The 72,089-nt window shown below is 36.9% G+C and overlaps 3 protein-coding genes, 1 long non-coding RNA gene and 1 pseudogene across 4 annotated transcripts; 2 read left to right on the top strand and 3 right to left on the bottom strand.

The window, feature by feature from the left end:
• Positions 1–14,318: 14,318 nt before the first annotated feature.
• Positions 14,319–25,761, bottom strand: LOC142618595 (uncharacterized). Its single transcript, XM_075791537.1, has 6 exons — positions 25,533–25,761; positions 23,806–23,999; positions 22,900–23,040; positions 22,721–22,801; positions 14,464–14,591; positions 14,319–14,358 (listed from the first exon to the last, which is right to left on the bottom strand). Exons 1-6 carry the CDS (start codon positions 25,759–25,761, stop codon positions 14,319–14,321), a joined length of 813 nt encoding a protein of 270 aa, XP_075647652.1.
• A 4,695-nt stretch (positions 25,762–30,456) lies between these two features.
• On the bottom strand, positions 30,457–32,939 carry LOC142621020 (vinorine hydroxylase-like; annotated as a pseudogene).
• A 20,525-nt stretch (positions 32,940–53,464) lies between these two features.
• LOC142618243 (uncharacterized) lies at positions 53,465–54,018 on the bottom strand. The gene is made up of 2 exons (XR_012841225.1): positions 53,884–54,018; positions 53,465–53,783 (listed from the first exon to the last, which is right to left on the bottom strand). It is a non-coding gene; the product is annotated as an uncharacterized LOC142618243 (long non-coding RNA).
• A 7,194-nt stretch (positions 54,019–61,212) lies between these two features.
• On the top strand, positions 61,213–65,920 carry LOC142620789 (uncharacterized). The gene is made up of 3 exons (XM_075794101.1): positions 61,213–61,218; positions 62,858–65,294; positions 65,379–65,920. The coding sequence occupies exons 1-3, from the start codon at positions 61,213–61,215 to the stop codon at positions 65,669–65,671; spliced, it is 2,736 nt and encodes a 911-aa protein (XP_075650216.1). The 3' UTR covers positions 65,672–65,920.
• Positions 65,921–67,012: 1,092 nt separating this feature from the next.
• Positions 67,013–68,973, top strand: LOC142620788 (uncharacterized). The gene is made up of 3 exons (XM_075794100.1): positions 67,013–67,528; positions 67,745–68,848; positions 68,938–68,973. The coding sequence occupies exons 1-3, from the start codon at positions 67,013–67,015 to the stop codon at positions 68,971–68,973; spliced, it is 1,656 nt and encodes a 551-aa protein (XP_075650215.1).
• Positions 68,974–72,089: the final 3,116 nt, after the last annotated feature.

Raw genomic sequence — 72,089 nt, 5'->3', positions numbered from 1 at the left:
GGAGAAATACTAACGAGCATCTCCTTACCTTGCCCATTCTCCACATGGGGGATTGAAATCGTTGGTCCACTCCCTCGAGGGAAGAAACAAGTTAAGTTCCTGCTTGACACTATTGATTACTTCACCAAATGGGTTGAAGCAGAACCATTGGTAGTAATCACTGAAGGCAAGATACAGAGCTTCGACTGGAAGAATATTGTTTGCAGGTTTGGAATCCTAAAGACGATTATCTCTGATAATGGTCGATAGTTTGATAGTCGAAGATTTAGGGAATTTTGTGCAAAGCTGGGAATAAAAAACCACTATTCATCACTTGGGCACCCATAGGCTAACGGGTAGATAGATGTTACAAATCATACTTTGCTCAAGCTCATTAAAGCATGACTTAAGGGGACAAAGGGTGCATGGCCAAAGGAGCTACCAGGGGTACTATGGACTTATCAAACAACTGTAAGAACACCAACAGGAGAAATGCCATTCAAGTTGGCTTTTGGTACATAAGCAGTTATTCTTATTGAAGTGGGGGTGTCAAGTCTTAGGCGAGCTCACTATGACGAAGGTTCAAATAATGATGAGCTGAGACTCAACTTGGATTTTTTACCTGAGAAGTTAGAGACGAGCCAGCCTTGAGAATAGCTCAGTATCAATAGAAGATGGAAAAATACCATAATCAAAGGGTAAAGTTAAGAAGGTCCAACCCCGATGATATGGTACCGTGCAAAGTCTCACAAGCCACCAGGGACCTAGCTTAGGGGGAAGTTAGGCCTTACTTGGGAAGGTCCATATAAGGTCATCCATTACTCAAGAAGAGGAAGCTACTACTTGAAGGACCTCAACATAAATTCACTACCATATCCCTAGAACATAGAACATGTCAAGAAATACTATCAGTAAGAAGTATTTGGATTAATTAGCTCCGGCTATAGGAGCACCTCGCTTGACGATGCAACATATAAGCGAGATTTCATTGTTTTTTTCCTTTAAGCATTTTTTCCTTTCAAATATTTTGGTCAAGTTATTTTTAGTAATTTCTTTGAAATCCCTTTATAAATGAGGGTGCATGAAATAATAAGGCCCCATAAGCCATCTCTTTTTCAATAAGTTTGACAAAGCCTCAAGGTTAAGTTTACAAACGAGATTGAGTTATGAAAAGGAGATATCCATGGCCAAATGGTAAAAACTCAAATGACGAGTTTAAATCATAAATATGGTAAAAACTCAAATTATGAGTTTAAATCATAGACGTGTTAAAAACTCAAATGATGAGTTTAAATAATAAACATGGTAAAAACTCAAATGATGAGTTTAAATCATAAACGTGGTAAAAACTCAAATGACGATTGTAAATCATAAACGTGGTAAAAACTCAAATGACGATTGTAAATCATAAATATGGTAAAAACTCAAACGTCGAGTTTAAATCATAAGCATGGTAAAAACTCCAATAACGAGTTTAAATCATAAATATGGTAAAAACTCTAACAATGAGTTTAAACCAAAAAAACTCAAGATAGTAAGAGCCATAGAAGTATGTCATCAATGACGACAACTTCAAGCTCAAATCATATATTCCCAAAGGAATATCCTACACGGTAAAAAAGAAAAACCTCAAACAATGAAGTTTGATTTTATAATGAGAACTTCAAGGTTTAAGCCATAGAAAAACTTCTTGAGCAAAGTAAATAAAGCTTAAACAAGAGCATTGCTTATGAAAACTAAAGCCTTAAAATAGGTGGCATCCAAAACATTCATTGTTTCTAAGTTAAAGCCTCAAAACAGGAGGCATATGTTGTCTTTGAGTTAAAGTCTCAAAACACGAGGCAACTAGAGTTTTCAAAAAAAAAAAAAACCGAAAAGGTTATTAAAAAGTCTATTTTCAAGGACAGTGACGACCTCCTCAAAATGGCCCTTGTCCATGTGAGCCTCATCCACAACTCTAACTGTGGCAGCACCATCTCCTTCAGCAGCATCAACGACAGTTTCACCTTACTTCTCCTTAGTCTCATCAACAAGGATCTCAATGTCAATGGCTTCAAAATCAAGGTTTGCAAAGTTCACTACCTAACAATGATGCTTCATCATCCACTTACGAAGAAGCTCAAAGCCTTTGAAGTATTGGACAAATTGAAGATTAGATTAGTGATCAAACTCAAGAAATTTAGAGATCACCACTCACGTTCTTTGTTTGTCTTCAAAAGGGCAGCTTGAACTTCCTCGCTTTTTTGAATGACAAGCTTCTTCTCTTGAGTTCCTTCACATTCTCCTTAGCTTTCGTCGCTTGGTCCATTTCCTTGATCAGATCCTTCCTTAACTTTGAGCTCTCGGTCTCAACTGAGTCAAGCTCGAAGCCTTTCAAGTTTTGAGCCATTGATGTGTTTAGATACCACCATTGTCTCTCTCTTCTTCCAAAAAAAAAATCAAGAAGAAAGGAAAAAAGAAAAAAGAAAAAAGAAAGATAAAAAAAGAAAGAAAGAGAAGACATACACAATCAATCAATAAATCGTTGGTGTCTTACACATCTTTCATGTATTTTAGAAAAGTTATATGGTTGAGTAAAGGTTGTTTTGATTCAAGTTGGTTGTTACTGCTATGAGTTGGGTTTGGCTTGAATTTTTTGCAATTGATTCATATACCTCATATTTCAAAGAGAGTAGTTTGCCTTTACCTAGCCATAAGATTATACTACCACTGAGCTTAAAGTCCTACTTGATCCTAAAGGTGCATGGTTGGTATGTGTTTGGGATAAAAACTAGGGATGAGAATGGTATTAACCTCATGTTTCTAGGAATTCAACATCCTTTCCAAGAGATCTTTTTCTTTTGTTTTAGCGACTCTTTTTGTATACACATGTGATATTCTTAAAACTTCTTCTTTCCTTTTTGTTCACATGTGATTTGAAGAGAGAAAAAAAGAAGAAGAAGCCATTACTTCTATGTGTGTTCTTTTAGAGTGTTGATGACTTAAGAGAGGTTTTGGAGTAGTGGCTCTAATCTAGATTGTTCTTGGTCTATGCATGTTTGGAAAAGCCGGTTTGATTGGATGGGCTATGCACACACACACTCCAAAAGTGAAGTTAGTGAAAAATCTTTAATATGATGAGTAGTATCCCAACTCAAAAATTGAAAGTTCATTTGTATGATATAATGATAAAGCAGACTAATACTTGCTGCAGGAATAAAGCAGACTAATAGAGTCACTGTAAACCCTTACGAGAGTAAACTTGTCCACTAGGGGTGACCTAGCAGTTCAAAGACTTGCTACACATGGGAAGTGCAGTCGTGTAGTCTACACAAGTGGCTTGTATTTTAGTTTTAATTTTTCACTTTTAATAGACATGGGTGCTTTGTGGATTGCTAGGGACTAGCAAGATTTAAGTTGGGGGGGGGGGGGGGAGATAACGCCTTAAAATGTATACTTGTTATGTATTTATATGGGCGTTATCTCCTTATTACTATGCTTAATTTGTATAATTAAACCATGATTTGCAATAGTCCCTATTATTTATCTTTACATAATTTCTTGAATAAGATGTCATTCATTGCGTGTAATTTTCTATTTTCAGGAAATCACGTGGAAAAGATGAGTTTACAAGAGTCTGTAAGAGAATGGAAGCCAACCTAGAATTAAAGAGGAGCTAAAGGACCATTCTTAAATGTCTAAGGAGGTGCAACTAGAGTGCTCGGGTTGTCTACCATGTTTGGAAGCTTCAAATAAGGAAATAAATCAAAGAGGCATAATCTGAAAAGGAAAAATCAGATTTGAGCACTGATCAGTATTTTGGGCATATATCTCTCTTAAAAATTCCAATTGACACAATGATAGATGGATTGGAACTATGACTTAAATATCTACAACTTTCCAGTTTTGAGTTTTTCAAAATTATAAATTGTTGAAGGCTGAAATTAACTCACAAGTTACTGTTGTAAACCTGGACGAAAATCGAAATAGTAAAAGTTTTATTCTCTTTGGACACTTTAACATTAGGGTTTTGAATGAAGGCTATGTAGAAAAAATTTGGCAGAGAAAACCTTGTATTCTCCTTTCTCTAATGATAGCCTAAACTCTTTTCTAGGGCTAGGGGTTATGTTTCTTCTATACGGTATGAATATTCAATGTGATTCTTTCTAGGATTTTATCAACAACATATTTGATTGTTCAATTAGATTTCTTTTGATGTATTAGTTCTTCCGTACTTTCAATAAGTTTAGTCATGCTTTTCTTATTGTTTAAATGAATTTCTAATAGTTTCAAATAGAAATCAGGTTTTAAAGTGAATGGGTTTTTCTGAAAAACTTTTCTAACTGCATTATTAATCTAGGTTATCATGCGTTCTTGAATTGTCTCAGTTCAACTGAATCATAAGTTTTTAATTGTATAAGAACAATCAATTATGAAATATATAATTTTTTGGATCACAAAGAATTTCATATCGATATAGGAAAACACCTTGATGCCCTAGTATTTACATTATTGACTTAAATCAGCTATCATTGTTATTTTTGTTTACAATTACCAGGGAAAAATTATTCTTCATCTTCACCAAAATTTTTTGTTTAATTATATTGTCTTTGAATTTACCCCGCTCCTTGTGGTTCGACCTCGGTACTTCGAAAATTATATTGCTACGACCTCCAGCACTTGGAAGTGAGCAAGCAAGTGTCTCTTCTCTAAAGAGCAAGATTCAAAGAGAGCATGGAAAGGGATTGAAGACGAAGAAGAGGAGGGTTTTGAAGATGACGAGGGTTTCGATACTACAATTTCAAAATCTTTGTCTATAGACTCACTAATTGAAGACAGACTAGTTTTGAGTTTGCTAGACCTAACATCGGTGTCCCTATACTCTATGGCAGTCATCTCTAAGTGATGAGCAATCAAAGAATGACAAATCAGGGAGTAAAAGGTGGTCAAAAGAGGTCTAAAAGCTCCACAGTCTCAAGGTAAAAACAAATCTACTTGAGGATGATGTCCATCAGCAAACTTTAGAAACACCCCTAATCTAGCGAAGAAGAATGAAATAGAAGGAGCTTTTTTGAAAAGTTTTAGACTTCAAATACGGCGTATGATGAAGAAGGAGAATATGAGGAATTTTTGCTAAAATAGGAAGCAAAATCAATGCGCGGGAAACAAAAGGAAAACACACACGTGTGACCAATACAAGAGGGAAACATGGCAATCACCTGACGAGAATATCACCTCATGATAAATACAATGAGATGAGAATCTCGGGGCACGAATAAACTGACTAGCCAAAAAAGACTTTCCATATTCCTTTGCTCGTTCAAACGGAGGACAACAAAGAAATAAAGGGGAAAACTGATGAGTAGCATATAAATGGTCGTCCTTACTTGCAAACCGTCCATAATAATGAGGAGTAAGAGTATGGACGAGCGTTAAGTGCATTAATTCTAGACAGCATTCAATGATTGAGTGATAAATGGGCACAAAACCGTTATTGCCGTCCAATAATGTGTATTTAAATGGTCGTTACGAACAGTAAAAGGCTTGGATTAAGTGGTCATCATTGAGCCATAACTCCTCTAGTTGTGGGATAACGTTACACCGAGCATTTATTCACACAAAGACTATATAAAGCCAAGAAAGACAGGTGGATGATTCATATAAACACAAACACAAATTGAACTATAGATTACTTATTTGTAAAGAGTTTAAGCTAATTGAGGCATCAGAGGGTCCTTGGTAGGCCCCAAACCAGTGCCATTATCCACTTAGTGTTTTCTCATACACAGGATCTCTAGGTTGTCTGTCGTACTGACGAGGAACATACTGACAAGGCAAAATTTGCTTCATCAGTACTCTTTCCCACCAACATAAGACATATTTACTAAATTTATACAAAGCAAGTCCAACTTTTCTCTCATAACAAACATTATTATGGTCAAATAAATCTTCTAAATCAAGTAACCAATCAAGAAAGTTTTCTTTTAAAAAATAAGCATTAAAACTTGCAATTCTCTTATAAGGTCTATATGAGATTTGCTTACCAATAGGTTGCCAATGAGTTATGTCTCCATGACAGTTATCCCTATTGTTTCCATGCTTCAATGATGAATCCTAGCAAAGATATTTATGAGTGCTAGTTGTATGTCATGTAATACTTGTTAAGTTTTTTGTCACTAGAATTGCTGTTGTCTCATACGTCAGCCACCAGACCAAGATAGGTCGAAGCTCTAGTACCAACTGATGCGGGATGCAGAAGTGTTAAGAAGCAGAACACATCTACTTCTAGAAAACAAGAAACAAAACACATTTGCTTTTGAAAATAACCTCGAATCCATGAGGGTTCTTTGCATCTGCAAGGGTCCGTGAATCCACAAGGAGAAAGGGTCTAGAATCCACTAGAAAATCGAAAGACAAAAGTTTGAATTTTATTGATTGAATAATTGTTAAAAAATGTGTAGAGACTTAGAGCCTATTCAAGGGCACCGTAAATTTTTTTTTTTTTTTTTTATAATTTTTTATGTGAAGGGCTTTGTAAAACTTGACAGACAAGAAATTATATTCTAAAGTAACTCCTAATTAATACCTAACCATAACAGGAACCAAATTTGACCAAAAAAACACTAAAAGAACCTAAAAACAAGGAAATAAATCACCTAAATCTAAAATAACCTTTTTTACATAAAAATATTAAAATTAAATAAACACAAAAATTAAATTGTAGATTTTATCCTACATCAGAAAGTCTATCAGCATCGAAATCAGGTATTTTGAAAGGCTTATCTTCAACAAAGGTTAGCTATAGTGGATATAATAAATCTTCAGAGATAAGAGTTCTGATTTTTGTATGTTATCAATTAGGTGATGATTTTGGCTATGTTTTTGTGTATGTTTGTGTTGGTTGTGTGATGTTTGAAATGGGATGGCGTATTCTCTCTTTATGTGGGTAGGTTGATATATGTGGATTTAGTCCATAATAAGGCATGACAATTGCTTGTCAAATGTTCTCTTAGAAAGAAATTGGTTGTTATCTATCATATGGCTTAAATTGTACGGGTCAGGCTTAGGTCCAATGTCTAGTAGTACTGGACTTGTTGAGATGATGATACATGTCCAAAAGTGGACACATGTCACCATCTGACTGGGTCTAGTGCACTAGATGCATTAGACCTAAATCAAGTCCAAACTATACTATTTGAAGAAGACCTAAATCAAGTCCAAATTGTACTTGACCTAAATCAAGTCAGAAATCATACTTAATGGGTTTGATGTATTGCAGTTGTATTTGATCCATATACTAAAGAGGAATAAGATAGACTTTAGGAATTTTTAGCAAAATATGTATGTGGCCAACTCCTTTTTTTATTTTTTTATTAACTCTGTTGCCAACGAGGTGAGGCTTTTTAAATGGATTATTGTCTTAACAAAGGTCATCTTTTATTTATTTATTTTATATAGTTTATGTTCTTATTTGGGGTGCTTTTTTTGTTCACAGGAGATTGTTATAAAATTGGGATACTCTATTGCCAACAAACTCATGCTTTGTAACTACTTGTCTTACCAAATGTCAGCTCTTTTTTACTGTTTATGTTTTTATTATTATTGGTCAATTATATGATAGGTTGTTGATATTCTATTTATTAGAGCTTTTAATGTTTTCATTTTAACGGTAGTCACAATTCTACTAGAACTTTCTATTTTCCTGTCAATAAACTTTCAAGTGATTAAAAAACATGGCAAGTACTTAGCTGTGATATTGCATAGTAATTGCTTATTTTCTTAACAAATGTCAGTTTTTTTTTTCTTTTTGTTTATGTAAGGTTGAAATTTATCAACCATTGTGTTGGCTTTATTCCGTGCCAATTTGCTTGTATTTCAGCACTTAGAAACCCGGTATTTAGGTGGGATTCATGTAAGGATAGTGTGAGAGAGTGTGAAGAAATGCTCAAGATTGTGCAGTGAAGTAGGGACTCGCGGCTGGATCTCACGGGTAGCTCACGGATTGCAAGCTGCCAGATGATGCACACGAGTGAAGCATGTGGAGAAAACGAATAGTCACGCCAGCTAGAGTACTATAGGACAAAAAGTCCAGTCTGGCCATTCTGTTTGCACGCGGCTTGAACTCGCGACTCAATCAAGTCACGAGGCCAAGCTGCCAGCCAGCCCTGTTTTGACAAACCTGACTCTTCACATTCCATTCTCACCCTAGTATAAATACCCCTTATACCCACGAAATGTAGAGGGCTTTCAGAGAGAATTTTTGAGAGAAAACCCTAGAGAAAAACAAGATTGATTCATCCACAATCTTCACATAGAGACTCTTCAAATTCCTTTACTCTCTTCCTCTCCATTGTTACATCCTTGAGAGGTACATTACCAAAACCTTTTCTCACCATACCCATATCTATGAAAAGGCTGTTTGGTGCTTTGGGATGCAGTAAAGAAGGGACCAATTTCATATTGGTTGATGCTATGGGCTATAGAGGAATCCGGTAAGCTAAAGAAGAAATAGGTTCGGCGCAACCTCGTTGGAGTAGGAGCTTGGAGGGTTTAGGTACACTGGGTAGTTAGGCTTGGAGGGTATTCTATTGTCCATGTATCCTAACTACATTCTTTAGCGGATTATTGACCGCTTGGAGGGCGGCGGAGAGGTTTTACGTCGAGGGCTTTGGTTTCCTCTTTGATAACACATCACTATGTTGTCTTTGTGTTTACATCTCTCTTTCCTTAATCTTTACCATTTAATTTCTGTTGTGGATGTGATTTTATTTGGTTAAGATTGCTTATCAATTCTGTGTTAAGCTTATGTTCATATTTCACACATTGTTTGATATTAAGCTTGAATTGGTAATTTGTAAATTCGGGTCTAAACATTCAAGGGTGTTTTATACACATATTGGACTTTCAGTTTATTTTGTGATTACAAAAATATGGTTAGTATTTAGCCCCGATAATGCATTAATAATTTCTTTTTCTCTTAACGAAGGTCAGCTATTGTTCTGTAGTTAATGTCCTTATTATTACTGGTAAATTAGTTGAATGATTGTTAATATGCTTTTCGTTAGAACTTTTAACCGAAATTGTTCTCTCTAATACATATGCTTGATGAAAACAATGCTTTGGTTAAGGTTTTCAGAATTGCCAAGGGTTGCTACACTTAATAAAATACCGCATAGATTGCGTCTCATTTATTGCCGTACCAATCATTCTTCACAGTATAATCTACCTACTGCCTCAGAAATTGCTGGTCTTATTGTGGGTGATTTTGACCCTAATAATGGGTATCGTGATATTATTGTTGAGGATCGCGATAGTGGGCTCCGACGTATAAGTGAAATCCATCCAGCTTTTATGGCTATGTAATATCCTCTGCTTTTCTCTTATGGTGAGATGACTTCTCTCTTGGTATACCAAAAAGATCAAGAGGCTCAACACATGAAAGTGAAAATTCAACTCTCACGATGAGAGAATATTATGCATTTCATATCCAACAACGACTTAGTGAAGGCAACACAATAATTTTTGGTGGTAGACTTTTTCAGCAATATATTGTTGACGCTTATTGTTGTATTGAAGGAATTCGTTTGTGGTGGATACACACACACAAAAAAAAAAAAAAAAAAAAAAAAGAGCTGAGATATACAGTGGCCTTAAAAGATGTAGTACAACGGGGAGACACAACTCGAGCATCTTTTGGTAAAAGAATAGTTTTACCATCTTCTTTCACTGGTGGCCCAAGATACATGATTCATAACTATAAAGATGCCATGGCAATATGTCGGTGGGCAGGCTATCCAAACCTCTTCCTTACTTTTACATGCAATATTAAATGGCCAGAAATAGTTTCTTTCTTAGAATTGATTCTTGGTCAAAAACTAGAAGACCGACCAGACATTGTTGCAAGAGCTTTTAAAATAAAATTGGATGCACTTTTGCAAGACATAAAGAAAGGACAAAATTTTGGCAAAGTACTTGTAGGTAATACGAACTGAAGATACATTTTTTCCCTGAATAATTATCATGATTTTCTGAAACATGCTTGCTCATTACTTATTTTAATTTCTCCCGTCATTTATATATATTGCAAGTACTTTGCCAAAATTTTGGGAGCTTTTAAACATGCTTGCTCATGATTTTTTGAAGATACATTTGGCAAAGCATTTTTTTGAGAGAGAGTTTTAACCTATGGTGTCCGCTCCTGATGATAACTCTTTATCAACTGACCATGACACCAATCAGTTTTTGGTGTAAGCAGGGATTAAACCTCAGATCTCTTATTCAACCATTAGAGACTTTACCAGTTGAGCTAGCTGGAACCCACCTCCTGTCATTTATATTCTATGCAGTTGTATACACAATTTAGAAAAAAAAAAAATATATATATATATATATATTAATGTCACTTTATATATTTTGAATAATAAAATGCAATATTCTCTTCTTCTTTTTTTCATTGTAGCATCACGTAAATAATAAAATGTAATATATACTTTTTTTTATTCATTGTTTTATTTAATTCTGTCCTCTATATGATAAAAAAGAAGAAGACCAATAGCATCTCTTAAATAATAAAATGCAATATTTTCTTTTTCATTGTTTTATATAATTCTATCCTCTATGTGATAAACCAAAAAAAAAAAAAAAATTTGACCAATAACATCACTACAATTAACCATTCCCGTATGTTAGCACGAGTTACATACTAGTTTACATTAATGTAAGTTTAATGTAAACATAGAGATTTTGTGAAAAATGTTGTTATATACATGTCAATTTCTTAAGTGTAAAAATAAAATAATAAAATATTAGACCAGGATCTAGCACAACTAAAAATAATGCTATTGTACTGTGAAAATGTTGTGACATTTGTTATATCCCAATATTTTTAGAACTATTAAGGTGTAAGTTCCTTATAGGTCAAAATAAAATAATAAATTATTAGATTGGGATCTATCATGGTTGAAAATAGAAGTATTGTGAAAATGTTGTGTTATTTTGTTGTGTTCCTAGACTTCTTTTTTGGTTTTGTCAAATTGAGTGAGCCAAAATTTATTGTTTCATGCACAGTTTTCTTGGGCTGGTTTTTCTATTTGTTTGTTTTTTTTTTTTTTTACACATTGTTTGAAATTTAAAGTAAAAAAATAAGAAGATAGTTTTACATAAAAAGCCCCTACTTAGCATGATAGTTGACTTAGAAAGCCCACTCTCTTATAAATTAATTGTGTTGGGCCAAAAATACCAAGCATCACTATTCGAAGTGGGTCTGGGACCATTTTTGAACCCTTATAGCTAGGAAGGATCTAAAGACAATTTTGTCCAAAAGATCCAGCAGTGAGTCTTTCACATATTCTTTGCACATTCTCCTTGATTTGGAGAGATTATTTTTTGGTGGGCCTAGAGAAAAACGAACCGAGTCTCAAGAATTTCTCCCCCTTCCCCTTCCCAACCAAACTCCCTCTCATCCATTTTCTCTCCTATTTTCCCTCCATTTTTTTCCACCCTCCCCATAGTCACCCTAACCAAACGTACTGTAAATGAGAAAGTAAGGTTGAAAAGGAGAAGGAAATGGAAGAACTAATAACTTGAGCTTATGGAACTCTACACAGGGTTGGCTGAAGCACTAGACAGAGTTAGGCAATTACCTAAGACCCCTTAGTAAAAAAGGGCACCAAATTTTAATCAATAGAAATATTTATTTTATCTATGAAAATATTAATTAGGTCCCAAATGTTAACTAATGAATAAAAGGTAATGTTCTTTTGAAGAAAAAAAAAATCAATGAATGTGTGACTAAAACTGTTCCTATTCTCTTTCTCAAAAAAAAAAAAAAACTGTTCCTATTCTCTATGAGAGTTCTAGAGTAAAAAACTCATTAAACCTCTCAAACATAGATGCTAAAAAGTAAATCTCTATCTCTCTTAATGAAACAAAACTGAATTCAAAAGGGGAAAAAAAAATCAATCTCGATCCTCATTCTTTTCTATACAAATGGCTAGAAAGTTTATTTTTTATTTTTTATTTTTTAACTTTGAACTTCCTAAGTTGCGCTTCAAACTCTCTTCTTCATTGAGTCTTGCCATTGATTATGCTCCTTCAAGTTTTCTCTCTAAAAACTCTGTTTCTTTTTGCGTTTTTACTTTTTACTTGCTTTACTGTAAAGCAAAGAAGTTAATATTGTACCGGAGGTTGTACCAGTTTGGCCAGCGGTACGATATACTTTGGGTACCGGTCTACCGGTGTACCGTTTCGGGTTTACCGCTATTTTATATACACACACACACACACAAAATCTCTAGAACCATGTTTATAAGCATATAATATTTCACTAATATTATAATAAATATAAAAGTTTATCATAAAACATTACCTCAATTCAGAACAAATTATTCATAGTTTTAGACTTTAGCATCAATTAAAAGAAAAAAAAAACACAATATAAAAAATAGAAAGCTTAATTGTTCATTGCATACTAAGAAAACAAATAATACTAATAAGTTAATGTAAATAAGTTACCATTATGCCCTTTCAAAAATTCAAAAATTACAAAACTAAAAAAAAAAAAAAAAAAAAAAAACTTTTTTCTGTACTGGCCGGTATTTAAACCAGTACGAAACGTTGTCGTTTCGATACCGATATACGTCTTGGTATGGTACATACCGGCCAGTACCAATATGGTATCGATTTCACTGCTGTAAAGTCTTTACATTTTGACATAGGCATTGATAAATGCCTCATTCTATAATTTTACTAACTTACAAATTGGGGTGGGGTAGGGACATGGGTTGGGGTAGCGTAGGTTTTATAAAATAAACCAAAAAAAAAAAAAAAAAAACACACACACACACATGCATAGACCACTACATTATTAGTTTATTGACGTACTTAAATTTTCACCTTCAATTTCTTTGTTTCTTTACACATATAGAGAGATGAAATTCTATATACTACCTAAGATCCTAGATGTCAACAAATTTAAATATATATATATATATATATATATATATATATATAATTTCATAAAATTTTTCAATCATAGTTGTTAGTGCTTGGTTGCTTAACTCAATAGATAGTTTCTCTACACTCAATTATTTTTATTTCTAGACTATTTTAATGTCATAGATAGAGTTTTTTTTTTTTTTTTAATTTTAGACATTTATTATTATTAATGTCTACAAGAAAATGTACATATAGATATGAAAAAAAAAATTGAAAAAAAAGTGAGAGGAATAGAAAAATTAATTGAGTATCAAAAAGGGTTTTGGGATAAATCAGTTATTAGTGATAAAAACAATAAAACATAAAATTTAAGTGAAAATCTTGCAAATGAATAAGAAATTCATCAAAAAGATTCACAACACTAGTGGATTCTAAAAGCTTTCCATTCTCCTTCTCCTCTAGATGCTCATTCAACTCTTTGCACTAATTCTTGTAGTGCCATTTCTTGTGATAATAAAAGTACTCTACATCTTTTTTGCACGTGATCTAGATTGAGATTTGTTCCTGCTGAAGTTCCTTCCTCTTGGCCTACTTCTACCGCAAATGCTTGATTCTAACTTTACAAAAAGTCCATCAACTTGAGAACAATCACGATCTTGCTTCATCTTCATCAGCTTGAGAACGATCACCACCTTGAGTTCTATCGTCTCCTTCTCATATGTCAAATTTTAGAAGATGATCAAAACGTGTAGAAAGGAATGCTAATAAAGTAACGCTTTATTTTTGTCCTCATAACTTACTCCAAAATTTGACAATTGGGTGTTCAACATGTTAAACGTTTTGAGATGCTCCAGCAGATCCGAATCGCCTTTCATATGTAAACCATAAAGTTGTTTCTTCACTTACAACTTCTTTTTCATATAGAGACTTTCTAATTTGTTCCAAACTTCTTTTGCTGTCTTTGCTTATAGGTTGTTGTGAATGACCTCATCACCTAGGTTGAGATAAATTGTGTTGATTGCCTTCTCATCCATATCTACTCATTCTTCTTCCTACATCTTTTCAAGGGATCATTGTACACATCGGGTTCTAAATGAAGCACTGAAGGAAAGGCTATAACTAGCCAACCCATTGAAATTATATTTACTCATTCATTCACATCTACTCATTCTTCTTCCTACATGGTTTTTGGTTATGTGAGTGCTAAAATAGTTTTTTTGTTAAAATAACTCCAATGTGAATGCTCCAAGAATCAAAACCTAATAAAAGGTAACCCAAATCTTTGTAAATTTTATAGCATAAGAAAGAAAGAAAAGGGAGAGACAATAAAGATCAAAATTTGAAAATTCACTTTGATTTCATTCGGTGCTTGAATTAGAAGCCAATTTAGGGAAACGAAATGTTACAATCTCCAAGACTGATTTCTAAACTGGCATCCTCATTATAAGTTGGCCTTGCATGAAACTGCAAATAGAAAGAGAGGAGGGACAAAGACAATGTGACGCAATTAGATATATGATGGAGGGCAACACAGTTTGTAACAAAAATTACATATGGAAGGGGACTTACCTCTTGATGTGATAGTAACAAAAGTCAGCCAAGATGAATGTTTGGACTATTTCTGCGAGGAGAGCAGCCGCAAACCAGAAGTAGCCACTACCAATCAAATAAAAATACTTTCCACCGGTCTCGTAAATCTGCTTGTGTTTATTTGTTCCCATCAATAAGGCACAAAAGAAAGGCTATTTTCTAAAAGTGAAGCCACCACCAAACATAATGATATAGGTGGCTGAATTTTGCAAAATTTTTGCTTTATCTCTCTGTATATGTGTTGTGATTCACAGCATATAGGACTTTGTACAGACTACGAATGAAGCAAAAAAGAGAGAATTCAATCAACACTATTGTCACTAATAAATTTTAAAAAGCATAGATAGTTCCATTCCTTGTTATTCTAAGTATTATACAGTCCTATAGACCTAATCTCATAGACTAGATTCAAGTGTTGTTAAATATTTTACTCCAAAGGCTTAATTCACAACTAATCAGATACTATGACTCTGTTATGAACGCTGTGGCCTGGATTTTGACATCATGCAAATTCTTGGAACCAATTAGCACAAGGATCAATTCATAAATGTTGAGAAATACATTTAGACAAAACCATGGCTAGCATCACATGAGTTGTGCTTGGAAATTAAGAATTTAACCCAACTGAGGTGGTATACAGCTTACAGATATATTAACAAGTCTCATATATATTTCCTCCGGTGGGAGGAACCCCTTGAGGGTAGTCCCAAAATGCTGGCTAGTAGTTTTGAATCCAGGACCTAATAGTTCTCCTAAGGCTTTCTTAACTACTAGAACAAACCCTTGGGGTTAAATTAACAATTCTAATATGGGGTTCTCATGATTAGCCCTAAAATAATAGAATAAGTTTATGAAACATTCCAAGTATAGTAAATGTTGAAACTTTACAAAAATCAAGAATGGAGTGGTATGTTAAAAACCAATGTCTGATAGTGTATACGTTGCGAAATAAGTAGAGAATCCAGTGCCTACGTTAATATTTCCCTCTGAAATAAAAGAAGCTCTATACTTGCAAATACTATATGACTATAAAATATTGTATCAGTGGAGTTGAACTCTGCAGCAAACGGTTTTATAAACTTTCCAATTGTGAGCCTAGGAAGTGTCCTTGTTTTATAAAACTTGGAAATTGGGGAGGATAAATATCCAGATTAGATACAAAATGCCATGAGGATATAGTTGTTTTTGATGATGATTTATTCTCTATATTTCTTTCATTTGAATAACATCTGTAATGATGTCATTGAGCTTGTTCAGGCAATAAATCATAGTGTTCTTCCCCCTAATTACTTTTTAAACTTGAATCAAGTAAGAATACTATTAGTAAAATTAAGGAATGTTTAGTTGCTCAAGCAAAACTGGTGCGGACACGAGATATAGGCCCCCAATTATACACACATATGGGAGGAAGAACAAAAAGAAGACGGCCCAACCTGTGGCCTTATGGATGGAGCCAATTAGTTATTGGGCTTGAGATTAAGTAAGCCCGAACATTTAATAATTAGGGTTTTGTGTTGTTAGGGTTTTGTGTTGTAGCTATTTAAACACTTTTTTGATTATTGTAACACAGCTTTGGAGAAATATAAAAAAACGTTTGCTTTCTTTTTACACTGGTGCCGACTCCAGTCCCTTAGGTGCTGACTCCTAGGGTTTGTCCTATCATTCTTTTTGCCCTATTATTATATTGTGGTTGTCCTACGTCAGTTTTGGTATCAGAGCAGACTCCCGATCCATTCAACACCACCGTAGCCAACCACATCAAAGCAAAGCCATCAAAAACAAAAGAGAATGACAGTACCTTTCAAGTTTTTGCCCCATGAGATTTTGAACAAGCCCAAGCCAGTCCCTGCAATCCGTGTATTCCCCCAAGCCCCACATGAGTTTCTCACCCCCAAGCCAACAGAGAAGCCAGCGGCACCTCCCAAGCCAGTGACCACAATCCGTGCCCGCCTCTAATCTCAAAACCCACAGCCCACAAAAAAAAAAAAAAAAAGAACCCACGAAAGACCCAGCCACCAACACCCACAAAAAAAAAAAAAAAAAAAAAAGAAGGAAGGGGAAGCAGAGACCCACGGACCCAGCACTACACCCATCACCGCGAAGCCCAACCACCATCAGCCGCCGCGAAGCCCAACAACCACCACAGCCACCAACTGCCGTGAAGCCCAACCGTCACCAGCCACCAGCCGCCAGCCGCCAGCCACCGCGAAGCCCAGCACTTCACCTACCGCCGCGAAGCCCAACCGTCACCGCTGCTGAGGGCTTCGACCACCGCCGATGCCCAGGCCGAGGCGAACAGCCTCCAGCTCCGGCGACCCCAGCCGCCGCCTCCGTCGGTGGCTCCAGTCGATGACTCCACTGTTTTTTTTTTTTTTTCTTCCTCTTTTAGTTTCTTTTGTTTCTAGTAGCTTCCTTAGAACGTTCAGCGTTATGTTTGGGAGTTGGGTTAGCAGTGACTTGATTTAAGCTACAGCTATTTTATTGTATTTCAAAAAAAAAAAAAAAAAAAAACTATTGCTGTGACAGCCCATTGGGCTGTAATTGTTCTCACAGGTTCCTCAGTCCAAGTCAATTCATTACTTGAAGAGCAGACCGTGGCTACCTAATGCATTACGTGGAGCCACTGACTAGGGTACAATTCTGACTCTATTTTTTTGGTGGATTCAATTTTATCTCATTAAAAAATATTATCTTTATGTTTTATATGTGCATATCCCACCATACTCCATTATCCTATCCAATTTGTGCTCAGGTTAATCGTTTTACTGTTTGTGTCCTCTTTTAGTATCCACTCTAAAAAAAAAAAAAAAAAAAAAAAAAACCAATTTCTTTGATAAATCTTATTCTTTTTGTGGAGCTTCTTGGAATTTGATGTTTATTTGGGCTATCTCGCAATACTGTGAACACTGTCACTATTTGTCTGCATTTTCTTCCTTTGATTCATCGATCTAGTCTCTACATGCACTTTGCTTGACCTTTAGATTTATATTGAGAATTGATTACTTGAATTTTTGGGAATCTCAACTGCATTCATAAATATTGCGTTGCATGCATCTACGTAGTGGTCGTGTCATGTCAAACCCTGAACATCAATCCACGTCCGAATCTAGGCCCTCTTTAGAACAAACCATAGGAGACCTAGCTAAGAGTGTCCGTAATTTGCTGGATAGGGTAGAGCGAATTGAAACATCTCAAAGAGAGACCACTAACCATGAAGGAGATAACATGCATGGGCAAAATAATAATGGTCACTTTAATAGGGCTCCACACTTTGAACATGATCACTATAATCACTATGGTCCTAGGGATTATGATGATAGGATGTCTAAGGAAAGGATAGAAGCACCCACCTTTGATGGCTGCCTAGATCCATGGGTTTTCACTGATTGGTTACGTCAAATGGAGAAATTCTTTGACTATTACCATTGGGCTGAGAATAGGAAGGTGAGGTATGCTAGGATGAAGTTAATTGGGAGAGCTGATCTTTTCTGGGAGGACCTTGAGGAAAACCTTAGGCGACGACGTGAGCCCCCCATTATTGATTGGATGGAGATGAAGGACGCCCTCTCGAGGAATTATCTTCCTCCAACTTATAGGAGCTCCCTCCTTGAGGAATGGGATCGCCTAAGACAAGGCACTGCTCCTGTGACCGAATACATAGAGAAATTCAAGGAATTCCAGAGGCGAATTCGAATCGTTGAGGAAGAGGTTGTCACACTCAATAGGTTCAAGAAAGGTTTAAATGCTAACCTACTAGGCGAGATTATCACCCGAGGAGTCACCACCTTAAGAGAAGCCTATGACCTTGCTAGGAATTGTGAGTTAGCATCCAAATCTATCTTTTGGCGATGTTCTGAGCTTCGAAGCATTCCTCCCAACCCTCAACTTTTTGGTAGCAAACCTAAACTTACCTTACCCCCTAAGGTCAACCCCAATAGCACCCCGATACAAAAAGAGGACAAGGGAAAAGGTGTGATCAATGAGCCCTCAAGATTAGGCTCTCGCCTCCAATGCTTCAGATGCAATGGGATTGGGCATGTTGCAGCTAGATGTCCCTCTAGAACCCTTGTCATTCAAGAGGAGGATGAAAAGGTAGAAGATGTTGAAGAGCTAGTGTATGACCCAAATGCTGAAGAAGGCCAAGATGTTGAGGCCGAATGGGAAGATGATCCTAGTTACCTCACGTGCATTAGAGCCATCTCTCCTCAGGTTGACGATTCCAAGGCTGTTTTTGGTGTCCCTAGAGTGAATGTGGTAAGGTGTGCTTTGACAGAACAAAGGGAAACTGATGATTGGCGAAGAAGTGCCATCTTCCAGACTTACACTAAGTGTGGAGATAAAACGTGCAAGGTTATTATAGATAGTGGGAGTTGCATTAATGCAGTGTCCTCTAACGTTGTTTCCCGCCTAGGCTTGAAATTGATCCCACACCCTAACCCATATAAAGTTTCTTGGGTGGATACTTCCTCCATAGCCATAAAAGAAAGATGTGTTGTCCCACTTCAATTCCTCACCTACAAGGCAGAAATATGGTGTGACGTAATTCCCATGGATGTAGGGCACATTATCTTAGGTAGACCTTGGCTTTATGATTTGGATGTCACCCTTCATGGGCGATCCAATTCTTGCTCATTTATGTTTGGAGGCAAGAAGATTGTGCTTAATCCTTTGAAACCCAAGCCAATCGACATGAGCAAGAAGCCAGAAGTATCGAAGGCGAAAGGTCTGAACATCATAAGCCCAAAGGCATTTGAGAGGGTAGCAGTTCAGGAATCCATTGTGTTTGTCTTGGTTGCTAGGGAACTTCATGGAGAGACTTGTGAGGAGCAACCTGGAGAAGTAAGGTCCGTGCTCCAAGAATTTAAGGATGTTTTCCCTGAGGAACTCCCCGATCAATTACCGCCCATGCGTGATATCCAACACGCCATAGATTTTGTGCCCGGAGCGACCCTGCCTAACTTGCCCCATTATAGGATGAGCCCTGCAGAACATGCCGAGTTGCAAAGACAAGTAGAAGAACTACTTAGGAAGGGTTTTGTTCGTGAGAGCATGAGCCCTTGTGCAGTCCCTGCACTCTTAACTCCAAAGAAAGATGGGACTTGGAGGATGTGTGTTGATAGTCGTGCCATCAACAAGATCACTGTGAAGTATCGTTTTCCTATCCCTCGGTTGGATGACATGTTGGATATGATGGCTGGAGCAACGATCTTCTCCAAGATAGACTTGAAAAGTGGCTATCATCAAATTAGGGTTCGTCCTGGCGATGAGTGGAAAACTGCCTTCAAGACAAAAGATGGTTTATATGAGTGGATGGTTATGCCTTTTGGATTGTCCAATGCTCCTAGTACCTTTATGAGAGTGATGACTCAAGTGCTCAAGCCTTTTATGGGAAAATTCCTGGTTGTGTACTTTGATGATATCCTCATTTATAGTAAGTCTAGGGAGCAACACTTAGACCACCTAACTCAAGTTTGCACAACCCTTAGGAAGGAGAGTTTATATGGTAACCTCAAGAAGTGCTCTTTCTTTACAGATAAAGTTGTCTTCCTAGGTTTCATAGTGTCATCTGAAGGAGTTTCTGCCGACCCCTAGAAAGTTCAAGCAATTATGGATTGGCTCGAGCCCAAAACTATACATGAGGTTCGAAGCTTTCATGGGCTCGCTTCCTTTTATCGCCGATCCATCAAAGGATTTAGTACCATTATGTCTCCCATCACTGACTGCTTAAAACATGGGGAGTTTACTTGGACAAAGGCTGCTACTAAGGCCTTCAAGGAGGTGAAACAGAAGATGACTGAGGCACCTGTCATGCGTCTCCCTGATTTCACCAAACCTTTTGAAGTGGAATGTGACGCCTCAGGTATTGGCATAGGGGGAGTACTTAGTCAAGAGCGTCACCCAATTGCCTATTTCAGTGAGAAGTTGAATGATGCTAAGCAGAAGTACTCCACGTATGACAAAGAATTTTATGCCATTGTTCGAGCTTTTTGGCATTGGCGTCATTACTTGTTGTCTCGAGAGTTTATTATCTACTCTGATCATGAAGCTTTGCGTTATCTCAATTCCCAAAAGAAGCTAAATTTTAGGCACGGTAGTTGGGTTGAATTTCTGCAACGCTACTACTTTGTGGTGAAACATAGAGCGGGAGTTGAGAATAAGGCTGCTGATGCACTGAGTCGAAGAGTGTCTTTGCTATCAGTCATGAGTGTCAAGGTCACTGGGTTTGAACGACTTAAGGATGACTATCAATCATGCCAAGATTTTGGGGAGCTCTACACTAGCCTAAGTAATGCTTCACATCCCGTCTTGGATGATTATACCCTTCAAGATGGTTACTTGTTCAAAGCCAACAAGTTGTGTATCCCTCGGTCGTCAGTGAGAGATTTTCTAGTTTGGGAGATACATGCAAGGGGTCTTGCAGGTCATTTTGGCCGAGATAAGACAATTGAGGAAGTGGAACGTCAATTCTATTGGCCTGGTCTTAAGAAGGGCGTTGCTAAGATAGTTGGTCAGTGTCGTACATGTCAACTAGCCAAACATCGCAAGCAAAACACTGGTCTGTACACGCCTTTACCTGTGCCAGATCGCCCGTGGCAGGACGTGAGTATGGACTTTGTGCTAGGTTTGCCCCGCACCTTTAGGAAGCATGATTCTATCCTAGTAGTTGTTGATCGCTTCTCTAAGATGGCTCATTTCCTACCATGTTCTAAGACTTCTGACGCTTCTAAAATTGCAAAGCTTTACTTTGATGAGATTGTCAAGCTTTATGGTCTCCCCAAAACCATAGTGTCAGATAGGGATGTTCGCTTCATGAGTTATTTTTGGAAGACCTTGTGGCATTTAGTAGGCACCAAATTGAAATTTTTCACGGCATTTCATCCTCAAACTGATGGTCAAACTGAGGTGGTTAATCGTAGCCTAGGGAACCTCCTTCGGTGTCTAGTGGGTGAAGCCAATCGGAATTGGGATTCAATTCTTCCTATAGCCCAACTTGCATATAATAGCTCTGTCAATAGGTCTATAGGCGTTAGTCCTTTTGAGGTTGTGCATGGGTATACACCTAGGAAGCCCTTAGATCTTTTGCCCATGTCCCCACATGTTAGGATTTCTGAATCTGCTGAGGCATTCGCACGACATGTTCATGATTTGCATACTGAGATTCACAAAAAAATTCAGGTAAGTAATTCTCAATATAAAATTCATGCTGATACTCATCGGCGTCATGCAGAGTTTCAGGTAGGAGATTATGTCATGATTCGGATCCGACCTGAACGGTTTCCCTCTGGGACCGTTAAGAAATTGCAGGCTCGTAGTGTCGGTCCGTTCAAGGTATTGAAACGAATGGGCCCAAATGCATATGTCATTGACCTCCCTCATGATTATGGTATTAGCTCCTCCTTTAATATTGAGGATCTAGTTGCTTATAAAAGCCCTACAGCTATTCCTGATACTCCTTTTGATGAGCCTTTACTTAATCCTATTGATGCCCCTATGCCTACCCCTTTACCCTTAAATTTGCCCTATGCACATAAAGAATCTATTGATGCTATTTTAGATGAGCAAATTGTTTCTACCAGGGATGGAGGGGTTCACCGTTTCCTAGTTCGGTGGCGCGGACGACCGGATTCTGATTGCACATGGATTACTAGAGATGAGCTACAGCGACTGGATCCTGACTTACTGGAGTACTATCAGAGCTCTTCAGCTTTCCACTCGACGGGGTCGAGTTCCTCTCACCCGGGGGGAGTTGGTGCGGACACGAGATATAGGCCCCCAATTATACACACATATGGGAGGAAGAACAAAAAGAAGACGGCCCAACCTGTGGCCTTATGGATGGAGCCAATTAGTTATTGGGCTTGAGATTAAGCAAGCCCGAACATTTAATAATTAGGGTTTTGTGTTGTTAGGGTTTTGTGTTGTAGCTATTTAAACACTTTTTTGATTATTGTAACACAGCTTTGGAGAAATATAAAAAAACGTTTGCTTTCTTTTTACACTGGTGCCGACTCCAGTCCCTTAGGTGCTGACTCCTAGGATTTGTCCTATCATTCTTTCTGCCCTATTATTATATTGTGGTTGTCCTACGTCAAAAACACACATTACTAAGTTGTTCCCTTCTACCAAGTTGTTTCCAGTTCCACACAGAGTCCACTAAATTTTCATGGATGCAATAGGAATAGTCATATTGAACTCAGATCGAGTTTATGCATTATGTGATCCTACAATGTCTCACCATAATTATCCAATGAGCGCATGCCAAAAATCTTGAAACTCCCAGTGCAAACACATAATGGGCTGTAAATGGTTCAATCATCTGAAACAATATAGCCAGAATGGACCAAAATTAGTATGAATTTCCTAGAAATTTATAAAATGCTGAGTTTAAAGTAAAGAGAGGAATGAAGCTAAAACCTTTGCATTCTGCATCAGACAGGGCTGAGGCAGCACTGAAATGGTTTCCAGATATGAACCAAATGCCCAGAGGATTCGACAAATGAGAAAATGATATGTATAAGGGTGGATAGGTATGGCAAGGATGGCACAAGGCACCACCTGTCATTGAATAACCAGCAGAACATCCTTAATTCATCTCTCTTTATACTCTGCTAAAACAACAGCTGTCTAAATATTTTTTTAATATCTAAGATTAAATGGCAGTCATTATGAAGTGTTCAATGCAATATATTAATAAAATATTTTGAAAGAATAGCTAATAACTTGACATCAATACTCATATTGTTCCATACGATGGTACAACAAAACATCCTTTTGATGTTTACAAAGATGCGATACAAAATAAAAGCTAATGAAAAATACATATTTTTTATTATTATTAAATATCACCTATACTAGTTCAATTCCTTGACAGAATTCCAAACACATACTAATTTCAACTGTCATGTAATGTTTTATAGTGGGTAATTATTTTTAGCTAAAAAGATGAGCATTCAACAAAAAGTGAAACGTGTAAGAATACAATAATAGTGCAACATTCAAAACAAACAGTCTAAAGCTCTTATAAATGCAGTCGTCTTGGCTTTTACTTTCATTGCAATAGACTGAGGAGAAACAAATGAATCAGGCATTATTGTTTACCACATAAGATAATTTCCTAGCAGTATGTTCAATAATCTTGATACTAAATCAACTTCTTCTTTAAACAAAAAGGCAATTCCGTGGTTTTAATTTTTTTTTTTTTACTATGAATAATAGTCATTATAGCAAGGATAAGGAATGTATATTATGATAAATTTAAATGAAAGGAATGATTATAGGCTAAATGTTTAAATCTGAACAGAGAAGCAGAAATGTTGTTACCACATAATATAAGGGAAAGTTGTCAAGCTCCTTGATGTAGGTTGACTTCAACTTGAACCGGATCATGTATATAACCCATAATGTTGCCACCAGGGTGATTACATCTAATATTATGTAAATTCCACCCGCCATAATGGTGACCAACCTTGCAGCTACGAATAGAGCTGTGAGTTCTTGAGTCTTTAACGAGAGGCCTGAACAAGGCAATAAAACATTATTATTGAAACTACCAATACTCCTCAAACTTAATTAATGGGTTGAACTCAACACATATCTTTGTGAAGGTAGATAGAAAATAAAAAGTTTCGTGCTTGTCACACACTCACACTTGAAACCTTAACACCACGTCAAGAAATGCTATAGAAAGAGAATCCCTATTTTCATGAAAATTTTTTTTTTTTTTTTTATTTTTCTTTTGGGTTGTTGTCATTGTTGTTAAGACTTAAGAGTCACAGGGCAAACAAAAGTAAAAAAAAGAAAATATGATATGAAACAATTTGCACTATCTTTTAAAAAATTTTCCTTCAAACTTTTTGTTTTCCTATCATTCACTTTTTGTCTTTTTCTATTCTCCAAAATTAGCAAAGCAGCATACGGTAGCATATTTTCAATATATAACACCAGAGCAAATTACAGAATTTATTATTATTCCATAAAAATGCTAAACTATTAAGTTCTAAGACAACCAAACAGACCCCAATATTTGCGGAACAGTCTATGGAAAAAAAAAAATGTTTGGATTGCATAGATTTTATATAACTGCTAATTTTGGTGTATAAAGCCAGAAAATAATAAAATTGAAACAGGGAGCTTCACACACATGTTATCTTGTCAAAAAGATTTTATATAATTGCTAATTTTGCTAATTTTTAGATTTTTCTGATAAGTTCAAAATTAATATCTTTTCAACGTTATCTTTTAATCTTTCCCCTTGAATTAAAATCCTACTTGTGTCTTCTCAAAAAAAAAAAAAAAAAAAAAATCCTAATTGTGCTACTTTTCCTTAATTATTAAAATCCTAGTTGTGCTACTAAAAAAAGACTGGTCATTCATATAAACTTAATTCCTCGGACATGAGGTTTAGACTCTAAGTCAATAAAGTAAAAGAAACTCAATTTTTTATTATTATATTTTTTTGGGAAGAAAAATAAAAGGGAAAATTATAATTGCCTTTTAACGATTTGCTCAAATCACAATTTAGCCTACAAACTTTCAAGTGATATATTTTACCTTCTAAAGCTCGGATTAAAAGTGAAATTGTTAGGATTCCATCAAAAGACGTCAATTGATATCATTTTTACTCCAAACTTTATGGATCAAAATGTAAGCATTGAGTTGAGCTCAAAATAAGAACAGAAAAGGTCGTGGAACTAAATTGTAATTGAGTCAGACTAAAAGGAATAATTTGTTTGTCCAAAAATTACAAAATATATTAATTTGAATATAATCTAGCTCTCTTTCTCTATTAATCTAAAATTTAAGAAGTCAAATATAAGAATTAAAAGTGTATGGACTAAATTATGAATTCACCAAACAACATATGGAATCTAAACAAATATGTTGACAATTTAAAAAGATAAATATTCCTCAAAAAAGAAAAAAAGAATAAAGAAGAAGATAATTTAACGCACCAGACAAAACAGATCAACAACAACAGCTTCTGGTTATCTTAAAAATTGATAATAGGAAGACATGCAGTGCAGGTATATAAATATAGATGCATGTACCAGAACAAGTCTTTTTGGTGGTGAGTTTGTAAATCAAGACAATGATCCCCAAAGCATGGATGAATTCTGAGCCAATGTAGAAGTGATTGAGATCATGAATGGTAAGCTTCAAAGCCGCCAAAGCTAAAAGTGCAACCATTGCACCAAGACAAATCTTCATCCTCATAGATTGCTTCTTCACCCATTCAGACAACACATTCATAGGTGAACTCCTCCTCCTCCTACCCATGATGATCACTCTCTTAGCTCTAGCTAGACACACGAAAATCAAACCAAACAAGAGAGAGCGTTTTTGTTTTGATGTTGTGTGGGGGAAAGTAATAAGAGTAAGAGAGGCTTTTTTTTTTTTTTTTTAAGATATGAAGAGGGCCTGTAGTTGGTGTAAAAATATGGAAAGTTCTTAGTTTATGTAGCATTTATTTTTGTTTAGCAAAAAAAATGTAGCATTTATTTTGTTTCTATGTTGGTGGGAGCTAATGAGGGGTTGACACGTTGGATAATATTTAAGGATATTGGATTCTATTTGAAGTGGGTATGTGCAATTTCCTTGTTTAGGACTACTGATTTCTGGAGATATAATAAAAGTAATGGTTTGATTAATACGTGACTTTAGTCCATTTGTTAGTGATTTTATTTTAAAAAAATTTTGATACTACTTTCATGAGAAATATAAAAATTGTAAAAAAATTATAAAAAAGTTTTAAAAATATTTTCTAATATATTAATATATTAAATTAATATATTCTTAAGCTTTAACTTTTTTGGGACTTTTAATTTACAATTGAAGTCCTGGTTGAAGAAGGTGAAGAATTGAATGGATTTTTTTTAGAAGTATATAATATAATAAATTATAATTATTATTATTGGGGCAGTGCCATACAAATCGAAAAACTACAAAATTTTCAATAAAGAAATTGTCATAACCTCCTATAAGGAGAGGGAGAGGGATGACCCCTTCCCCTTGGTAACAAAGTGTCTTTCTTAGCTCTTAACTCACATTCCTCCTTGTTTCTCAACCACAAAAACAAAAGAAATTTATTCCTCCTCTTTTAATCCCTTTTTATTTTGAAAAAATTATTATTTTAGAATTTTATTATTTTGCTTACCAATTAAGGGGATTGATCCAATTTGAGTAATTGGGCTGATATGGTTATAAATCCAATGGTTTCTTACCTTGTAAAACCATGAAGCTATATCCTATATATAAAAAATCGATATTTCTAACATTTCTTTCTATTTTATTTATTTATGGATATTCATTTTTTATTCTTATCTAAAATCTGTAGTTGTATGAATAAAGGAATTATCGTCCGATTTGAGTCATGTATTCCATCATGACTTAGGGTTTTGCATAAGGCTATCTTACTTTTTCCTTAAAAAAAAAAAAAATTGTAATTGTAATGTTTCATGCCAAAAGTTTATTTATTTATTTTTAAAAAAGAGAGTTTTGATTGTCCATTGGTATCATAGTATTCTTTTCGATGTTTCATGACTGTGGTTCAAATTCAACTTCTTTTTTTTCCTAACAAAAAAATTTGACTTCTTTTTATCCCACTTTTATTTATAGAAAAAAGGATCTAGTAGTGAAATTAAAAGTATTAATTAAAAAAGGGAAAAGTCATATAAGATGCAGCGTCCTAGATGGGGTGGCAGACGTAGTTCCCTCCCTAAGCTCCCTTGGGCGAGGCCTAGCTAGAATAAATTCTTTGGGTAGCATTCATTTCCTAGCAGCCTAGCAAGGTCCATCATCCTATCATGCTCAAGTATTATACAAATTAATTAAAATCATATATAAAATAAAGAAAATACTTTAATAACATTTTTGAAATTGATACAAAATAATAAAAGGATAAAATTCATTTTAAATCCTCTAAGATTGGTCAATTATCATTTTGGTGTTTAAATTAAGTTTGAATTTTGTCAATTTCACCATTCAAATTTGCATCCGGAGGTTAATGCAGTCATATTGTCTACTGCTGTTAGACAATTTTCCATAATGCCAACTAAAATGACATAATTTTAGGCGATTTTTAAAAAAATATATTATTTTAAATAAAATTTTGAATCATTGAAAAAAAAGTAGCCAAAATTAGTTAAAAATAGAAAATGCAACATGGCAATTTTGTTTGATCTTTTAATTAAAATAAAGGTATATACCCAAACCAATTAATGTAGCCTATTTCAAACCCAACCTCTTTGCTCTTCCTCGTCATTATTTGGACGTTGGCTAAGTAGCCAGATCTAATTTTTGGTTTTTGAGTCAAACTTGAGCAGATTTTGAGCATGTCCAATATGGCTACCTTGGCAGTTACAGCCAGCGACGCTCTTTAGAATGCACCGAGCAACGAAATTCATCATAGCAAGAAGCCCAATACGAATATATCTCTACATTAATCGATGAAAAATAGTCAGATTAATGTTGGTTTTTTACGCTGCTGTTGATGGCGTTGGTTATTATGGACCGAATACAAACTCTTCTTTGTTATTAAGCCAAGCAAGTGCAGTTCTCATATTATTACAGAAATAAATAAATAAATTACAATAAAAAAAAGAAGAAGAGGAGCCAGTCTAGTTAGCGTCGATGGGAAGTGGATTACTGCTATTACCATAAGCCATTGTAGTCGTGGTCCTCCAAAGTACACTTTATAATTTCTCTAATATAGGGTAGCAAACAAATGAGTTCAAGCACGTCATAAATGGGTTGGACTGCTAACAGGGGTTGATTTAGTTGGTAAGGCACAAACGCTTCACTTAAAAGGTTCGAGTCTCATTGCTAATAGTCTTTCTTAGTGGGCGATCTATAAGTTTAATGTAAGTTCTTTCTAAGGCAAATGATTGGACTCTTAAATACCAATTTTATTTCTTATTAAAAAAAAACATTAATTACCCATACACAATACAACCCAATTATTTGATTCTCAAAAAAAAAAAAAAAATACAACCCAATTATTTAAGATAAAACCCAACAGACATTTTTATCTAATCAATTATGTATGTATGACCAAAATTTACAAAATGACAAAAATACTTAAGAAACTTTTAAAATAGCCAAAAAACACCATTAAAAAAAATTGACATTGCCCTAAATACATCAAAACCTTCCAATACTCCTAAGACCTCAAAACAACCAAAATACCTCCATAAATATTGCCAATGATCAAAAGAAAAATGATATGTCCACAATATTTTCACAACATTTTCACAACAAATCCTAAATGGCAAGTTGTTACTGGTTGTTATTATTAGGGCAAAAAAGTAATCTTAGTGTTGGGTTGAAATTTGAACCAATAACAACTAACCACCTATGATTTGTTCTGAAAATGTTGTGGACGTAGCACCTCTCTGATCAAAATATACCCAGAACTTTCAAAATGACCAAAATATTTATAAAACCTTTAAAATGATCAAAATACACACAAAACCTTCAAAATGACCAAAATAGTCCCAAAAACTCCAATATGACAAAATATACCTAAAACCTTCAAAATGATCAAAATATCATTAAAACCTTTAAAGGCAAAATACTTGCGGAAACATTCATTTATAATAATTGAAATATACCAAAAATCTCGAAAATGACCTAAATGTCCTTAAAATTTCAAAAAGATAAATGAAATACACCATAAACCTCCAAAATGACAAAAATATCGTTCAAAAACCTCTAGGATGATTGAAATATGCCCAAATCCACCAAATTGACCAAAATATCATTGAAACCTCTCAAATTTCCAAAATATTCCAAAACCTCTAAAATGGTTGGAATACATCCAAAACCTTTTGAATGGCCAAATTGAGGTTCTAATTTCAAATTGGTTGGAAATAGTTTCAAATGGAATTTTGAATAAGTTGGAAATAAGAGTAATAAACTTCTCTGTTGAACTAGTGTGCTTGCAAAATTGAAGTAGATTGGCAGGGACACTTGGTGCAAAATTATAATGCTTGTAAAATTTAATTAGAATAGCTAGCATTTGAAATAAAATAAGAGTACAAGTAGAATTTGATTTTAATCCTTTATTGAACTTCTTTGTTTTAATATATTACATATAAGCACATTGTATGACGATGTTAGAGTGAGAAACATGACGAAGCACAACATACTACCATAGTATGTCTATTTGACGAATAGATTAAATAACATGATAAATTGTAATTTGATGCTCAAATATGGGGTCTATTTAATTGTAGTAATAGAATTTTAATTTTTAGAATTTTTGAAACTTTATTAATACTCTATCACATATAGTGGACTATATTAGTATTTTTAATATACTAGTAGAGTGAGACACATGACCAAGCACATTGCATGACAATGTTAAGTATGTAAAATAAGGAACATAATCCTTTCCATTTAAAGTTTTCTCCACTTCATTTATTTTACGAGTAAGATTTTATTTTGTAGATATAATATTGTATAGACTGCCACATCATTTTAAATTATAATGATGTGATACTCTGTATTTTTTTAGATTTGTAAATTTTAATTTGAACAGTAAAATGAATCTATTCCAAATTGAGAGGATCATTTTCAATAGAACTAAAGAGTGAAGAGTTTGTCCACTTGATAAAGAGAGTATATTCATTTGGCTCAACACAATTTGTGATATCCAAATTTTATTATATAGTTAGCATATTATGTGTTATAAATATAGATAGGTTTAAGATTGATTTTTGCTTCGGCTTGATATTGTGAATGTTTTGAAATTTGAATTGTTTGTCTCCACTGGTAGTAGAGAAGAAATACAAACTTATATGTCACCAATTACAACAACAACAACAACAACAACAACAACAACAACAAAAAAAAAAAATCAACATTTATTTATTTATTACTATATTATTGAAATGAAAGTTTCATCAATCACATCCATTAATTATTAGATTAGTTTATGAGGTTTTTGTAATAAAATTTATAGCATTTCACGAAACAAACCCACTTTATTGATTGTAAACAAGAAAAATAAAAAGATGTAAAGGCAAACTAATTTCAAAACAAGGTGCACACTACACATACTTTAGGCAAGCATTGTTTGTATATTTGTCTAGATTTGATAGAGTTTGGAAGAAAGGCGTGGAGTGAGGAGAACTTCAAGAGGAGTTGCTCTGGGCAAGTTAATGCTTAGGCCTTCAGTCATGTTCACTGGCATATTCAATGGTGTTTGAAACTCAAATCCCTGAAGCAAGCGAGCTAGTGTCAAGTGTAACACTTGAAAGGCAAATTTTGAACCAGGGCAAGATCGTCTCCGAGATCCAAATGGTATGAACTCAAAATGTTGACCAGAAGCATCTACATTTGCATGGCTCGTGAGGAGCCTCTCTGGCAAAAACTCTTCAGCGTTCTCCCAAACTCTTGGGTCTCGATGCAACTTCCACACATTTACAAACAAATGAGTACCCTTTGGAATGTAATAGTCACACACATGACAATCTTCCATTGCCTCATGTGGGACAGACAGAGGGACTGGTGGGAATAAGCACAAGGATTCCTTGATTATGGCTTGGAGGTAAACAAGGTCATTATATTATGCTCTTCAACCCATCTTTCTCTTCCTACTTTGAGTTCGAGCTCTTCTTGGGCCTGCTTTAAAGCATGTGGGTTGTTCAATAATAAAGACAGGAGCCAAGTCAAGTTAATAGATGTAGTGTCTGACCCACCTAAGATGAGCATCTACAACAAGTAATTGAGACCACAATTAGAATTAGAATTTCATTCTAGTGCATTGCAATTTATAAATAGAATAAATTATATATTTTATAACTTATAACAATGATATTATTGAAATGAACCAATGTCAAGAAGTCGAACTAAGACCAGGACCAGGACCTTGATTAATTTCGGTGATTCCATTATGAATGAAGTACTAGCGCTGCTTGTTTCAAAGATTTATTAATTAGGGGTTAGGACAAACAAAGAATATCACTTTAGTTGAAGGATGTTTCTATAGTAGTAGCCAGGGTATTGGTTTTTCCTCTTGTAATTTTGGGTTTTATTTTTTATTTTTTATTTTATTGTCCTTCGTGTTGCTAAGGAATATTCTTTTTATGGGTTTAAGGTTTACATTTATAAAGGGCCTTGGTTTGGGCTCTTGTATATTGGGCATGGCACATATACAACATGTGTTCTAAAATTACTACATGTGGGCTTTATATTTCATTCTGTGTACGAGAGTACTAGGTGGAAGATTTGCTTCTTTTAAATCAAATGAAATTTCCTCCTATACAATCACGACATGGATGTCATATTTAGGTGAAAAAAAAAACTTTTAAGACATCGGGTGTATGTGAAGTGGAGTGTAAAAATATGTCTATTGCTTATAATTCTATAAATTAACAAATTGTGAATAATAAGACAAAAACATACCGTTGCTGTTGCCTTGATGATAGTTTCACGCGTGTGGCCAAACATAGAGTTCTCTTCAATCTTATTTAGCATCACATCAATGAAGTCCAACTTGTCACTTGGCTCGTCACCATTAACCCTCCTCGTAGTATGTTCATCAACCCAACTTCCTGCTAGAGAATCAAATTCCTTTGCAACACGCTTCATGAATTTCACTTGCCCAAACAGATCAATCCATTTTAGAAATGGAATTAAATCCGAAATTACTGGGACCCCAGCTGCATACATAAAATCTTTAATAATTTTCCCTATATGTTGTGCCTCTTCATCATTTCCATCATTACCAAAATATCTCTTCCCTGCAATCACTTTGGTGATTATATTCAAGCTTAGGCGTCCAATCCACTCACTAATAACCACCTTAGCTTGGTTGTTATTGTGCTTGTTGCTTTTGCAAAGAGAGTACAAATCTGTAACCAAAGTGTCAACCTCGGAGACTCTCATGCTTTTAAGTGTCTCTAGGTGGCGACTAGAGAGGAGTTCAATCATGACTAGCTTTCGCATCTCTCGCCAATATGTTCCATATGGTGCAAACCCAAATGCTGCATAGTTGTAAACGAGGTACTTTCCATGGCTAGACATTGGACGAGACGCGAAAGCCTTGTCGTTTGTAGTGAAACACTCCTTGACTGCCTCATGATTGCTAATCACAAGTGCACGTTTCATGCCGAATCAGAACATGAAGGTTGGACCATGTTTGTCAGCCATGGCTGCCATGGTTCGGAACATTGGGATTTTGCCAAGAAATTTATGAATGTGACCTATGATTGGTAAGGCACCTGATGGTTCTGGGGGTAAGATACTATTATTTTTGTTACTAACAATTCTAACACTCCAAAGCTTGTATGAAAGTGACACCAATACTAAGACTCCCAAAATTGCAAGTAGATGAGAGATGATTTCCATCATCTCCCTCAAACTTAGGAGCTTTTTTACTTCAAATTTGGTGGGTTCTAAGGGTGAGACCTGAGATGAGAGAAAAACAAATGAAAGAATGTCAATTAGTAGCTTGAATATTGAATTGGGTTGCACAAAATAATCACTTTTGTAACTTTTATAGATGGTTTATTACAGTGACTATCAATGAGTGTTGGCAAGTAAAAAACAAAACTAGTACTCATGCAAGGAATTGGTCAAAATGGAAATCCTTGGACAATTGAAAAGTCTTTGCACGAAACAATACGGCTTGTTTTTTTTAATGTAGAAATGCTTTCACAATTCGGCATGTGCATGCAAATGTTAAATTAAGTTTATCATGAGCATGATATCAACATTAAAATATATTATATATATATAAAAAAAAAACCTTAAATACATTTATTTTAATACCGACTATGCCTTTGATCCCAAGGAAAGAGAATTTAGATTCGTGGATGGTTGTATTGACCATTAACTCCAACGTCAATGATGACTTTTCTTGGGTTCACATGATACATCAAAGTAGATTCGGTCAATCTGATTGGAAGCTTACTAGAGTTTGTTAGTACAAAAGGGTTAGTGATACAAGTTTTTCAATTAAAAATGTCTAGAAGGAATTTTTTTCTTACCAAAAAAATAATTCTAAGATTAAGCGTGGAAATACAAAATAAATGCATTGGAAGAAAATGAAGTTCCTAATCAAATGCAATTACATATTCAAAAAAAAAAAGGTGTAATTACGCATACACAATAATTATTTTTGGTAGAAGTTTTAAATAATGGAAAATATAAGTTTTCAAAACACATGCATTCCGTCACTCGAATATTAGAATTTCAAAAAAAAAAAAAGATTTAGAATATTTGGCTAATACATTGAGACTTTGACTTGACTTGGCATAATCCGGGTGATTATGAATGTGTAAATTTGTTCAATTCACTACAACTTGATTTGGCATAATCTTGCCGATTTGCCGATTACCAGTTTTTTTGTCACTAAACAGTAGCCTAGACTTGAGATTTCGTACTCATTTTATAATTTAAGAAAAAAAAAGTGAAAAGACAAAAATGTTGATAACAAAAATTAAACCATTTTAAAAAAAAATGATGAAGCCATAAAGGAAAAGTTGATAAGAACGATTAAATTGTTATTTCTATCTGGAAATTGATAAAATAGTATACTTGGTAATTAAATATGATATTTACTTGAAGCAATGTTGCAATGTCCATGAGATAATTAATATAATTTTCACTTGGAGGAGTAGGATCAACCACAACTTCTAAAACCTAACTTTTATTAAAATGGTATTAATAAATTTAAGGTCTTTATTACTGACGAGTATCAAGATGAGATTGTCTAGGTAAAAGATGATCTTATCCACACCCAAGTCGGGGATGAGGGTAAGTGTAAAATCCCAACATCATACGTTGTCCTTTGAGGCGAGCCAGGTGAGCACACATTGAAGGCGCAAATAAATGCAATCAGGACATCTAATAAGTAATGATTGCGCCGGACCAGTTACAAGAGCAGTAATGGCTCAACAGTCACCCGTTACACCTTAAATGGAATCATCATTGTCAATTAATGCCGCATTCCTCTCAGGAGAAAATTGCTCAAAGCAGCATTAACAAACATAACTGCACCGACCCAAAGCAAACTATAAAAAGGAAATGGAACTCAGGTAAAAGGGGCAAAGAAAATTAGAGAGGGAATTGTGAGAAACTTCTTTTGATAATTGATAAGCTGACTTTAGCATCGGAGCATTCTCAGCTGGTGTCAAGCTAGCGAAAACCTCCTTTGCCTTTCTTTTCTTAACAGCAGGTACCAGAGATTGTCCATTGGTATTGATGACGAGCATACTGACAAGGTCAAGATTCGGCTTCATCAGTTTTGCGCTGTCTATGGGAAACGACAAGTTGATCCTTTCTTCAACCATCACGCTCCTATCGATAAAGCTCCTATCACTTGATGGACTCTACACCAGCACCACCCCCAGATCCTGTGGTAATGGCTCAACAGATTCAAGCTCTAACAGCGAACGTACAAGAGCTAATGAAGCAGAATGAAGAGTTGAAGCGCTGAGCCCGTCCTGAGGGAAGCAATGCCTTGCATCATTGACGTAGTTGTAGCAGACATGACGAGGAGGCTAGTAGCCCTGAAAATAATAAGGGAAAAGATGCAACTGAATACACAAGGCAGTCCATGCATGACAATGATCACATGATGAAGAGCTTAAAAGGGAACTTGACTAAGTGAAGAATGCAATGAAAGGGAAGACAGTGATGAACCTCGATGGCATGCTCAAACAAACAAATTCACCTTTCACAACCAGTGTTTTGGAGTGCCCTTCGCCTCCAAAGTTTTGTTTACCGCAACTGGAGTTCTATGATGGCATAAAGGACCCTTTTGACCACATAGGGGCCTTCAAGACCATCCTGAACCTCCAACAGACCCCGAATGAAGTTATCTGCAGATCTTTCCTTGCCACCCTTAGAGGGGCTGCTAGGGTGTGGTTTAGTAAGTTGCCAGCATCTTCCATAGCAAATTTTGAACAGCTAAGTGACTCGTTTGTTCACCATTTCATTGGAGGACAGTGTCACAAGAGGCCAACCTCTTACTTGTTAGCAGTAAGGTAACAAGAAGGGGAAAGCCTAAAGGATTATGTAAAATGTTTCAACAAGGCTGTAATGGAGATTGACGAAGTTGACGACTAAGTGATAATGACAACCTTCCAGGCAGGGCTTAATAACCCATATCTCGTCTTTTCATTTGGAAAGACGCCACTAACCTCTATGACAGGTCTCCTATTCAAAGCCCAGAAGTATATGAACGGAGAGGATGCCCTTACTGTGAAGGGGCTAACAAGAAAACAGAAAGAGGAGGAACTTGGTGACTCTCATGGTAAGAAGAAGGATCGTAAGGATTCATACTCGGAAACGAAGACCAGCAAGAGTAGTTCTGACACTCTGAAGAAGAAGATGAACTTCAGTCCTTTAGTGATGCCTGCAAACAAAAATCCTGATGCAGATTAAGGATGAACCAAGGCTAAAATGGCCCAAGCCATTAAGCACGTGCTCTAGGAAACGTGACCTAAAGAAGTATTGCTGTTTTCATAAGGATCATGGCTATTATATTAATGAATGCTACGATCTGAAGGAATAGATAGAAGAACTGATTCAACGGGGAAAACTCCAAAAGTTCATCAAGAGGGACCACCACCACTGACCAAGGGCTGATGACAAACCCCATGACGATGTCAAGGATGACAGACGAGATCATCCAAAACAAGCTGTGGGAGAAATCTGAACGATAATAGGGGGACCTATGTCAGGAGGGTCATACAAGTCTTTGAAGAAGGCTTATTATAGGCAAATCAACAGTGTTCACATCAAACATTCGTCTCCAAAGTGTCGATGATCAGAGATTGACGATATCACATTTTCTGAACAAGATGCAGGTGGGATTAAGTAACCCCACGATGATCCATTCATCATTATGCTAGAGATTGAAGGTTTCAAGACAAGGAGAGTATTGGTTGATAAAGGGTGCTCTGCAGACTTAATGTAAATGACGGCCTACTAATAGTTGAGGTTGGATCCGAAGAAGCTTAAACCTTTCGATTCCCCACTAGTTAGTTTCAGTGGAGATAAAATTTATCCAAGAGGAATTACCTCATTGTCCGTCACAACTGGAACATATCCAACCCAAGTAACAAACCAAGTCAATTTCCTGATCGTCGATTGTCCATTGTCCTGTAATGTCATCTTGGGACAACCTACACTACATCGACTTAAGGCTGTAACCTCGACTTATTGCCTGAAAGTGAAGTTTCCAACCCCACTTGGGATAGGGCTAATATATGGGGATCAGCTTTTGGCTAGAGAGTGTTACCAAGTAGTACTAGCTTCAAGAGAGAACCATGCCTGGGTGGTGGAAAAAGAACCAAGGAAACCTACTCAAGAGCTGGAAGAAGTGCGTTTAGTAGAAGGAGACGCTACCAAGGTAACAAAGGTGGGAGCAGGACTTGACTTAAACCTAAAGGGCAAGATCGTGGAATTCCTGAAGCAGATGCTGGATATTTTCTTCTAGACTCACGAAGACATGCCAAGCATAGACAACAAAGTGATAGAACACAAGCTGAATGTCGATCCTACCAGAAAGCCCGTCTAGTAGAAGCGGCGAGTTTCTGCTCCAGAGAGGAACAAAGCTATTATGGAAGAGGTGGAGAAGCTTTTGACAACTGGGTTCATCAGGGAGGTCTACTACCTTGAATGGCTAGCCAATGTCGTCATGGTGAAGAAGTCCAACAGGAAATGACGCATGTGTGTTGACTTTACAGACCTCAACCGTGCCTGCCCGAAGGATAGCGTTCCACTTCCCAGGATTGACCAGCTAGTGGACTCAACAGCAAGCCATGAGCTATTGACCTTCATGGACGTATTTTCAAGCTACAACCAAATCCGCATGAACGAGGAGGACCAAGAGAAAATGGCCTTTGTTACTAGCCAAGGCTTATACTGCTACAGGGTTATGCCATTTGGTCTGAAGAATGCAGGGGCAACTTATCAGAGGTTGGTGAATCAGATGTTTAACAAGCAGATTGGATGGAACATGGAAGTCTATGTGGACGACATGCTCGTGAAAAATCAAGAAAGCAGAATTACACCTGGACGACCTTAAAAAGACTTTTAATACATTGAAGTAGTACCATATGAAGTTAAACCCAACGAAATGTGTATTTGGGGTCTCATTAGGCAAGTTCTTGGGATTTATGGTTTCACAACGAGGCATAGAGGCTAATTTGGAGAAAGTAAAAGCTATACTAGACATGACTTCCCCAAAAAATGTGAAGGAAGTACAGAGGCTGACGGGGGGAGTCACAGCTTTAAACAGGTTCGTCTCTAGAGCCACTGATAAATGCCTCCCATTTTTCAAAACATTGAAGCAGGCTTTCCAATGGACTGACAAATGAAAAGAAGCCTTCCAGGCCCTCAAAGACTACTTGTCCAAACCACCCCTCTTGAGCCCGTCTATTGTAGGAGAGGATTTATTCCTATATTTAGCTGTTTCCCAAATAGTTGTGAGCTCAGCACTGATTTGTGAAGAGCTCAGGATCCAAAAGCCAGTTTATTACACAAGTCAGGCTTTCCAGGGCGCAGAAGCAAGATACCCAAGAATAAAGAAGTTAGCTTTTGCGCTAGTCATCACGTCAAAGAAGCTTCGTCCCTATTTTTAGGCACACACGACATAGCAGGGAGAATGGTCTAGTGAACAGTGGAATTAAGTCAATTCGACGTTGATTATCGGCCTAGAATGGCGATCAAGGTCCAAGCGTTGGCAAATTTTGTCACTGAGTTCACTATGGCTGATCCAAATCCAGAAGCAGATTACTGGACAATGTATACAGATGGGTCATCAGCATGAGGTGTAGGCAGAGTAAGAGTGATTCTCTTATCCCCTGAGAAAGACGTCTTCAGATATGGGGTCAAGCTTCAGTTCCCAGCAATGAATAATGAAGCATAGTATGAAGCAGTCTTGATAGGCTTGAGGGTTGCAAAAGCCTTGGGTGTGAGAAACTTGAAACTAAACTCTGTCTCAAAGCTCATGATAGGACAAATGAACTATGAATACAAGGCTAAGGAGGATAGGATGAAGAGGTACTTAGCATTGACCAATCAGTTAATTTCTAACTTTGATAATGTCAAGATTACTCAGGTACCCCAGGAGGTAAATTCCAAAGTGGACAAGGTTGCTAAGCTAGCATCATCGGAGATCGATGAGCGACGACCTGGAATGTACATGGAGGTGCAATACCTCCTAAGTATTGAGGGGTTTGGCATGAGTTATGTCTAGTAAGGAGAAAGCTAGTTGGATCCAATAATCACATACATCAAGGATGGTAACCTCCCTACAGATCCTGTGGAAGCCAAGAAAGTCAAATTTAAGTCGTCTAGATTTACAATCTTGAATGACGAGCTTTACAAGAGGGGATTCTCACAACCTTACTTCAAGTGCCTCGATCCAAAAGATGCTAAGTATGTGCTAAGGGAAATCTATGAAAAGGTATGCAGAAATCACTCTGGGCCACGATCAATCGTTGGGCAAGTTGTTCGAGCAGGATATTTCTAGCCAACTATGCAGAAAGATGCAGTTCAGGTTGTCCAGAGATGTGATAAGTGCCAACGGTTTGGAAACGTACAACATGTCCCAGCGGAGCACTTGACTAGTATCACCTCACCGTGGTCGTTCTCCATGTGGGGAATCGACATAATGGGCCCCCTACCCCTGGTAAGAAACAGGTAAAATTCCTAGTCGTCGTTATTGATTAATTCACAAAGTGAGTGGAAACAGAACATTTGGCAGTTATAACGAATGCCAAGATACAACACTTCGTGCGGAAAAACCTTGTGTGTCGATTTGGAATTCCACGAGTCACCATTTCCGACAATGGACGACAATTTGGCAGCCACAAGTTTAGGGATTTCTACAAGGAGCTAGGAATAAGGAACCACTATTCTTCACCTGGTCATCCACAGGCCAATGGCCAGACATAAGTCACAAATCGTACTTTGCTCAAATTGATCAAAACCCAACCTGAGGGGGCAAAAGGGACATGGCATGACGAGCTTCCAAGAGTGTTATGGGCTTACAGAACGACAGTGAGGACACCAATAGGCGAGACGCCCTTCAAGATGGCGTTTGGAACTGAGGCAATAGTTCCTATGGAAGTTGGAGTGTCAAGCCTTAGAAGGGTATGTTATGATGAGAAAAGTAATGACGAGGGCCTCAAGCTAGCTCTAGATTGTTTACCCGAGGTCAGAGATGACGCAGCCCAAAGAATGGCCTTGTATTAGGAGAGGATGACGAAGTACTACAACCAGAGGGTCAAGTTGAAACGTTTTAATCCTAGAGATTTTGTTTTGTGGAAATTTTCACAGGCTACCAAAGATCCAAACGAAGGGAAACTGGGCCCCAACTAGGAAGGCCCAAACAAGGTCGTCCATTATTCAAGGAGAGGAAGCTACTACTTAGAGGACACAAATGGGGAACCTTTGCCTCATCCATGGAATGAAGAGCACCTTAAAAGTATTATCAATGAGGGAGCGGATTCTCATCCCTAATAAGTTCCAGGGTTTGAAACATCTCGTTTATTCATTCACAGATAAGTGGGACACCAATTTCATTGTTTTATGCATTTATTTTTTCTCAGTACTTTATTTTCAGCACCTTTTGTGTTTCCATGAAGTATTACCCTTGTAACCCCCCTTTATAAACAAGGATGAATAAAATAGACGAAGCGTCAACAGAAGCTATTTCTTTTCATGACAGATACGTCAAGGAAAAATTCTACTTTATTCGAAAAGAAAAGCCCAAAGAGCAAAGGTCATGATAGAAAACCCTGATGAGTCTAAATCATGATCAAGTGATAAAAACGTTAAGTTTAAATCACAAACAAGGATAAGTTTAAATCACAAGGATAAAAGCATGGTCAAATGACAAGGTTCAAGTCCAATTTATGTGATGAAAATGATAAGTTTAAATCACAAGGATAAAAGCTTCGTCAGATAACAAGGATAAAAGCTTCGTCAGATAACAAGGTTAAAGTCCAATTTATGTGATAAAAACGATAAGTTTAAATCACAAGGATAAAAGCTTCGTCAAATAACGAGGTTAAAGTTCAATTTACGTGACAAAAATGATAAGTTTAAATCACAAGGATAAAAGTTTCGTCAATATAAATGACGAGGTTAAAGTCCAATTTACGTGATAAAAACGATAAGTTTAAATCACAAGGATAAAAGCTTCATCAATATAAGTGACAAAGTTAAAAGTCCAATTCATGTGACAAAAACGTCAAATTTAATCATGAGGATGAAAACCTTGTCAATATAAGTGACGTGGTCAGAATCCAAGTCAAGTGGTGAAAACGATAAGTTGGGTGAATATTTCAACCCAAACTCACAAAGGACTCCATCAACATGAGCGACAATGCTTTAAAAAGGTCAAATCACGAGGTCAAAAGATTCAGCCAAGCACAGCTCATAAGCTAAATGAAAAAAGTTAAATTCGCAAAGATAAGCAACAAAGTCATAGCACGAACAAAGCAATAAGTTGTTCAAAAGCCTCAAAACAAGGAGGCAACCATTGTTTGTTAAAAACCCCAAGAACAGAAGGGGAGCCTATTGTTCTTAAAAAAAAGAAAAAAAAAAAAGAAAAAAAGAAAAAGAAAAGAGAAATCATGAAGGAGGGGCGGTAGATTCGTCAACTTCTTTTCCTTCAGCAGCCTTGTTCGCAATGGAGTCTTTCTCCATGTCACTAGACTCAACTTCTTCCAACTCCTTTGCTTCGTCTTCAAGATTCTCGGTATCAATCTTCTCAAAATCCAAACCAAAAAAATCTACGACCAAGCTGTGGTGTTTCGTGGTCCACTGGCGTAGAAGCTCAAACCCTTTAATGTAATGCATGAACTGAAGGTCTGAAAATTTATGACTGCTTAAACTTCTGGATGATTTTGTCTATCTCTTTGTTAGTCTTCAAGAGAGCAGCCTAAATCTCCATGTCCGTCTGAACGACCAGAGCCTTTTCTATGCGCAAGGCCTCAATAAGCTCCTTTATTTTCTGGTTCACCTCATTCCTCTCGTTCATGACAGCAATCAGATCTTTTTTTGAACTAGGAGCATTCAATCTCAACGGATTCTACTTTTGATGTAGCCACTATAACCTTCTCCTCCACGTTTAAATAATCAATGGTGATATGTAATGACTCCCCAATGACCTAATTAGGAAAAAGTAAATAAGGGAAGAAATTATGCACACCCACACATACAGACAAATCCAAAAAGAGATGTTGAAAGGACATTATTACATACCTGCCCCAACTTATGGATATGTCTACTGACGAGCTCATGGGAGGGAATGGACGATAAACCCTTCAGTTCATCATTGGTAATCACATTGTGTGCGCGGTCCAGAGTTGTAGCAGGGTCATCCCATACACTCATCCCAACTTTGCTTTTGCCTTTTGCATGAGTAAGCGAAGGAGTAGCGGAAATTACTTTGAAAGACGGGGTTGGAGAAGGAGGGGCGACATGAATAGGTGGAAGAGTAGCGGCATCAACTTTCTCATCACTTAGCTTTCTTTTCTTCAAATTAGAAGTCAAGTTGGCTAGAGGTTCATTTTTCAAGTCTTTAATGCGGGCATATTTGTCTTTGTTGTATCTAGTGGTCATCTCTGTAAAATAAAAAATTAAAATTAAAAAAAAAAAAGTGAAAGGTAATTCCCAATTAGACAATAGACGGAATTAAGAAAGACAAAGTAAGGGACAAACGATCTCACTTTTCTCTTCCCAGCGAATTTTCTCTAAAACGTACTTTGAAGGTTCGGGGCCTAAGCAACAGTCATACAAATGACGAGGATCAATGAAGTCGTCGAAATCCTCTATTTCACGAGCGTAGGCAAGGGTGGCACAAACCCAGTGGCGGTATTTATCTTCCAGGTCAAGATGATCAAGAGCTGTGAAGAATTATAGGAAGAATTTTATTAGATGAGTAATCAAGATATGGAAGAAAGACAAAAAAAGGATAACGGAAATATGCACCAAGTGTCGAAACTTCCCATTTTTGTAGTAATCTTGGGACTACCCCCTAGAAATCGTCGGACAAGGTTTTCCAACCCGTTCTAGAAATGAAAAAATATTGTGATTTCCAATCACGAAAAGATGAGGGAAATCCCCTAACAATCCTAGATTTCCTATCCTAAGGTAGGAGTTAAAAATACCCAAAGTAGGTAGAAGCCTTCAAACTTTACAAAAACAAAAACTCATTTAAAGTGATCATCTCCCCTTCACAAGCAAACACCCAAATCGACATACAGCTTATTATCGTCCTCCAAGCGTTAGGGACGAGCTGACCAAGGGCGATCTGAAGTTCACTTAGGAGATGCAAAATAAACGGGTGAATAGGGAAGTGAAGGCCACACAAAAAGTTAGCCTCGTAAAAACACACCTCTCTGTGAGCAAAGTTGCAAGCTTTCTCACGCAGGTGAGGTAGTCTAATAGAGGTCCCTTTAGGAAATTGAAACCTCTTCCTAAACCCTTTAGATGACTCTCTTTCAAGGAACAAGATTTAAAAAGAGCATGCAAGGGGCGTGAAGAAGAAGACAAGGGTAATTTTGAGGCAGCGATGTCCACTACCCTACTCAAAGAGTCTGCATAGAAAGATAACCCAGTCTCCAATTCACTAGACCGAACATCATCTACCCTATATTGGATGGCGGCCATCTTCGAATGGTGTTTTATCAGAGATTGGCGGATTAAAGGATAAAGAAAAAGTAAAACAGGCCTAAGGGCAGAGGAACGGGGAACAAACAAGCCTACTTGAGGACGTTGACCTGAGGAATATTATAAGAAAACTCCTAACCGAGCAAAGAAAAATGAGACTGAGGGGCACTCTTGACTAAGGAAATCAAAACCAACCATTAAAGCATAGAGAAAAGAAGCCTTACCAAGAAAATATGAAGAATGAAGGTTTCCCAGGTGCGCTAAAGTTCAGACCAAATAAGGTGGAGAGAGAGGAAAAATTTTTCTTTCTAAAAGGAAAATTGAGAATTAAGGCGCGCCAGAATTAAGGAAATTTCACACGTACTAAGAATTGAAGAATGACACGTGTTCGCTTCTGGGAAAGTAGTCATTTCGCATTTAAAACAAAGGGCCAAGTTTCAAGAATCAAGAAGATATGAAACGTCACGTCCAGTCATATTCTTGAGGTCATCCAATTTCTGACAACCTAGGAATGGGGGGCAACTGACGAGTATCAAGATGAGATCATCTAGGTAAAAGACGATTTTATCCACACCCAAGTCGGAGACGAGGGTAAGTGTAAAATCCCAACGTCATACGTCATCCTTTGAGGCGAGCCAAGCCGGCACACATTGAAGGCGCAAATAAATGCAATCAAGACAGCTAACAAGCAATGATTGCACCAGACTAGTTACAAGAGCTGTAATGGCTCAACAGTCACTCGTGGAATCACCATTGTCAATTAATATCACATTCCTCTCAGGAGAAAAATGCTCAAAGCAGCATTAACAGACATAATTGCACCGACCCAAAGCAAACTATAAAAACGAAATGAAACTCAGGTAAAAGGGGTAGAGAAAATTAGAGAGGGAATTGTGAGAAACTTCTTTTGATAACTGATAAGCTGACTTTAGCATCGGAGCAATCTCGGTTGGTGTCACGCCAACAAAACCTCCGTTGCCTTTCTTTTCTTAATAGCAAGTACCAGAGATCATCCATTGGTATTGACGAGGAGCATACTGACGAAGTCAAGATTTGGCTTCATCAATTACCATAATTCAAGCTAGGATTTTACGTTTATTGTTGCAAATATGATCTTGCATCATATATGAATGACTTCATTTTGCATAAAATAATAAAATTTTTAGTTGCAATAGTAGGATTATTATATAAAATAATAAGTTTTCTACATAAGATGAATACGTTCTCAAAAAAAAAAAATGGCGAATTTCACATAAAACATTAGTTTTTCATACATTCAAACATGCCTCGATAATGATTTCACTTGGATTTGGGGCTAGTCATACATATTCCAGTCTACAAGCAAGGTAACGTGTCCACCCTCCCTTTCACATGAGGCAAACAACAAGTGGACTAAATGTTAGACAGTGACGATGAAATCAAGATTTAGGGGTTACAATTTATAATCAATTTAGACTCTTCAAAGGTCTGCGAGCAACTAGATGGCTACTATTTTTTAAATGCAGAAATGCTTTCTCAATTCCTCATGTGCGTGAAAATGTTAAATTAACTTTATATGAGCAAGACATCAACCATTTATAACTCTATTTTATTAGCAACATTGTCTTTGTTCCGAGGAAAGAACTACGTACGGACAAGTGGATATTCTTAAGAATTACTGGTTTGGTAATTAGGTTCATGCATGGATGGTTATATTGGAGTCAATGATGACTTTCTTGGCTTGGTTCTCATTTGACATACTAAGTTCATAACACAAATCTTCAATCTCATTTTATACTCTAATTATGGTATGTCATATGTCTAATTTTTATTTTTATAAATTTTTAAACTTTGATTTTTTATAAAGAGAATAAACATAAATACATGGTATGTTATTGTTAGAAATACTGAATGATTGTATTGTATTTCTCACTAAAACAATATACATGAGTATCTTTATATAAAAGGCATATAAGTGCAGTACAAGTAAGACTGTAGTACAAGAATGTGTGCTATACAAGTAATCTAGTTAGGCCTAAAGCTCATAATACTATACACGTTAACAGCCCCCCTCAACCTCAAGGTGGATGTGAGACCAGCTTGAGGTTGTCAACTAAATCACAAAGGCGTCCCTTAGAATATGACTTGGTAAATATGTCTGCAAGTTGATCTTTGGAGGAGACGGAGAAGAGCTTGAGAGCACCATGAACAAGATGATAACGGATAAAATGACAATCAATATCGATATGTTTAGTCCGTTCATGGAAGACATCATTGTGAGTAATATGAATGACACTCTGATTATCACAATAAAGAGGAGTAGCAGAGGACGTAGACAAACATAAGTCCTTAAGAAGCCATCGTAGCCAAAGGAGCTCAGATGTGGTATCAGCAAGGGCACAATATTCTGCTTCAGTACTGGAGCGGGCCACAAAGGTTTGTTTCTAACTTCGCTAGGAAATCAAGGAAGAGCTAAGGAGGAAACAATAGCCAGTGGTGGACCTGCAATTAGGGGGATCTCCTGCCCAATCAGCATCAGAGAATGCACGAAGTACAAAAGGAGACTGAGCTAAGTAGAAGAGGCCATGGAAGAGAGTGCCCTTCAAGTATCAAAGAATGCACAAAATAACAGCATAGTGAGTCAATCGTGGAGCAGACAAATACTGACTGACCTGATGAACAACATAGGAAATGTCTGGACAAGTAACTGTGAGATAAACTAGGCTGCCAACCAATCGTCTGTAAAGAGAAGGATTAGACAATGGTTTCCCCTCCGAGTGAGCGCATTAAGCTCAATTGGAGTGTCAACATTCTTGCTGTCAGTGAGTCCAGCTCGAGACAAAAGGTCAGAAGCATACTTGGCTTGAGTAATATAAAGACCATCTGTGGAATGAGTGATTTCAAGACCCAAGAAATAGCTAAGGTGTCCAAGATCTTTCATCTCAAACTACTGACTGAGAAAATCCTTGAGTTCTTGTATGCCACTAAGGTCATCACTAGTTATGATCATATCATCGACATAGAGGAGAAGTAAAATGGTGCCTTTATTAGTGCGACGAAGAAATAAGGCAACATCATAAAAATTGGTAGTGTAACCCAAGCAAAAGATGGTAGAGCTGAACATTGCAAACCAAGCTGGTGGAGCTGTTTAAGACCATACAATGCACGTCGAAGGCGACAAACCTTGCTTGATTCAACAGAGAGACTTGAAGGAGGTTGCATGTAAACTTCTTCACTCAATCCCTATTAAGGAATGCATTTTTAACATCCATCTGAAAAAGATCCTATTTTCTAGCAGCGGCAATAGCCAAGAGGGCACGAACAAATGAAATGTGAGCAACTAGAGCAAAGGTCTCTTCATAATCAATCTCATACTCTTGTGTAAAACCTTTTGCAACAAGACGAGCCTTATAGCGCTCAATGGACCCATCAGAGTGAGTCTTAATCTTGTAGATCCACTTACAACCAACCACAGATTGTCCACAAAGAAGAGTAGCCAGATCCCAAGTATGGTTTTTGGTTAATGCATTAAGTTCCTCTTTCATTGCAATCGGCCATAAAGGGTCAGTGGAGGCCTCACAATAGGTCTGAGTCTTGTGGAGTGTAGCAAAGGTAGTGTAACAATGATAATCAAGTAAATGTGTAGGAATTGATCTTACCCGGGTTGAGTGGCGAGATGGAATGTCTTGCAGAGGATCTTCAGGTGGAGCAGGAGTAAAGGACCCAGGCTCAGGTTGGGGTAGCTCGTCATCAACCTGTTCATCTTCAACCTGTCCAGAAGGAATATCAAAAATATCTAGAGGTTGGAGAAGGAACATGAGACTCGTCTGGAAGAACTTCTAAAACAGAAGAGGTAGTTAGGGAAGAATGAAAGTGAGAGAGTTCAACAAATAAGCGGTGTTCCTAGAAGACAATCTTACGAGAAACACGAAGACGATGAGACATAGGATCATAACATTGATACCCCTTTTGTGTCTCACCATAACCAAGGAAACAACAAAGTCTAGACTGAGGCTCAAGTTTGTTGTGCTCATGAGGCTGAAGAAGAACGAAACAAATAGATCCAAAAGAGCGAAGGTGATGATAGTTAGGGGGTGACCCAAAGAGGCGCTCATACGGAGTTTGATTATGGATGACAGTGTTTGGAATGCAGTTAATGGCATGAACAGCATGAAGAGCAGCTTCACCCCAAAATGGAAGAGGAACTTTGGCAGAAAGAAGAAAAGCATGAACAGTGTCAAGAATGTGACGAAATTTTCGTTCAGCTCGACCATTTCGCTGAGAGGTACTTGGACAAGTTAGATGATGTACTATGCCATAGGAGTGTAACAGAGCTTGAAAAGCAACTTGAGTATATTCAAGAGCATTATCAGATCGAAAAATTTTGATACATTTGGAGAATTGTGTTTCAACCATTTTTGCAAAGTTACTGTATATTGGCAAAATTTCAGAATGAGATTTCATAGGAAATATCCAACTATAATGAGAATAATCATCAATAAAAACAACAAAATATTGAGATCCACCAATACTAGCAACAGGAGAAGGTCCCCAAACATCAGAATGAATTAACTCAAAAGTGCTATTAGAAATAGAATCACTATTATTAAAAGGTAAAGCTGGTTGTTTTCCTAACTGGCATGAAGTACAATTAAAATTGTCTTTGGACACAGAACCTAACAGACCCTTAGAAGCTAACTGTTATACACGAGAAGAGGGTGCATGACCAAGACGAGAATGCCAAAGTGCGAGAGAAGGTAAGGAAGAAACCACGGCAACAGTAGCAGCAACAAACACTAGAACAACAAGTGGAAGATGAAGACATGGGAAACATATGCCCAACTTTAGGACCGGTCCCAAGCTCTTGTCCCGCCCTCGGATCTTACACAATGCACCCAAAATAGTAAAAAATAAGGCGATATTCTAGTTCAGCTAATTGTCCTATAGAGCACAAATTATAGGGTAGGTCAGGTACATGGAAGACCCTAGGAACAGAGATGTTGGATGTCGAAACAAAACTTAGACTATTCCCATGCATGGTGGAACCATCAGCTATATGAATATTTAGAGGATGTGGTGCAGGGTCAAGTTTGGAGAATAAGGATGAGTGAGGTGTCATGTGATTGCAACAGGCAAAATCAAAAAAACAAGTTTGAGACTTACCGGGTAAAACTGAAGGAGCAGTGGAAAGAGATGCATTACCAGTCATACGAACAGCTTGAGCTATGATCTCCTGTAGTTCAGTGGGTGAGTGGTTGATAGTGGATCCAGAAGACTGGGACTCAGCTGAAATGAGAGGCATTAGCAGAGTAGACTCAGTATGAGCAACTACAGCAATAGATTTGTTGCGACGGTAAAAAGTCTCAATAGTGTGCCTAGGACGCTTGCAATAGTTGCAGATCTTTTTATTGTTTTGCTTGTGACAATGGCTAGAGCCAAAGGGATCACCTGATCACTGAGGTTGCTCTATGGGTGGAGCAGAAGGAGTAAGAGCCAGAACATTAAACTTATTCTGGGCTTGAAGGGTTGCAAGGCTAGCTTCTTCTCTTACTAACTCGTACGCAGTAGTATTAAGAGAGGAAGGAGGACTACGATTAAGAAGCTGATCTCGAATGGGCTCATAGTCCTTGTGAAGTGACATTAGGAACTCATAGAGACGAAATTCATCTCTAACAGCGGCATATTTTTGAGCATCTTTTGAGCATGCCCAAGTTGGATTAGAAAGGTCAATTTGGTCCCAAAATGAAGTGAAGCTGATCATAGTAGTCATTGATGGATTGCCCTGGTTCTTGCCTGATTTGATGCAATTCAACCACTAACTGATATTTCATGGATCCATGCGTAATGGAGTATCTTTTGGCCAACATATCCCATGCTGATTTTGCATCATCAAAACTGCCCAACAAATTGGAGATGGAGGGAATGGAAGTGTTTCGAATCCATGTGAGGATCATGTGATTGTGACTATCCCATTCAATCATGCGACTGAGGAAGGTAGTATCTTCTTCACTTGCCCCCTTCACAGGAATAGTGATCGCACCAGTATAATAATACTAGAGCATGCGACCCTTAAGAAAACTGCGCATAGCTTGAGACCAAGATAAGTAATTCTTATTCTTCTCTAATACAGTATTGATGGGGCGAGGAAGAAAAACATCTTTTTTATCCATTTAGAGACACAATATGCAAAAAAAAAAAAAAAAAAAAAAAAAACTACAAAAATGAAATCTACATGAAAAACTGGGTAAGGAGAACCTGGACTGCAAAAAGTCAACTTTGAAAAAAAGTCAACTGTCAAAGTCAACAGCCCGGTCAACGGTCAACAGCCCGGTCAAAGTCAACAATCCACTCAGTCAGAGGTGATGACGTCAGCAAGATGACGTGGCACAGACGTTAGCAGGTGATTGGATGCTAACGTAAGCTAAGGCTAACGTGGCACTAATGACATCATGAGTGACGTCAGTTAGAACTGATGATGGCGCGTGGGACGCAACACAGAATCTTTAAGCAGTGCGTGAGGGTGCGTGTAGGCTCTAATGGCTTCACGGCTTCCACTAAGGTGTAGATCGGTGCAAGACGATCTCATTGGTACCTGTAGAAAACTGATTGGAGTAAGAGTCGCGGCTATGCGGAAAGGGGCAGTGGTCTTTGCAGTGTGGAACTCCTCAATGATGGATGCTACAGGTTCGAAACCCAAGGATGATGTCTGGAAGACATCAGAGGTTCAACAGCTAAAGGCTGCGGCAGTTGTTGTGACGGCGGAAGCAATGTTGAGAATGGAGTAACACCAATAAAGACAAGACTACTAAAAAAAAGGTTAGAGCAGTGGCTCTGATACCATGTTAGAAATACTGAATGATTGTATTGTATTTCTCACTAAAACAATATACATGAGTGTCTTTATATAGGAGACATATGAATGTAGTACAAGTAAGAGTGTAGCACAAGAATGTGTTCTATACAAGTAATCTAGTTGGGCCTAAAGCCCACAATACCATACACGTTAACCGTTATAATTGATGTTGGAACATAAATCTTACACAAGAACACATGATATTGAATCCAAATCCACAAGTTGATGGACAAGGCCAGAACTAAGAATTTTTGGTACTAAGGTGGCCAACTCCTAATTTTATAGGTTATATCTTAAAAAATATTTAATAATTATAAATATTATAAAGGATTCTTGTTTGTGTAGTTATGCTGCTGGGCAAGGCCATAGACTCCACTCGACTCGAGGTCTCCAAGTCAGTCTATTGCCACGATGTATAGGCAACGCTACAAAACACAGCAATAGGTACTTGTGTTTTTAGGAGCTATAGCTGCGTTTTAAAAATGGGGCTATAGACCATTTTTTTTTTTGGTAGTGAAATGGGTTAGTCACTTCAAATATTAACATGGATCCATTTGATCCATCGGTGGGATGACACAATGGTCACCCTAGATTTGCCTAACCTTGCATGTGTTATTATTATTATTGGATAGAAATATATATTTCATATTTGGGCATGAGATGGATATATTAGATATTGTTAAAATATGGATTTATAGTTTTAATTGGACTATTTTAGTTAATTTTCTATTTTTTACTAATTTAATATTTTTTATATATATTTAAAATAATTATTAAAATAATTATGATGTCATCACGATTCGACCCCGGTTCGACCTTAGTTCGACCTCAAAAACCTTGAATCTCTTTTTTTTACAGTTCAATAAACGGTCTGGGTTTCAAAACCATGATTGTAAGGTTGTTGTTTTTCTGGACTTACTAAGTTTTTTTTTTTTTTGTTTTTTGGAGTCTACAAAAATTTTGTTCTGGTTTAGTGCTTTTTATATATAGTTCAAAATTCGAAGAGATTATCCATAGTTTTGATCCAAAATTTCTAGAAACCTCCAAATTCTCCCTCTCTCATACCTGTTGATCTCTAAAGGGATTTTTATTTTTATTTTATTTTTTATACTTTCCTCACGTTTATCTACAAAGGTTGTCCATCTTTCCATCAAAACACAAACACCTAATATTTTTGCCTATCTTACCTCTTTCAAGCCAAAAGTCTCTAAAACACTAAATTTCTACTTCATAACATGTTATTATTGCTAATAGAACAAAAAAGTCCCTGAAAACCCAAAACATGACTCAAATCTTTTTACCAAAAAAAAAGACGCATGCTAAACTATTTCAATTTGACACACTTCATATATATTTTTTTCTTTTTTAAAAAAATAATATTAATAATATCGTATTACCCAGGTTAAATGCTAGTATTCTTAATAGTATTGCCTGCATGTTATCTCACCATATATTTTTTAATTGACGGGATATTGTTTATATGTACTTCTAAATTGAAAGTGCATTTCTAGCTTAAACTATTCATAGTCTGTGAATTTCGATGATTCTACTTAGAATTTTTAAAGAAAACATTGTTAACACAAATCTATTAGTATATATAACGGAAGAAGTCTAATTCACAAACCCTCCTGGTAATACATGTATCTTTTATGAAATATAGTTTAAACTTTAGACACCATTTCAGCAAAACGGTCTAAATTTTAATTCTCATCCTGAACGATTTAAAAGTTAAAACAACGATCAAAAGACAAGATCAAAATTCCCTAGAGTTCCTAGTGTAATCTACTACATAAAGTTATTTTAATCTTGACCTTTCATTTTGAAATAAGTGGTTCAAATTATACCAAGCCATTAATTCACTAATAAAAATATTAAAATTAAGGTGCCATGTCAATTATTGGAGAAAAATAGATTGACACATCAGGTCTCAACATATGACCTGTCAAAACTTAACATTTATTTATTTATTTGTTGTTTTAAGAAAATTAGAAATTTTAGAAATCCCAAAATCAGAAACCAATCTAACCGCCACCACACCGATGAAAAATTATTTTAGAAATTAATCGAAAATCCAAGAAACCAAGATCGCAAGGTAAAACACAGCAACAAGAGCCATAGAATGCGATCACATTCTATTTTTGTTTTTGTGGATTTGGTAACAGTATGAAGCGTTGGTTTGGCTGTGCAGAGGTTTAGCTTTTTCGCATCTTTGGATTGTTGGCTTCATGACCGTGTGCTATGATAAAATCTCTAAGAAACCATTTATAAGTCAAGTAGCTCCAATTTGATCTTTGATTTTGTGTTTTGATTTTTCTATGATAATTGATAATTAATTGTTGTATTAACCCAGATCTAAATCCCATATCACAACCGAAGCAAACAGATGGTACAACTGGTTTTACCTTCATGTTTGCAAACCCACTCTCACCACCATCCTTAATCAGTTAATCCAAATCTTGAGTTGTTTGAGTTATGGAAAATGAAAAGTGGGTTCCAATGCAATAGCTCGCAAACTTGTGGGGACCTAAGCTCGATGGAGGCCGATAATGGGAGTTCTAAACCTCTGAAAATTGCATTTAATGGAGGTCAAGTTCTATGTCATTCTCCGGCAAGATCCCATGAAAATAGAGGAGAAGGTCATTCTCCGGCAAGATCCCATGAAAACAGAGGAGAGGAACGAAATTGGGTTTCAAATTTTGGGTATTCTAATTTTCTATAAATTAAAGGGTAAAATATCATTTTTATCTCTAAACTTACACAAAAGTTTATGTTTGGTTTCTAAACTTTACACAATGTTCTACTTTCGACCTTTCGTCAATATCTATTAGTTTAAGTCCTACGTGATTTAATAGAGTGCTGAAGTGGTATTTGACATTAACCAAACTAATTTATTTTTTAAAATTATAAACACATGGCACACAATTATTGGCCCACATGAATTAAACAATTCTACTAGTGAGACAAATTTACCCACGCACAACACCTAGACAACCAAATCCAAACCTCAACCATCCCAAAAATCCCTAAATCTAAAATGCTTTTAAACTCCAATGCCACAATCTCACGGCCTCAATAGGCAACTCTAACTGGAGACCCCAACCTAGAACCAAAATACTGGCGATGGAGCGTAATCAAATTTAGTCACAAATTAAAAGAGGACAACATAAAATAATAACAAACGTTTATATAATAATAATAATAATAATAATACATTTTCTTTTAAATGAAGAATAATTTTTCTTATAACGTGTCTACTTATAATTTTTATAAATTAATAAATTAAAGAAAAAATTGTACGAAGCAAGGGCCAATAACTTGTTTTTGTTAGTCATTGAACCGTCAAGTACCAAATAAGTGTCGTTCTTTAAAATATGTTGTCCACACTCCATATTTTACCAGGTGTCATCAGATAGTTAATGGAAATAGGCAATAGAAAAATGGATTCAAACATAAAGGACCAAAAATAAAATGTTAAAATGTCAAGAATTAAAATGAAAACAGCCCAAACTTTAAGACCAAATGTGTACTTTAGTCTAATTATTACATAACTATTCCCTAAATATAGCCACAATCTTAGAAAATTATATAGTATTTATGAGATACAATAATCCGGTACACTCTTATTACATATAAATAATAAATCTCATCATGAATCAATTTCATGTGAGAAAAATGAGTATCACATCCCACAGCTATTAAAGAATTACACAACCATTTTAGCAATGTTAATTATTTCCGTGATGCTCTGCAGGTGAAGGCTCATCCGGGGGCAGCGATTTAAGTGTCCTTTGGCCAACAATTGCTCGTGGCAAGGAACTCTTCTTTTCTGCAAGCAAAACAAGAAATTGGATAAATATAAAACTAGTTCATAAAAAACTTTTAAACCACGCACGCGAGAACACACTTAGATTAATTAAACGACTCACTGGCTGGTGGGACGACATTGCTTGGGTCAGCAATCACCTTTGTAGATGAGAGAAACAGAAAGAAAAGCATCGAGATTATGATAAGCCTAATGGAAGTCTTGGAATCCATTTATGGCTCAATGGCTGTAAGAGACCAGAATTAACACTTCATTACTTCTGTGACATATATGCACACACACGCGCGCGAAGGACAGCACTGTCTAAAGACAAGTAAACCAACGTCAACACACGTTATTCTCTATTCAGCAAAAAAAAACACACGTTATTCTCTCTCTCTCTCTCTCTCTTTTTTTTTTTTTTTTTGGAATAATCCCGAAACTGCATATTCAATTACTAAGAAAAATGACCACCACATATTCTTGGTGCGATGTTCACTCCACAAATATAAGTGCTTGTGAGGTATGAGGGGCAAGGTTTGGGGTTCAAGTCTCCAAGAGGGAGCTTCACACACATATACACTTAAATTAGGCTAGAGTAGAATTCTATCTTATATAAAAATAAAAAAATAAAAAAAATTACTAAGAAAAATGGGTACAGAGCAATAATAACGTAGACAATTACAGATCATAAATAGTCATGATGTATGAGTTCTAACACCAACTCCAGATATTCAACACACTATTTTGGTCCTTTTTGATCCACAAAATATTTGAAGACTTCAAAATCATCTTCTTCAAGTTTTTCTCAATTGGGAGGCTTTAGTGCCCCCTTGATTATCATATTTTGGGCAAAAAATTACATTTATGGTTTCAAAACATGATAGTATGCGTTTACTAAAATTTATAAATTGTGCATTTTTTTGGGGTCTAAATAACATAAACAACGGACAGCAACATCTAATATCCAATACGCGTTATATAATCTACTAATATCTTTTCCACAAATTTTTTGCAGAAATTTTCAACAGCTTTATCTGTAACTTTGTCTCCATTGGGAAACTTAAGGTTGTTCTCATGAAAAGAGGGCCCAAAATTTAGGGTATGATCTCCAAGTCAAGTAAACCATGCAAGCTTAAACCTCCTGTATGCAAATTTGGCTCCATAAGAAGACTTAGCGCGTGACTTAGCGTACATGTTTTACACGAAAATAGTATCCTTGGAATTTTCCTTCTTTTTTTTGAAAACATAATTATCCTAATTATATTTAAATGTGCTTAGATTTTTTTTTATTTATTTAATAATATGAGTGGCTTAAAATACCCATATGATGAGTGATATGCCAAGAATTTATTGACCACTTAGGTAAATTAACCAATTAATTAGCTAAATGAATTAATTAAGTCAATTAACATGCAATACACATGGTAGCACAAACAAATCACCAAATAACTAAATGCAGCGGAAATAAAATTTGACACGAGTGATTTGTTTACAAATGGAGAAAACTATTAAGGCAAAACTCTACCGGATGAATTTAAGGTCACCACTCTAAAGAATCCACTATTATCAAAATAAGTGGTTATAAGTAAAGGGATCCCAGTACCTTATACAAACCTACAGTTAAACCCTTATCCCAATACACAATAGGACTTGTAATGTAATGACAATCTCTCATTTCAATGTATGGCTCCAAGTACGTGACTAACCAATCGATGCACAGATCCCAGTACGTGACTAACACACCAACTTGAGAAGGATGTTGGCTGCAAAGTTCTTCAATTCATTCACACGATGAAGATCAAGAAGTTCCTTGGTTACAAAACCCTTGGCGCACAGACGCAACAGCTTCTTCAAAAAAAAGATGAACTAAAGCAATTTTTGTCTCCGGTCACAATGTGAGTGCAACAACAATTGCAACAACCTTTGCATCAAGTGAGATGACCCTTAAAATAATCTTTATATATGTCTAGGGTTATGAGAAAAGAAACCCTACACAAATAGCTTGGATATACGTGAAAAACAGATATGGAAATTTGAATTTCATAATCCTCGATAGATACAACTATCGAGCTATCTGTCGAACTTCAAATATTAAATCTTGATAGATACATATGTCGAGCTTTAATGAACAACACTTCTTCACTTGATTCTTGGACAGATTTGCAAAGTTTCGATACTTGGGCTTAAACTCTTGTTCCTTGAAATATTAAACACGTTCTAGATCCACCCAATTACAAGTAAAGTGCATTTTGTCAAAGGATTAATCAATTCTAAATGACATATGTTCATAACAAGTCCTACATATGTTCTAACAATGAGCAATGTATCAGTAAAAGGGTAAATAACTGTTAAGAATAGTGGATAAGTTGATGTGCTCAATTTATCTAATTATTTGTGATATTATTAACCGTAGAAACTCATTTGGATGTGTTTACCAAAATTTATAAATTGCGCATTTTTTTTTCTTTCTAAATAACATAGTTCACATGAAAAGACAAAGGACAGCAACATCTAATATCCAATAAGCGATATGTAATCTGCTAATATCTTTTCCACAAATTGTTTGCAGCAATTTTCAACAGCTTTATCCGTAACTTTGTCTTCATTAGGAAACTTAAGGTAGTTCACATGAAAAGAGGGCCCAAAATTTAGAGTCTAATCTCCAAGTCAAGTAAACCTTGCAAGTTTAAACGGCCCTGTATGCAAGTTTGGCTCCATAAGAAGACTTAGCGTGTGACTTGGCGTGTTTTACACGAAAATAGGATCCTTAGAATTTTCCTTTTTTCTCTTTTTTAAAACAAAATTATCCTAATTATAGTTAAATGAGCTGAGATTTCATATATTTTTTTTAATAATGTGAGTTGTTTAAAATACCCATATATATGTTGAGAGGTGGTTTAAAGAAAAAGGACAGCAACATCTAATATCCAATATGCGTTATGTAATCTGCTAATATCTTTTTCAAAAATTTTCAACAGTTTTATCTTTAACTTTGTCTCCATTAGGAAACTTAAGGAAGTCGTCATCAAAAGAGGGCCCCTAAATTTATTATATCTTGATTTTTCTTCTTTAGACACTATTGTCTAATCTCCAAGTCAAGTAAACCACGCAAGTTTAAACGGCCCTGTATACAAGTTTGGCTCCATAAGAAGACTTACTTTGCGACTTGGCGTATTTTACATGAAAATAGGAGCCTTAGAATTTTCCTTTTTTCCTTTTTTTTTTTTTTTGGAAACACAAAATTGCCCTAATTATAATTAAATGTGCTGAGATTTTATTCATTTGTTTGATAATGTGAGTGGTTTAAAATACCCATATATATGTTGAAAGGTGGTATAAAGACAGAGGACAACAACATCTAATATCCAATATGCGTTATGTAATTTGCTAATATCTTTTCCACAAATTGTTTGCAAAAATTTTCAACAGTTTTATCTGTAACTTTGTCTCCATTAGGAAACTTAAAGTAGTTGCCATGAAAACAGAGCCCCTAAATTTATTATATCTTGATTTTTCTTCATTGGACACTACTGTCTAATCTCCAAGTCAAGTAAACCATGCAAGTTTAAATGGCCCTGAATGCAAGTTTGGCGCCATAAGAAGACTTAAGGTCTGTTTGGATAGAACTTATTACTGGAAACTGAAAATTGAAAATACTGTAGCAAAATAATTTTTAAATGTGTGAATAGCGCTATGGGACCCATTTTTAATAAAAAATTGCTAAAAAAGTATGTGAACAGTGCATGCACAGTACGCAAATAGTGCACGCACAGTACGCGCACTGCACGTTTGTCCCCCCGCAGCAGAAACGAAGAAAAAAAAAAAAAAAAAAGCAAAACGTGGAAAAAATAATCTGGATCCAAACGCCACCTTAGTATCGGTTAGGATTGTCACGTTTGCACGTTTCACGTTTCAGCTTTTTTTTTTTTTTTTTTTTCAGCTTTTAAGGGAAAAAGTTACTGTTCACTCGCTGACGACACTATTCACACACCGTTCATGTACTTTTTCATTAAAAATGGGTCTCGCGGTACTATATGCACATTTAAAAATTATTTTTCTACAATGTTTTTAGTTTTCAGCAATAAGTTCTCTCCAAACAGACTCTTAGCGTGCGGTTTGGTGTGTTTTACATGAAAATAAGAGCCTTAGAACTTTACTTGTTTTTTTTTTTTTTTTTTTGAAACACAAAATTACCCTTATTATAATTAATTGTACTGAGATTTTGTTTATTTGTTTGATAATGTGAGTGGTTTAAAATACCCATATATATGTTGAGAGGTGGTATAAAGACAGAGGACAACAACATCTAACAACCAATACGCGTTATGTAATTTGCTAATATCTTTTCCACAAATTGTTTGCAGAAATTTTCAACAGTTTTATCTGTAACTTTGTCTCCATTAGGAAACTTAAGGTAGTCGTCATGAAAACAGGGCCCTAAATTTATTATATCTTGATTTTTCTTCTTCGGACACTACTGTCTAATCTAAAAGTCAAGTAAACCACGCAAGTTTAAATGGCCCTGTATGCAAGTTTCGCTCCATAAGAAGACTTAGCGTGGGACTTGGCATGTTTTACACGAAAATAGGATCCTTAGAATTTTCCTTTTTTTTAAAAAAAAAAATTATACTAAATATAGTTAAATGTGCTGAGATTTTATTTATTTGCTGACTAATGTGAGTGGTTTAAAATACGCATATATATGTTGAGAGGTGGTTTAAAGAAAAAGGACAACAACATCTATCCAATACGCGTTATGTAATCAGCTAATATCTTTTCCACAAATCGTTTGAAGAAATTTTCAACAGTTTTATCTGTAACTTTGTCTCCATTAGGAAACTTAAGGTAGATGTCATGAAAACAGGGCCCCTAAATTTATTATATCTTGATTTTTCTTCTTTGGACACTACTGTCTAATATCCAAGTCAAGTAAACCATGCAAGTTTAAAAGGCCATGTATGCAAGTTTGGGTCCATTAGAAGACTTAGCGTGGGAATTGGCATGTTTTTCACGAAAATAGGATCCTTAAGAATTTCCCTTTTTTTCATTTTTAAACAAAATTATCCTAATTATAGTTCAATGTGCTTAGATTTTATTTATTTGTTTAATAATGTGAGCGGTTTAAAATACCCATATATATGTTGAGAGGTGGGTTAAAGAAAGGGGACAACAACATCTAATATTCAATATGCGTTATGTAATCTGCTAATATCTTTTCCAACAATTTTATGTTGAAAGTTTCAATAGTTTTATCTGTAACTTTGTCACCATTAGGAAACTTAAGGTAGTCATCATGAAAAGAGGGCCCCTAAATTTATTGTGTCTTGATTTTTCTTTTTCGGACAGTATTGTTTAATCTTCAAGTAAACCGTGCAAGTTTAAACGGCCCTGTATACAAGTTTGGCTCCTTAAGAAGACTTAGCGTGCGACTTGGCATGTTTTACTTGAAAATTGGTGCAGAATTTTCCATTTTTTCCATTTTTATTTTTATTTTTATTTTTTGAAACACAAAATTATCCTAATTATAATTAAATGTGCTGAGATTTTATTTATTTGCTTAATAATGTGTGGTTTAAAATACCCATATATATGTTGAGAGGTGGTTTAAAGACAGAGGGCAACAACATCTAATATCCAATACGCGTTACGAAATCTGGTAATATCTTTTCCACAAATTGTTTGTTGAAATTTTCAATAGTTTTATCTGTAACTTTGTCACCATTAGGAAACTTAAGGTAGTCATCATGAAAAGAGGCCCCTAAATTTACTGTGTCTTGATTTTTCTTTTTCGGACACTATTGTTTAATCTCGAAGTAAACCATGCAAGTTTAAACGGCCCTGTATACAAGTTTGGCTCCATATGAAGACTTAGCGTGCGACTTGGCGTGTTTTACATGAAAGTTGGTGCCTCAGAATTTTCCTTTTTTTCTTTTTTCTTTTTTTTTTAAACACAAAATTATCCTAATTATAATTAAATGTGCTGAGATTTTTTTTATTTCATTAATAATGTGAGTGGTTTAAAATAGCCATATATATGTTGAGAGGTGGTTTAAAGAGAGGACAACAACATCTAATATCCAATACACATTATGTAATCTGTTAATATCTTTTCCACAACTTGTTTGCAAAAATTTTCAACAATTTTATTTGTAACATTGTCTCCGTTAGGAAACTTTAGGTAGTTGTCATGCAAAGAGGGCCCCAATATTTATTATATGTCGATTTTTCTTCTTCGGACACTACAGTCTAATCTCCAAGTCAATTAAACCATGCAAGTTTAAATGGCCTAGTTTGCATGTTTGGCTCCATAAGAAGACTTAGCGTGCGAATTGGCATGTTTTACATGAAAATAAGATGCTTAGAATTTTCCTTTTTTTTTTTTAAACAAAATTATTCTAATTATAGTTAAATGTGCTGAGATTTTTTTTATTTGTTTAATAATGTGAGTGGTTTAAAATACCCATATATATGTTCAGAGATGGTTTTAAAAAAAAGGACGTCAACATCTAATATCCAATACGCGTTATATAATCTTCTAATATCTTTTCAACAAATCCTTGCAGAAATTTTCAACAGTTTTATCTATAATTTTTTGTCTCCGTTATGAAACTTAAGGCCGTAGTCATGAAAAGTGGACCCCTAAATTTATTGTGTCTTGATTTTTCTCCTTCTGACACGGTTGTCTAATCTCCAAGTCATGTCAACCAAGCGAGTTTAAATGTCCCGGTCTGCAAGTTTGGCTCCATTAGAAGACTTAGCGTGCGACTTGGCGTGTTTTACATGAAAAAAGGAGCCTTGTCTAATCTCCAAGTCATGTCAACCAAGCGAGTTTAAACGTCCCGGTATGCAAGTTTGGCTCCATTAGAAGACTTAGCGTGCGACTTGGCGTGTTTTATATGAAAAAAGGAGCTTAGAATTTTCCTTTTTTTTTTTCAAACACAAAATTGTCCAAATTATAATTAAATGTGCTGAGATTTTATTTATTTGTTTAATATTGTGAATGGTTTAAAATACCCACGTGTATATATATATATATATATATATATATATATATATATATATATATATGTTGAGAGGTGGTTTAAAGACAGAGGACAGCAACATCTAATATCTAATATGCGTTGTGTAATTTGCTAATATCTTTTCCACAAATTGTTTGCTGAAATTTTCAGTAGTTTTATTTGTAACATTGTCTCCGTTAGAATTATCCTTTTAGTCCATGCAAAGACCTTTACCAGAAATTAGTTGAAGACATTTAAACGGCCCTGTAAGCAAGCTTGACTCCATACGATGACTTAGCCACTTAGCGTGGTCCACACGAAAATAGGGTCCTTGGAATATCCTAATTACAGTTATATGTACTGAGATTTTATTTATTTATTTAATACTATGAGTGGTTTAAAATATCCACATGACGAGAAGTGTTCCCTCAGTATCAGTAAAAGGGTAAATGACTGTATGTAACTAACTCCATGATGGATGGAATTTATAAAGATTAATCATTATTAAAACATAAAGAGGGTTCTGTTGGTCTCTAATGTGAATGACAACTCATTAGAGTAGGAATCACAAACATGAGGACTTCAGATTGTACTGAAAAATTTCAGGGGTTGATTTAGTGATTCCTAAAACTTCATGAGGTTTATGAGATCCTGAATTTGAAATTTCTTTCCAGAATCTTCAGGCTACACCAAAAACAATTTGATTCCTAATTCTCTTATAAAATAACAAATCCTATGAATTTGAAATAATAGTATCTACCAAGTGGGTGTCGTTACACATTTACCATATTATGGTGTATTGCAATATTCATATGTGAGCAGTGTAGTTAATTAAATAGTGAAATCCTATATTGGATATTAATGAGAAGAAAAAATGGTTAATATAATATAGTTAAACTCATATCCATTGGACTTAATTCTTTTGAGTTAAGTGTGTTTTTATATGTTATATTAATTTTTTTTTAAAAGACTTTTGAATGCTTTAAATCATTGTAGGCTACGTTAAACATGAATTACTTGAATTAACACAACTATTTTTCAATTTAGCTAATTATTTGTGATACAACTAATTGTAGAAACTCATTTGGAAATATACCTGATAAGCTATTCAAATTTAACATACTTAATAGAAGCGAGTCACTTTTGATCAATATTTTCTATTTTGCTTTGAAGAGAAATAACTAAAGTATTGTGTCATTCGATCATTATCTTTCTTCATTTCTTTATGTTTTCTTATATGATGTGTGTATATATAGGTTTCAGTCTCGCTAAATATTTGTTGAAGGATTTTTACTATTAATTATTGAAATCAATATATATACACTTATAGGTTTAGCGTATCAAAAGTACTTTTTCATATTTATCATTCATATTTGTTTTGCAATTTTCATTAAGTTACACCATAAAATACATGTTTGTGATATCTGCCAATCTGAATACGTGGGTAGTCTCAATCTAGTACTTTGTAATATATGATTCAACCGTGTTCATTACAGCAACTACAAGTCCATTTTAAGGGAAAGGAAGCAAAATTAGTAGCCGCTCAATTGTTGTAAATTTTTAAATTAAAAAAAAAAAATTGTTGTAAATTAATGTGTACCCAATTAAATTGATTTATTTTAAAATATATATATATATATATTTTTGCTAAATAATTTAACTGATGTTGCAGCCGTGGAAAGGCCATTAGTTTCATTGATTAAAAAATGTCAAACGGCAATGTTGTGCATTGGAGAAGGGTGAAGTAAGCAAAAGACGTAGTTACTTTATTGTTGTACATCAATGTGATCTATACTATTGAAATGATGTCATATCCAATTATCAATGAAAGCGGTCAATCAACAATGTTGATTATGAAATGATTATGTTTGTACAAAGCTCAACTTTAGTGACTCCCTAATGTTATGGTATACGAAAGTACTATCAACTTCAGTATGTTTTTCATTATTATTATATTTTTTTGGGTACGAGCAGGTACCTTCTCTTTAAATATTTTTTGGGATTGTGCTAATTATTCATTTATTTGGATTAAAAAAAGTATGTGGTTTTTTTGTTTGTGGATAAAAAAGTAAAATGCAATTAATTAATTAACAGTACGTAAAATGCCTGGTCATTGGCTTCCTGACCAATCTTGAGTTGCTGGACCTAGATAAAAATCAACTAAATGGATCGATTCCTTGGGAAATAGGTCAGTTGAAATCTCTTAGTGGGCTTTTATTGTATGCCAACTGCCTCCATGGCTGCATTCCTGCTTCATTAGGTAATTTGAGCTACCTGACTTACTTATATCTCAACAATAATTCCATTGTGTGTACCATTCCTGCATCTTTAGGTAATTTAAGCAACTTGGCTTATTTGTTCCTCCAACATAATCAACTTTCTGGTTCCATTCCTCCAGAAATCGGAAACCTCTCCAATTTAGTTAAATTTGACATATCAGACAATAATCTTACAGGCCTCATCCCATCTACTATTGGAAACATAGAGAAGCTAACCATGTTGCACATGTATGAAAATCATTTGTCTGGCTCTGTTCCCCAAGAAATAGGAAAGTTGAAGTCTCTTATCTATTTAAGTTTTCATACAAATAATCTTTCTGGTTCGATTCCCACATCACTAGGTGATCTAAGCAACCTAACTGTTTTACACATGTACAACAATCAACTTTCGGGCACCATTCCTAAAGAATTAGGAAACCTAGAGTCCATAAAGGATCTTGAACTGAGTAGGAATAAGTTGACTGGTATTGTTCCAAATTCCTTGGGTAAGTTGAGCAACTTAGAATTTTTATACCTCCGTGATAACCAACTTTCTGGTCCCATTCTGCAAGAGATTGGAAATCTAATGAACTTGAGTGAGTTGCAGTTGGATACCAACAACTTCACTGGATTTTTGCCTCAAAACTTATGCCAAAGTGGATCTCTACAATTATTTAGTGCAGGCAACAACCATCTCACAGGTCCAATACCCAAAACCTTGAGAAACTGCACGAGCTTAATTAGAGCCCGCCTTGAAAGAAACCAAATCTTTGGAAATATATCCGAAGATTTTGGTGTCTACAAAAACCTACAGTACATGGACCTAAGTTACAATAGATTTTATGGTGAAATCTCTCCAAATTGGAGCAGGTGCGCACAACTAACCAGCCTACGGATTGCTGGGAACAATATCACTGGTGGCATACCGCTTGAAATTGGAGACTTTGCTCAACTCCAATTACTTGATCTTTCTTCAAATCAATTGGTTGGGGAGCTTCCAAAGGAATTTGGAAAGTTGACCTCTTTGCAGCAGTTGATGTTGAATGGAAATAAACTTTCTGGTGGTATACCCTTAGAGCTTGGATCATTTACGAATCTTGAGTATCTAGATCTATCCACTAATAGATTTGGCAAGTCGATCCCTGCAAATATAGGGAACCTTTCGAAACTACATTACTTGAATCTGAGCAACAACAAGTTCAACCTCAACATTCCAATTCAAATTTGTGAATTAACTCAATTGTCCTGGTTAGATTTGAGCCATAACTCACTCGAAGGAGAGATACCTTCACAAATCAACAAGTTGCAGAGCTTGGAGTTGTTGAATGTTTCCCACAATAACCTCTCAGGTTTTATTCCAACTACTTTTGAAATGATGCGTGGCTTGTTGTGTGTCAATATATCCTACAATGAGTTGGAGGGTCCTCTTCCCAATAGCACAGCTTTTCAAGAGGCACACATTGAAGCATTACAAGGTAATAAAGGACTCTGTGGAAATGTTACCGGATTGAAACCCTGTAGGGTAGGGCATACTTCAAAAAAGGGACATAAAACCATTTTCTTCATCATTTTCCCTTTTTTGGGAGCACTTTCACTTGTATTGGTATTCTTTGGAATTTTCTTCTTTGCAAAAAGAAAATGGCAAAATCCACGAATAGACCAAACAAATGGCGTGGACAAGGAAAACGTGTTTACAATATCATCTTTTGATGGAAGAACATTGTACCAAGAAATCATTGACGCAACCCAAAATTTTGATGCTAATTTTTGCATTGGAAAGGGAGGATATGGAACAGTCTATAAAGCCAAGCTAATATCAAGAAAGACAGTCGCAGTGAAGAAACTACAATCCTTGCATGATGGTGAGATTGCACAGCAAAAAGAGTTCTTAAATGAGATAAGGGCATTAACAGAATTACGACATCGAAATATTGTTAAATTTCATGGCTTTTGTTCACATCCACAACACTCGTTTTTGATTTACGAGTACCTTGAAAGGGGTAGCTTGGCCACAATTTTGACCAATGATGATGGAGCTAAAGAGTTGGATTGGAATAAGAGGGATAATATCATCAAAGGTGTTGCTCACGCTTTGTCTTACCTGCACCATGATTGCTCGCCACCAATTGTTCATAGGGACATATCAAGTAAAAATGTTTTGCTGGATTTAGAGTACGAGGCTCATGTTTCAGACTTTGGCACAGCTAAGCTTCTTAATCAAGATTCATCCAACTGGACTTCACTTGCCGGCACATATGGATATGTTGCACCAGGTAATGTACTTATTTGTTCAATTAATATAGAACATAGATCATATGCGTACATTGGCGTAATATTCTTTTTTCTTTTTTTTGTAGAGCTTGCTTATACAATGAAGATAACTGAGAAGTGTGACGTTTTTAGCTTTGGAGTTTTGGCTATTGAAGTGATCAAAGGAAGGCATCCTGGTGAAATCATTTCCATTCTATCTGCTTCATCAGTAGAGGAGAATTTATCGTTGAATGATTTGTTAGATGTACGCCTTCCACCTCCCACTCTTGAGGTTGAGAATCAATTGATTCTCATCATAAAGCTTGCAATTACATGCTTGCGTGCTAATCCAGAATCTAGACCAACAATGCGCATGGTCTCTCAGGTGTTATCAAGATGAATTGCACTTTCCTAGAGCCATCCACAGTCTGACTAGAACAAGCAAGGATATAAATTATATGGGACACTATTCTGTTGAATTTATGCTGCTGAAGACAATTGTTTGTTTTAAGATTGTGTGTGTGTGTGTGTTTTTTTTTTTTTTTTTTGATGAACTGTTTTAAGACTATGTAATGCCTAGAGTACTACTAGATTTTTAATTGCAAGTATCAATAAATTACTACTATGAAGATACATGTTTGATTGGCCATTTGGTATGCATTATAAAGGTTTCGAATGTAGTAAAACAAAGATTCGCACGTATTATAGTTGATGGGAATGACGAGAATGGCTCACAGACGGGTATAATGCTACAGACGACCTATACTCCATGCCGAGAGAAATATTCCCACGACACTGACGAAGGCACCAAAATGGTTCAATGCCAGCAGTAATACCTTGAGCGGTTACGACACCAGCTTGGCAGACCGTTGGAAACATATTAAAGGACCATTACTCGGCCATGAGCACAATTAAGCCAGGAATTAATGCAGCAACGGCTAGACACCAGAAAAAAGGTATATAAAGGAGAAACACCATACACATAGGGGACACAATTGCATAAAGAACAAATTAATTCCTTAGAGAAACTCTATTTTCTTTTTGGGCTAACTTTGGCATCGGAGGTGTTGTGGCAGGCACCACACCGGTGGCCGAGTAAAGGAACTTGTCTTATTGCAGGAGTGACACAGTGATCATCTGGACGGACTCACACCGGCTGGTATTCATCTGGACGAACCTTCCTCAACTGACGATATTCTGCTTCAACAATTTGGCGCCATCTGTGGGAAACGACGTTCTCGCACTACGATACGAAAGCGCAGTTCCTACCAACTTCAACATCCAGATGGAGTCCAACCAAGATCCAGCAGCTTTGGCTCAACAAATTCAAACCCTTGTGGCCATTGTGGAAGAGCTCACCAGACAGAACGAAGAAATAAGGCAAAGGCTTCAGCAGGAAGAGAACCGATCGAGAGCAGTCCAAGAAGACGAAGGAGATAGCCATGGGAGAACTGATCGATGAAGGACCATCACTCCGGAAGAACAACATTCTGATCTCCTCCAGGAGATGAGAAAGGAGATGAACGAGCTGAAAAATGCCATCAAGGAGAAGACAGATCGGAGCTTAGATAAAATGGTCAGGGCAACAGATTCACCCTTTACCATGGCAGTTTTGGAACGGCCAGTGCCACCAAAATTTCGATTACCTCAACTCGAACCCTTCGACGGACTCAAGGACCCCCAAGACCACCTTAATACCTTCAAGACGACATTGGGTCTTCAACAGCCCCCTGACGAGATAATGTGTCGTTCCTTCCCTACCACGCTGAAGGGGGCTGGTAGGGAATGGTTCACGAGGCTGCCCACATCATCTATTGACAACTTCGAACAGTTAAATAGCGCCTTTCTGCGCCATTTTGTCGGAGGGCAACGTCCCAAGAGACCCGCGGACCACCTGCTCACTATTAAGCAAGGTGAAAAGGAGACCTTGCGCTCGTACGTGAAGCGTTTCACTCGAGAGACCTTGGAAGTGGACGATGCAGATGACAAAGTACAGCTGACGACATTTAAAGCCGGGCTTAGGTCTCGAGAATTTGTTGTCTCATTGGGAAAGAATCCGCCCCAAACGATGGCAGAAATGCTCCTGAAAGCGCAAAAATACATGAATGCTGAGGACGCACTGGCAGCCATTATTGACGAGGGCAGATCAAAAAAAGAGGGAAGGCACGAAGACGAACGTAGAGGGCAAAAGAGGGAGCGTCCAAATCGTCGGGGAAGCGACGCAGACAAACGAAAGGAAGAGAAGACGCCACGAACGGTAAAATTTACCCCTCTGATTATGTCTATTGACAAAATTTTGACACAGATCCAGGATCAACATTACCTTCAGTGGCCAAAGCCTTTACATTCATCCCCTAACGTGCGGGACAAGAAAAAATACTGCCGATTCCACAAGGATCACGGCCATTACACGGAGGATTGCCGAGACCTGAAAGGACAGATAGAAGAGTTGATACAAAAAGGAAAATTGCAGAAGTATGTCAAGAAGGGAGAACCCAGCAGGTTCAGAGACGAAGGCAAGGGCCAGCGCGAGCCTTCGATAAAGAACGGGGCCAGCACTCCTCAACTACCGCAAGACGTGATTGGAGAAATACACACGATTGCAGGAGGGCCACCGTCGGGAGGATCGTGCAAGTCCCTCAAGAAAGCATGCCAGAGGCAAGTGAATAGCGTCCATATGCTGCCCCCATTCAAGCAGAGACGAACAAATCATGACATATCTTTCAACGAAGAAGATGTGCAAGGAGTAAGACAGCCACACAATGACCCCCTGGTTATAACACTCACGATCGAGGGATTCAACACGAAGAGGATACTTATAGATAATGGCAGTTCTGCAGACATTATGTACCTGCCAGCCTTCCAGCAGCTGAAACTTGATCCCAAGAGGCTGCGCCCCTTCGACTCTCCCCTCGTTAGCTTCAGCGGGGACAAAGTATACCCCAGGGGTATAGTAACACTAAAAGTCACGATAGGAACATACCCACTGCAGCAAACACGTCAGCTGGACTTTCTGGTTGTAGACTGCCCGTCGGCGTACAATGTAATCATCGGTAGACCTACGCTCAACAGATGGAAAGCGGTCACGTCCACATATTGCTTGAAGGTGAAATTCCCAACTGAGGACGGAGTTGGCGAAGCTAAAGGAGACCAAGTCCTGGCTAGGGAATGCTACCAGGCTGTGGTGGCCACAAAGGAGAACCATACATGGACGATAGAAAAGGAGAAAGAAGACAAAGCAGAGGCTTTGGAAGCCGTTGAGCTCGTGGAGGGGGAAGTCGCGAAGATGACGAGGATAGGGACAGCACTAAGCCCCGAAATGAGAACGAAGCTCATTCAATTCCTTAGGAAAAACCAGGACGTCTTCGCATGGAGTCATGAGGATATGACCGGCATCTCGCGACAAGTGATTCAGTACAAATTAAACGTAAATCCCGAAAAGAAACCCGTCCAACAGAGGCGCCGCGTCTTTGCCCCCGAACGAAGCCAGGCGATCAACGACGAAGTTAACAAATTGTTGCAGGCAGACTTCATCAGGGAAGTGTATTATCCCGAATGGCTTGCCAACGTCGTGCTGGTAAAGAAAGCAAATGGAAAATGGAGAATGTGTGTAGATTTCACGGACCTAAACAAGGCATGCCCAAAGGATAGTTTCCCCTTGCCTAGGATAGACCAGCTGGTGGATTCCACGGCCGGGCATGAAATCTTGACGTTCATGGACGCCTTTTCAAGATACAACCAAATAAAGATGGCTGAAGAAGATCAAGAAAAAACCGCCTTCATCACGAGCCAGGGGCTCTACTGCTATAAGGTAATGCCTTTTGGACTGAAGAACGGAGGGGCAACGTACCAAAGGCTAGTAAACAAAATGTTCGGCAAGCAAATCGGCAGAAACATGGAGGTATATGTGGACGACATGCTCGTCAAGAGCAAAAAAGAACTGACACACCTAGACGACTTGGAAGAAACATTCAATACCCTCAGGAGATATCAGATGAAGTTGAATCCTAGCAAGTGTGTTTTTGGGGTAACATCAGGGAAATTCTTGGGATTCATGGTGTCGCAAAGAGGAATAGAGGCCAATCCGGAGAAGGTGCAAGCAATACTAGATATGACGTCACCGAAGTCCTTCAAAGATGTCCAGAAGCTCACAGGGAGGATCGCTGCACTGAATAGGTTCGTCTCCAAAGCAACGGACAAATGTCTCCCCTTTTTTAAGACGTTGAAGCAAGCTTTCGCCTGGACTGACGAATGTGAAGCCGCGTTTCAAGAGCTCAAACGCTACCTAAGCAATCCACCCCTATTAAGTTCGTCAAAGGAAGGGGAAAGCCTCTACTTATATCTGGCAGCGTCAGAATCAGCCGTCAGCGCGGCCCTGATTAGGGAAGAAGACAAGAGACAGCTGCCAGTTTATTACATAAGTCAAGCCTTCCAGGGGGCAGAAGCCAGATACCCCAGGATTGAAAAAATTGCATTCGCCTTGATAGTAGCCTCACGGAAGCTGCGACCATACTTCGAGGCGCACCCAATATTGGTAATGACGGACCAACCGATCAGGAAGTCCATGAACAAGCCAGAGGCAGCCGGGAGAATGGTTCAGTGGGCAGTGGAACTTAGCCAGTTTGATATAGAGTACCTTCCCAGAACTGCCATCAAAGCCCAAGCGTTAGCGGATTTCATTGCCGAGTTCACCCCTAAAGACGGCGACAATAGCGAAGATGTTGCAGAACGATGGACGATCCAGACTGACGGATCGTCAGCCCGAAGATGGGGAGGAGTAGGAATCGTTATAACAACTCCCGACGGAGAAAAACTTAGGTATGGAGTTCGACTCAAGTTCCCAGCCACCAATAACGAAGCCGAGTATGAAGGAATACTGACAGGGCTGAGACTAGGGAAGGCAATCGGAGCAAAAAACCTGGTCGTCCAAAGCGACTCGAAGCTAGTAGTAGCACAGATCAAGGAGGAGTACGAAGCGAAGGAGGAAAGAATGCAGAAATACCTCAAGATAGCAAAGCATTTGGCCCGGGAGTTCGACAAACTGGAGTTCATGCAGATCCCGAGAGGCCAGAATATGGAAGCAGACGAGATTGCAAAGATAGCCTCATCAGAAGATGAACCTGCATGCACGGAGCTGACCATGGAGATACAAGAACGCCCCAGCATCGAAGAAATCTCGATATTCACAGTCCAAGGAATAAACAGCTGGATGACGCCAATCATATCCTTCCTCCAAGACGGGCACCTCCCCCAGGACCCCAAAGACGCCAGGAAAATCAAGCAAAGAGCAACCAGAGTCACCATCCTGAATGACCGATTGTACAAAAGAGGTTATTCCCTGCCATACTTGAAGTGTGTCGACGAGGACGAAGCCAGGTACATCCTAGAAGAAATACACGAAGGCGTGTGCGGGAACCACGCTGGCCCCAGATCCCTCGCGAGCAAAGTCATCCGAACAGGTTACTTCTGGCCAACCGTCCAAACAGACGCAGCGCAACTCGTCAAAAATTGCGACAAGTGTCAAAGATTTAGGAACATCCAGCGACTCTCAGCGGAGAAATTGATGACCATATCATCCCCGTGACCATTTGCACAATGGGGAATCGACATCGTCGGGCCGCTACCCCCGGGGAAAGAACAGGTAAGATTCCTACTCGTCGCAATTGATTACTTTACAAAGTGGGTGGAAGCCGAGGCAACGGCATCCATCACCGAAGCACGAGTCCGAAGCTTCGTATGGAAAAGTATCATCTGCAGGTTCGGGATCCCACGGACGATTGTCACGGACAATGGGCGACAGTTTGATAACCAAGGTTTCAGAGATTTCTGCTCCAGCCTCGGCATCAAAAATCAGTTCTCATCCCCTGGGCATCCACAGGCGAACGGGCAGACGGAAGTAACGAATCGGACATTACTCCAGATGATCAAAACCAAGCTGGACGATGCGAAGGGTGCCTGGCCGGAGGAATTACCTAACGTGCTATGGGCCTACAGAACCACAGCAAGAACCCCAACGGGCGAAACCCCATTCAGGCTTACATATGGCACTGAAGCAGTAATCCCGGTCGAAGTGGGAGTGACCAGCATCAGGCGAGAAGCATTCCACGATGAAAGCAATAACCAACAGTTACGAGTAAACCTGGACTGCCTGGACGAGGTAAGAGACAGAGCCTCGAACAGGATAGCAGAATACTAGAAGAAAATGACCGAGTACTACAATAGAAGAGTGAGACTCAGACGACTTCGCGTTGGTGACCTCGTCCTGCGGAAGGTGACGACAGCAACCAGAAACTCCACCCAAGGAAAACTCGGCCCCACATGGGAAGGACCTTACCGAGTCACTCATTACTCCAGGCAGGGCAGCTATCACCTGGAAACCATGGACGGGAAAGCGCTTCCTCGACCATGGAATATTGAACATTTAAAGAAGTACCATCAAAAGGTGTAACAAGCAAATGTATTCATGTTTCTGAAATTAATAAAAGCATTGCCGACAGTCGTGCAAACAGACCAGTCCACATTATTGACGAGGCACAAAGAATGTCTCCAAAAAATATCTAAGTAATAAAATTCCGCACCGACGGATGTATATTACTGACGAGGCACAAAGAATGTCTCCGAAAGATATCTAAGTAATAAAATTCCGCACCGACGGATGTATATTACTGACGAGGCACAAAGAATGTCTCCGAAAGATATCTAAGTAATAAAATTCCGCACCGACGGATGTATATTACTGACGAGGCACAAAGAATGTCTCCGAAAGATATCTAAGTAATAAAATTCCGCACCGACGGATGTATATTACTGACGAGGCA

This window comes from Castanea sativa, chromosome 12 (genome assembly GCF_040712315.1).
Source record: "Castanea sativa cultivar Marrone di Chiusa Pesio chromosome 12, ASM4071231v1".
Classification (NCBI taxonomy): domain Eukaryota; kingdom Viridiplantae; phylum Streptophyta; class Magnoliopsida; order Fagales; family Fagaceae; genus Castanea; species Castanea sativa.
Note: the sequence above shows the minus strand (reverse complement) of the source record. Positions and strands in the feature narration are given on the sequence as shown.

Excerpts from the sequence above, each read along its gene's own strand:
- LOC142618595 (XM_075791537.1), bottom strand. The coding sequence starts at position 25,761 with ATGGGTAGGAGGAGGAGGAGTTCACCTATGAATGTGTTGTCTGAATGG. Across the intron at positions 24,000-25,532 it reads CACCAAAAAGACTTGTTCTG|GCCTCTCGTTAAAGACTCAA; the intron begins GTACATGCATCT and ends TGCCTTGTTCAG. Across the intron at positions 23,041-23,805 it reads ACTTTCCCTTATATTATGTG|GTGGTGCCTTGTGCCATCCT; the intron begins GTAACAACATTT and ends ATTCAATGACAG.
- LOC142620789 (XM_075794101.1), top strand. Across the intron at positions 65,295-65,378 it reads ATATGGATATGTTGCACCAG|AGCTTGCTTATACAATGAAG; the intron begins GTAATGTACTTA and ends TTTTTTTTGTAG.
- LOC142620788 (XM_075794100.1), top strand. The coding sequence starts at position 67,013 with ATGTGTCGTTCCTTCCCTACCACGCTGAAGGGGGCTGGTAGGGAATGG. Across the intron at positions 67,529-67,744 it reads AAGAGAAGACGCCACGAACG|AAGTATGTCAAGAAGGGAGA; the intron begins GTAAAATTTACC and ends GGAAAATTGCAG. Across the intron at positions 68,849-68,937 it reads GGCTTGCCAACGTCGTGCTG|GATAGACCAGCTGGTGGATT; the intron begins GTAAAGAAAGCA and ends CCCCTTGCCTAG.